The sequence below is a fragment of the Panthera onca genome, chromosome B1, assembly GCF_046562875.1.
Source record: "Panthera onca isolate mPanOnc1 chromosome B1, mPanOnc1 haplotype 2, whole genome shotgun sequence".
In the NCBI taxonomy this organism is placed as follows: Eukaryota; Metazoa; Chordata; class Mammalia; order Carnivora; family Felidae; genus Panthera; species Panthera onca.
In genome coordinates this window covers 160,243,918-160,314,527 of record NC_138342.1, presented here as the reverse complement: position 1 = coordinate 160,314,527, position 70,610 = coordinate 160,243,918, and the positions used below count along the sequence as shown (strand labels likewise).

At 45.3% G+C, this 70,610-nt stretch overlaps 2 protein-coding genes and 1 long non-coding RNA gene across 6 annotated transcripts; 2 read left to right on the top strand and 1 right to left on the bottom strand.

The window, feature by feature from the left end:
* Positions 1 to 5,118: 5,118 nt before the first annotated feature.
* Positions 5,119 to 6,775, bottom strand: LOC144616117 (uncharacterized). Its single transcript, XR_013555066.1, has 2 exons — positions 6,616 to 6,775; positions 5,119 to 5,893 (listed from the first exon to the last, which is right to left on the bottom strand). It is a non-coding gene; the product is annotated as an uncharacterized LOC144616117 (long non-coding RNA).
* On the top strand, positions 6,008 to 8,860 carry ADRB3 (adrenoceptor beta 3). The gene is made up of 3 exons (XM_078445554.2): positions 6,008 to 7,381; positions 8,093 to 8,232; positions 8,331 to 8,860. The coding sequence occupies exons 1-2, from the start codon at positions 6,208 to 6,210 to the stop codon at positions 8,113 to 8,115; spliced, it is 1,197 nt and encodes a 398-aa protein (XP_078301680.2). The 5' UTR covers positions 6,008 to 6,207; the 3' UTR covers positions 8,116 to 8,232; positions 8,331 to 8,860.
* A 17,917-nt stretch (positions 8,861 to 26,777) lies between these two features.
* On the top strand, positions 26,778 to 60,945 carry GOT1L1 (glutamic-oxaloacetic transaminase 1 like 1). 4 transcript variants are annotated; one of them, XM_060653598.3, is made up of 9 exons: positions 26,778 to 26,906; positions 29,571 to 29,752; positions 30,509 to 30,620; positions 30,868 to 30,977; positions 31,197 to 31,289; positions 31,383 to 31,533; positions 32,042 to 32,207; positions 32,711 to 32,853; positions 60,593 to 60,945. In XM_060653598.3, exons 2-9 carry the CDS (start codon positions 29,576 to 29,578, stop codon positions 60,916 to 60,918), a joined length of 1,278 nt encoding a protein of 425 aa, XP_060509581.3. In that variant the 5' UTR covers positions 26,778 to 26,906; positions 29,571 to 29,575; the 3' UTR covers positions 60,919 to 60,945. The 4 variants fall into 4 exon arrangements, with proteins under 4 accessions (XP_060509581.3, XP_060509580.3, XP_060509578.3 ...); XM_060653597.3 differs by lacking the exon at positions 26,778 to 26,906 and adding an exon at positions 28,575 to 28,801 and having other exon boundaries at positions 31,200 to 31,289; XM_060653595.3 differs by lacking the exon at positions 26,778 to 26,906 and adding an exon at positions 28,575 to 28,801.
* Positions 60,946 to 70,610: the final 9,665 nt, after the last annotated feature.

Sequence of the window (70,610 nt, the reverse complement as noted above, 5' to 3'; positions counted from 1 at the left end):
TGAATAGCACAATTTAGAAAATATACGTGATCATCCCAGCCTCCTCCCGCTGCTAATATCTTGTGGAACATCCACGAAGCAATATTTTCACAGAAGCCCAGGACTGCTGGGGTCAAGCTTAGGCATGTGAGAGGTAGCATGTGTGACCCAGGATTGAAGGCAGAGGATTAAAGTGTAACTACCTTACTAGCAGTGGGAAAATACTTGTCTGCTCATGGGGGGCTGGGTAGAAGGTACAGCGGTCCCTCTTCTAAGATGTCACCTTGATGTCCCCAAGAGACGCCCTCTTTGCTTTCTTTCTTTTCTCTGTAATGGGATAAAGCCACCCTATCCAATGTCTATGCCCAAAGCTGCCTACCACTGGCAGGACGGCTTTGGGGGAGCAAAGTGAAACCCAGCTCCCTCTTTGGGGCTGGGAGCTCTCTACCTCGCAGGCAGGGGATGGGTCCTCGTCACCGGTCTATCACTGGGGACTGGCACAAGAGAAAGTGTGCCGAACAGTGACTGAGAGGCTGGAAGACCAGGCTGCCACACCTCCACCACCGAGGTCCTCCTGCAAAGACTCAAGCTGCATGACAAGCCTGAGAATGTCTCCTTTCCTCCTGTTGCCCATTTATCATGAGAGGGGAAGACAGTCCCCTCCCGACTAGAAACAAAATGTCTTGCCTCCTCTTGGGATTAAAAAAAAAAAAAAAAAAAAAAAAAAAAAAGTGCCGTTTTCTCCATCCATGCCTTCTTCAAAAACAAGAAACACTTTCCTTTCTCCCCTGCCACAGCCTCTCCACTGGCATCTGGATCTTGGCTACCCCCAGACTTGATTCTTCCGTGATGGGCTTTTGGCAATCTAAAAGGATTTGTGGGATTTGGCTTCCTTCCTCTTTCCAGCCAGGATAGCTCCTCGTTCCCGGCTCAACTGGAGGGGTCGAATCATGTGAGGCATTAGTTTCTTTGTTGGAAGAGAAACTATCCTGCTTGTGTTGCTTCTTTTCCTTCCAGGCACCAGCCACCCTTTCCCCGGGACCTGCTTCCTTGGGGAAAGTGGGGGTCGATGTGAGAGAAGGGTCTAGAGCATGTTCAGCTTGAGTACTAGCCTCTTAAGCCAGACATGCTCCAGCCTTGTTTGAGTTTTCCGTCCCAAGGAGTAAGGAGAGAGACCACAGATCCAAGAAGCATGGCAGATATGACCTCTTCCAAGCTGAGTCCTTCTCCTGATAGAGAAAGGAAGTGCAAAGAAATCAGGCAAAGCGGTATCCAGGGGTGCCTTGGAAGGCCAGGAGAGAAATGTATCTGTGGGCTGGTGGGCAGCCTCTCCTGCTCTCTCTCTCCCACAATGGATTGATCTCACCCCATCTCCCTGGGTGGTGGTGCCTCACTGATCCTCGAAGAAAGGCTTGTCTGCACTGCAGGTGGGGTGTGTGAACTTTCCCAGCCCCTGGGGGACAGCTTTATCAAGAGTCAAGGACCTTCATGATTATTTAAGGAGACTAAAACAAATATTTCTTTTTCTACTTCAGGAGGGAAAGAAATATGTCCTGGTCCCTTCTTCTGTTGATGGCCAGGAAGAAAGAGAAAAGGCACTGTTAGAAAACCCTGAATGTCTACCCTTTCTCTGCCTATATAAGGTCTGTCCCAGGCTAGCGCTTAGGCACCAGAGGACCTTTTGTTTCCAAAGAATGGAGGCCCCTTCTCTGCCTCCCTTCAAGCTCCTTGCCTTGGTAAACATCAGATGGGTGTAGAGTTGGCCACGCCATGTTGTAGAATATAAGGAAAGTCTTAGGTTGGGGACTTCTTTTCAGTTCCAGAGGCAGGGCAGTGGTCTGTTCTGGGGCCTTGGTGGGAGTGAGGGGAGGTGCTCTGGAAAACGATCCGGCTCCTTGGATGCCTGTGCATCTGACAGGAATGAACCTTTACTGTATGATCATGGCCAAGACTCAGTTTTCCCTCTGGGCCTCGGCCTTTTAATTCTGTAAAATGTTGGTGTCAGATTTGACCTTTAAGACCCCTTAGCTCCGATTCTATGTCACCACCATCTTATCCCCCTGGACTAATTGGAGAAGATAGGCAGGGTAAAGAGAGGGAAGAAACTTCCACCTAGTTTGTGGTTCCTTCCAAGAACTTTAAAGCAAGATGGAGAGATTCTAAATCATAGCCTATAACACCTCTAACACATTGGATGAGGTATGAGGCTCTCAGTCACCTAAACTCCCCTAGGCTTCTTTCTACTCTCTCTCTCTCTCTCTCTCTCTCTCTCTCACACACACACACACACACACACACACACACACACACACACATAGAGTTGTGATGCACATAAGACTGACCACAAAAGCAAGGGAGGGACAGACTCCCTCTCCCACTATTAGAATCTCTACCCACCAGGCAGTATCTGCCTCTTCCGGTTCTACTGACCGCATATTCTAAATCACAGACCATCACACAACTGCCCTCTTACACAACAGGATAACTTTCACCCTTGGAGCCCCCAACACATAAACAGCAGCCCGGGGGGCCTGAATTCAGCAGATTAAGAAGCCCACATTCACTGTCTGCTTCCAAGGGCACAGAACAAAGGTCATTTGGGGGCCCAGGGCTCTCCCTGGGCAATGTATGCTTCTGCCCAGACTTGGATGACCTTTACAGACCAGGCAGCACTAATTCTCCTGGGGCCAGTCATTAGGACGACTTCCCAGAGGAGCAGGTCACTTGCCTCCAACCTCCAGCTGGCTAGCAAAAATGATGGCAAGAAAAAAAAATGATGGCAAGAGTATATACATGGGTACATTGCCTGGGGAGGGTAATTTGGCAGTAAATTCTAAATTGCAAATGTAAATTTATAAATTATGATACGGGAATTCTACCTGCAGGAATTTATTCTTTTCTTAATTAATTTATTTATTTTTGAGAGAGAGACAGAGTACAAGCAGAGGAGGGGCAGAGAGAGAGAGAGAGAGAGAATCTGAAGCAGGCCAGGCTCTGAGCTGTCAGCACAGAGCCTGTCGCAGGGCTTGAACTCGTGAACCGTGAGATCATGACCTGAGCCAAAGTTGGATGGTTAACCAAATGAGCCACCCAGGCGCCCCTGCAGGAATTTATTCGATAAATATACTTACACACATGTGAAATGACATGTTTCAAGTTATTCACTGCACTATCATCTTTTAGTAAAGATTGGAAGTAAATTAGATGTCCGTCAGTAGCCAATTGTTTTCATAGGTTACGGTATAGCTATATTATGGAATATTAAAAATGGGAAGCTATTATGTATTGGTATGGAAGGATTACAAATATACATCGTTAAGTTAAAATAAGCAAGGTGCAGGGCACCTGGGTGGCTCAGTCGGTTAAGCATCAGACTCATGGTTTCATGGGTTCGAGCCCCACATCGGGCTCTGCGCTGATGGTGCAGAGCCAGTCTGGGATTCTCTCTCTCTCTGCCCCTCCCTTGCTCACGCTGTCTCTGTCTCTCTCTAAATAAATAAATAAAGCTTAAAAAAAAAAGCAGGGTGCTGAATAGTGGGGATATCCTACTGCCATTTGTGTAGAAAAGAAAGGACAAAAGCACATGTACTTGTATTGATTTATTTACATATAACATATCACTAGATGGATAAAAAGAGACTAATGGTGGGTACTTGTGAGGGTGCTGAAAACCAGGATAAAGGGAACTTTCTATTACATGAATTTTGAATATTTTGATGGTTGAATAAAGTTGAATGCATACCCGGGGCACCTGAGTGGCTCAGTCGGTTAAGCTCTGACTTTGGCTCAGGTCATGAGCTCGTGGATCCAGAGTCTGAGCCCCGAGAGGGGCTCTCTGCTGTCATCGTGGAACCTGCTTTGGATCCTCTGTCTCCCTCTCTCTCTGTCCCTTGCCCTCCCTCCCTCTCTCTTCTCAAAAATAAATAAACGCAAAAAAGATTAAGTTGAAAAGCACAAAAGCAAGAAAAACAGAATAATCCCATGGACCAAAGTGGCAAAAGAAGGAGCCCTTCTGGCTGTCAGCCTCTTGGGCAGGGGGAGGCCAGACTAGGAATGAGAGCAGGAAGGGCCAGAGTAGAGGGAAGCATGCCAGGTGCTTCGGCAGTGCCCTGCTTACTCATAAAAGCCTTCACTAACAGGGCCTGGAATCTCTCTGCTCACACTCTTCTTTGGTTATTGCCCTAATCAGTCCCCAAACTCAAGCACACTCATGTGGCTTCGGAAAGCTTGTCTTTTTGGAAAATGTAAACATTATTACACACTTGTTCGGAATAAAGAAGTCACCCCCTAAAGCAATGACAGCCTTTGAAGTTGCTTGACTTCCTAGCCCCCTTCCCCCACCCTGGCCCTCAACTGATGTCCTGGAAAAAAATTGCTGAATGATATGTATTTGTTTTAGAGATTACTCTTTGAGAATCTTACGACACCCCTTTGAGATAACTGGCAACACTCTGGGGTGTTGCAAAACCCAACTGGGAAGTGGACATCCTGATGATCAGCAAGAGGGCACAGCCAAGACTCAAGGCCAAGTAGGGCCTGCCCACTTGGGCAGGACTGGGGGGTGGAGGGCAGAGGATAGGCTTTCCACCTCCACCTAGTGGGCATTTCCTTGGATCCAAAGGTACTTGGGGTCCAAAGGCTTGGGGTACTGCATGGGCGTGGAAGGCATTTGCTTGGGGGCCACTGACAACCTGTGGGGGGCCACCCACAACCCTGCTTGTGGGTGAGCTGCTGGGTCCCTGGGAGACAAAACTGGTTCTTTCTCCTCAAGGATAATTTTAGGCCCTCACGTCCCCTCGAGTCTTTCTTACTCCCAACCCCAGGCTCAGCCTCCCAGAGGGATTGCTTAGACCATACAGCGTTCTTTTGAAATATAGAGCTGTTCAAAAGAGACATGTGAGGGTATGGCCCCGGAGGCATTTTCCATGATCATTTTTTCCCCTTTTGTCCCGTTGTTACCCCGGGTGGAAGCAAGACTGCTCCAGGATCAGGTTGTGATAGGATTTAATAAAGGTGTTATGTCGGGGCGCCTGACAGTACAGAGCGGGCTTGGGATTCACTCGCTCTCCCAAAATAAATAAATAAACATAAAAAAATAAAGGTAATTTTTAATTTTTTTTGATGTTTATTTTTGAGAGAGAGAGAGAGAGAGAGAGAGAGAGAGCAGGGGAGGGCCAGAGAGAGAGGGAGACACAGAATCCAAAGCAGGGCTCCAGGCTCTGAGCTGTCTGCACAGAGCCCAAGGCAGGGCTCAAACTCACCAACCTTGAGATCGTGACCTGAGCCGAAGTCCCATGCTTACCCGACTGAGCCACCTGGGTGCCCCCAATTTTAAAGAAATTTTAAAAGCAGGGACCCATCTAGAAATTCTCTAGGTGGAAAGGTGTGTGGAAGCGGCAAGGGACAATGGGGAAGATGGAGAAATGGAAACTTTCAGCATCTTAGGCTGTGTGAAGCCTAATCAAAATTCAAATGAGCAGGCAAGTATAAAGACTCCAGGAAAACATCAAATTTCCCTGCTAACTGGAAAGAACAGCAACAAGACAACGGAGAACTGGAGGGGCAGGGCAGGTGAATGAAATAGAAGGGAAAGGGGCCAAGTCTCATTGGCGCGAAGTCTTGGGAAAAGAGAGAAGATACTTTGACTTACAATATTTTAGAGAAGGACCCTCAAGTAGGTGCGGTGCTAGTGGGGATCATTTTGCTGGCCCTGGGAGGGTTCCCTTTTCCTCTGACAAGGTAAGGCGGTGGTGGTGATGTCTTCATGACCTTTCTGCTAGCGAAGCTGCAGGACCTTCCGGGGAAATTGGTGCGGCGTTCCAGGCAATCAGTGCCGACGGAGTGTTGCGCTGAGTGCCTGCGGTGGTCACGGCAGGAGTGGGCACATGGTGGCAGAGAAGTCCGGGTGTTGGCACTCCAGATAAGGTTACAAGAAAACTCAGACATCCATCTCATTTCTCTCCCCTCCCTCCAATTCCCTTCCTGGCGCCCAGCATAGAGACTGTTGGCCGCTGCCCCTTTAAGGGCCTCCACTCCTCCCCACCCCAAGCAGTGGCACCGGGGCGGGTAGTGGGGAGGGGGGGAGGTTGAGCGTTCTCGCCCCGGTCAACTAGGGAAAATGGCCCAGGCCCGGGAAATCGCTCCCACGCCCCGCTGTCCCCGCCCCCGAACCGGGTGAGCTGGGAGACCCCTTCTCTCTTTCCCTCCCGCCCCACGCACGCCGCGGGAATGGCTCCGTGGCCTCACGGGAACGGCTCTCTGGCTTCGTGGCCGGATGCCCCCACCCCGACGCCCAATACTGCCAACACGAGTGGGCTGCCGGGGGTGCCGTGGGCGGTGGCATTGGCGGGGGCGCTGTTGGCGCTGGCCGTGCTGGCCACCGTGGGAGGCAACCTGCTGGTCATCGTGGCCATCGCTCGGACGCCGAGACTCCAGACCATGACCAACGTGTTCGTGACCTCGCTGGCCACAGCAGACCTGGTGGTGGGACTCCTGGTAGTGCCGCCGGGGGCCACCCTGGCGCTGACCGGCCACTGGCCCCTGGGCGCCACTGGTTGCGAGCTGTGGACCTCAGTGGACGTGCTGTGTGTGACGGCCAGCATTGAAACCCTGTGCGCCCTGGCCGTGGACCGCTACCTGGCAGTGACGAACCCGCTGCGCTACGGCGCCCTGGTCACCAAACGGCGCGCCCGGGCAGCCGTGGTACTGGTGTGGGTCGTGTCAGCGGCGGTGTCGTTTGCGCCTATCATGAGCAAATGGTGGCGCGTGGGAGCCGACGCCGAGGCGCAGCGCTGCCACTCCAATCCGCACTGCTGCGCTTTCGCCTCCAACATACCCTACGCGCTGCTCTCCTCCTCCGTCTCCTTCTACCTTCCGCTCTTTGTGATGCTCTTCGTCTACGCGCGCGTTTTCGTCGTGGCTACGCGCCAGCTGCGCCTGCTGCGCGGAGAGCTGGGCCGCTTCCCACCAGGGGAGTCTCCGCCGGCCGCGTCTCGCTCTCTGTCCCCCGCCCCGGCGGGGCCGTGCGCTTCTCCCGCAGGGGTGCCCTCCTACGGTCGGCGGCCCGCGCGCCTTCTGCCTCTCCGGGAACACCGAGCCCTGCGCACCTTGGGTCTCATCATGGGGACCTTCTCTCTCTGCTGGTTGCCCTTCTTTGTGGCCAACGTGGTGCGCGCCCTCGGGGGCCCCTCTCTGGTTCCCAGCCCGGCTTTCCTGGCCCTTAACTGGCTAGGCTATGCCAACTCCGCCTTTAACCCGCTCATCTACTGCCGCAGCCCCGACTTTCGCAGCGCCTTTCGCCGCCTGCTGTGCCGCTGCCGGCGGGAGGAGCGCCACGCAGCAGCCTCCCGGGCTGGAGAAACCTCGGATGCCCCTGCGGCGCTGACCAGGCCCGCAGAGTCGGGTAGGTAACCGAAGCGAAGGGGTTGGCGGCTCAGGATCTGGAAGCATTCGGTGTCTCATGTGGCCATTTCTCAGAGTTTGGGGTTCGGGAGGAGAAGGTGGGGTTGGGGAGGTCTCTGCAGCGAAAGAAGGGGGACAAGGAGGACGGAACCAAAAGGGAACCCAGGAGACTTTTTTCTCCAGCATCCCACCCACCTGCCCCAGGGTTGAAGCAAAGAAAGGCGGAGGATTGTTCTTCACCCCAGGACCCAGTGCGGGAAGTGTGGCCAGGAAGTGCGGCTTTACCGTGGGCCTGCCTGGTCAGCTCTAGATTTTCTAGCCCAGTTCTTTGGCCTCGCATATTTCTTGCCTGCACTTGGGCTGGCTTTGACTTGCGGAGAAGAATAGAGCACCACCCACCCCCCCGCCCCCACCCCGGCCCTTAGCCTCAGCTGTGGTTTCTTTGAAAGGTTTGATGGCTGTGGAGGTGAGACTCTACTTCGGCTATGAAGGGTAAACAGGAGTAGGGGAACCTGTGAGCCCCAGTTCTTCTCCCTGGCAGGAACAGGGCTGGAGATGGGGGTGGGTATTTTGTGGCTGGGTGGAGCCCGGATGCTTTTGTGTGATTACATACATATTCTTCCCAGGGTCCCTGACTTTCACCCCTGCTCTTTAGTGCTTCTGTTCCCACCCTGTGCCCCTCACCCCAAGATATATTATCTCCATTTTTCAGGGCTTCCTGGGGGAATTTCTTAGGTCCTGAACGACAAGAAACAACTCTGTTCATCCAGAACTTTTGGAAAGCCTCTGGCCTCTGTTTAGAATGAGCCCTGTGGAGTTTCCCAGCTGGAAATCTCTGACCTCCAGAAACTGGTGACTTGGCCTTGGGGTGGGGAGGGGGGCCAACTGGGGAGGGAAAATCTTTAGCAGGTGGGTTTTCACTACCCTCTCTGCCTCTCTCTTTCTGAGAGAACTTTTCTAAGCCCTGAACTTCACCACTACCTCAGCAGCTGAAGTATCCAGCAGCCTGGAGCAGCCGGACTAGCTTTGGTGGGACACCTGTCACCTTGCTCACTTCTGTGCTGTGTGCTTAGGGCAGAGACAGCACTCCTCCTTCCATCCCTCCTGCTGCCTAGACCTGACGGACCACTCAGTGCTCCCCACGCTCGCTACTTGCTCTGTGGCCTAAGCTGGGAGCAGGAAGCTAGCAAAGGTGCAGCTTTGGGGTTTTGTCCCTGACACATCGCTACGGATCTCTAAGCACCGGCCTCCCCCACTTTGGACACAGGACAGCTTTGATCTACCTCACAGCAGTGCCGGAAGGACTTCTTCAGGGTTTTTTTTTGGAGGGGGGTGGGGGGGGTGATGGTTCCGGGATTCATAGGAGGCCGAACCATTAGAACAGATCCCTTCTTTTCCTTTTAGCATCAAATGAATAAATATTACTGAATGCGATTCCTCCATTGCCTTCTTTTCTCCATCCCGCACCACCCCCATAATCCACTTACACCCTTCTTAGAGCTGGCTTTTGACAGATGCAGTAAATTAGGACTAGTCCTTGCCCCTTTCTTCCTAATCCTCATGAAACAAAAAATGAGAAGTCTGTTTGGGTAAAGGGGAGTGAGTTTAAGCCTTTGACACTCCTGTATCTCCACCTTTCCAAAATTCATGGAACCCAGTTGCAAGTGGGTAGCAAAGCCATGCTTCCCAAAGACTTGAGTGTAGTGCTCATAGGAGGACAGAGTTTGCTGTGCTCAGGATCAGGGTCTATGGGCATATGTCAGCTCCCATGCTATAAGCCAGCAGTGAATTCCTAAGATCCCATTGCCCGCGGGAACCAGTTTTGTCTAGTGTTGTACGTGTATGTGTGTCTGGAGGCCCAGAGTGTTGTCTGTGTTGGGCAAATGTCTTTGGTTACAAATGTATTCTGATGCTTCCTTTCCATAACCTCTACCTGTCCTGGGCTGCAGAAATCAATGTTATCCTCTTGAAGTAAAACTGGAGTCCCAAGTTTGAGCCAGTTGATAAAGTTTTTTCCTTATTTCAATTCTTATGAACCTTATCAGCAGTTTCCTATGGAAAGGAAATTTCTGTGGCAACCACTGAATCATTTTGCGAGTTCTTACTTAAACTCCATAAGCAGAGACGATTGCCCAGGCTGAGGTACAGGATGACCAGGAAATCATCAAATATTTAATGTGCTGTGTGACAGCGGTGTGCGGTGCACAAGGTGGGTTTGGGGGCTCCGGAGTTATGAAATTTTGATCTGTCCTGAGGATAAGCCCAGTGGATTTCCACATATGGGTGTTCCCTGTGAATTTGACCTGGGCTATGCGGCTCCCTTTTCCCCAGGAGCCCATGTTTTATTTCTCAGGATGTTTGCATACCAAAGATGACTTTCTCCTTTTGAATCCAGAGCAGTGTGAGATCTCTGGGGTCCGAGGTGTGTGGGAGGTTTCTTGGCAAGGACTCAACTTTTGAATGCTTAGTGGAGAAAGAAGTCTTGCTTTGGCCTGGGATAAGTAAGAGGGCCTCCTCTCTCCATCTCTGGATATTTTTGCAACATCACTGAGGAAAGTTGTCCAGTCATTCCTGGGCAGGGAAGAAGGATGATTTTTGGGAGGGGGGCAGAGAGTGGGGCTCTGGCTTGGAGAAATGTCCTTGAACGTTATCCAAGAGCCCATACTGCGTGAGTCTTGCTCGACACACACCCATGTGCCAGCTGTCAGGCTCCTTTAGAGTGTTTAGACTTGCACTGGGCTGTGGACTCCATCTGCAAATTGTCACCAGTGCATCTGACAGATGGAGAGTCAGCCATTCTGGTCGTCTCTCCGGCAACTTGTGGCCAGGTGTCAGGCTGGGGGAGATTTACATCTTGGATGCTGAGCAGGCTGCTTTTGCTAACGGAGCCTGAGCAAACAACCATCCTCTGAAGCTAGAGAGGTGAAGACTTACAGACCGATGAGACCGAGCGAGCCTGTGGACCCCTGGCCTTCCTAGAACCTGTTAGCAGGAGCTGGGCATGCACAGAGATGACAGCGCGAAGGGGGCGGAACTTGGCAGAGACCGGATGAGGAGTGACTGGCTAGTCCAGAGGTGACTTGACCTTCTGCTTCAGGTGGAGCCACGAAGGAGCAGGCAGAATCAGGGTAAGGAGGAGGTGGAGAGCAGGCTTTCCTGGGAGGCTCCCTGTGGTAGATTCTTCTGGGGAACAATGGTCAGCGCAGGCTGTGGTTGTCACAGGCAGTCACGGGGCTATCAATCCCCACCAGCTCCATTCCTCAAGCTCTTACAAACTGGGAGCAGCCTTGCTCCTTTCATTCTGGGGGCATAGGTGAAGGCCATGGAAATCATGCTCCTTTGTGTTTTGATCCTAAAACCCAATCATCTGGGCTCCCTCTCATGCTTCCTGGCTGCGTGCATATATTTGTGTTTGCATGTCTCTCCAGAGGAGCGGGAACCTGCAATGGGGAGCACAGCTAATGCCCTCCCCGACGCTGTGCAAAAAAGCCCTGGATGTGGTCCACTACGGGACAATGGGTTGAGGCAACTCAGTTAAATTAGCAGGAACTCCAGGAGGCCATCTAATCTTTCCTAGCTCGTCCTATTATGATACGAAGGAAAAGCAAAACGCTTTCCTCCATTTCCTCATCTATAAAGTAAATGGAGACAGGTTTACTTTCTCTCCTCTCTAGGGCTAGCTCTCCTAAAGCTCTGTGCTGGCTGAGGTCGAGCATCGCAGCTTCAGACTTTCCTCCACCCAAGGCGTAAACGGTGCTGGGCGCCACCTGATGGCGATGGCAGGTCCAACAGGTGTGGGCTTCGCAGGGTGGGTCCGTTGGGACCTGCGGCAGGAAGGCAGTGTTCAGAAGGCCACAGACTATCAGGGCTGGAAGAGACCTTGCGAATGATTTAGTCCAACCCTTTGATAAAGCGGGTGAAGAAACTGACTTCTAGAGAGGTGAACTGTGAGTAACCAAGATCACTTTAGTCAGAGAAAGGCAACACTGGTAGTGTAATGAGCACCAAACTTGGAGCTGGAGAAGCAAGAAAGGGAGGAGGAAGGAAATGGTCATTTACTGAGTGAGCATCAGTCAATAAGCCAACGCTGTAAGAGGCGATCTGCAAATGGTAGGTGAAGTGATACCAAACAAACAGTAGAGCCTCATAGAAACCAAATATCTTCTTTTCTTCTTCTTTTTTTAAAGTTATTTATTTATTTTGAAGTGTGTGTGTGGAGGGGGTGTGGGGACTGAGAGAGAGGGAGAGAATCCCAAGCAGACTCCGCACTGTCAGCACAGAGCCTGGCATGGGGCTCGAACTCACGGACCATGAGATCATGACCTGCACTGAAATCAAGAGTTGGATGCCTAACCGACTGAGTCACCCAGGTGCCCCGAAATTAGATAGGTTCTAACCCAGCCTACGAGACTCTAAATTTCATTTTCCTCCCCTCCACACACACTGATAATCAGTTATGTGACACCGAGCAGGTTACTTGTATCTCTGACGTTTTGTTTGCCTGTGAGTCGAATGGAATTCTATTATTGTTCTACTCAGCCCACGCAGACTGGTTTTGAAGACCAACTAAGAGGTGACATATAAAGCAGGAAACCGAAGGAAAACCTTTGGAAACCGAAGGACTCCTCCAGTGTAAGTGGAGTCATTGGAGTAGGCAGCGAGGACTAGTCCCAGGCCTCCGGGGTTTTGATTTGCGGATGGTCCTGCCTCCGTAGACAGCCTAGATCTTGGACTTGTCTTTGGCCAGGGTGGCCACGTCCCACCTCATCTTTCTTCTGCAGGTTCATCCGTGCCTCGGATTGATGCCCCTGGTTTCATATCCATGTCACATGCACATCTCCCCCTCTGGCTCCTTTTTCACACTTAGACTCTCATCTGGCCTGTGTCTGATGTTTCGGTCCTAGTTTGGCTCACCCTTCCATTTCCCACACAGCATTTGTAATGAGCTAATTTTTTTTCTTTAATTTTAGAAAGAGAGGAGGGAGGAGAGGGGCAGATGGAGAGAGAGAGAGAGAGAGAGAGAGAGAGGATCCTGAGCAGGCTCACACTCAGCACGGAGCCCAATGAGGGGCTTGATGCCACGACCCTGAGATCACGACCTGAGCCAAAATCAAGGGCTGGATGTTCAACTGATGGAGTCACCCAGGCACCCCAGTGATGAGCTAAATTTTAAGGAGGGACAGAAGTTTAGAACACAGAGCACTTCTGGATGTCAGGGCTTTATGGTACATTATAGCAAAGGTTCATTAGAACAAGGCCATGAGAAACCAAAAAGGGAGACAGTCAATTAGTTTGCTAGGGCTGGCATAACAAATTACTTTCCTCATAGTTCTGGAGGCTAGAAGGAAAAAATCAAGTATTGGCAGGATCATGCTCTCTCTGAAAGCTCTAGGAGAGGAATCCTTGGCTGCCTCTTACACGTTCTCCTGGTTGCTGGCAATCTTTGGCATCACAAGGCTTGTAGCTGTGTGATTACAACTCTGGGGGCGCCTGGGTGGCTCAGTTGGTTAAGTGTCCGACTTCAGCTCAGGTCACAATCTCATGGTTCATGAGTTCGAGCTCCATGTGAGGCTCTGCGTTGACAGCTTGGAGCCTGGAGCTTGCTTCCGATTCTGTGTCTCCCTCTCTCTGCCCTTCCCCCGCTCGTGCTCTGTCTCTCTCTCTCTTTCAAAAATAAATATTAAAAAAAACCCCAAAAGCTCTGCTTGTCTTCACATGGCCTCTGCCTGTGTGTCTATGTCCACATTTATAACAACACCAGTCATTGCATTAGGGCCCAACTTAATTCAGTATGAGCTCATTTTAACTTGATTACATCTGCAAAGACCCTATTTCTAAATAGGGTCACACTCACAGGTTCTGGGGGATAGGACTTCAGCGATTCTTTAAGGGGGACACAGTTCAACCCACAACAGAGGGTATGGGAAGGAGGAATACTATACTCCTAGCTTTTTTGTACTCATCTTATTCCTGCTGTTTTTTTTTTCATTTTTTAAAGTATATTTATTTATTTTTTTAGACAGAAAGAACACACAGGGGAGGGGCAGAGAGAAAAGAAGAGAAAGAATCCCAAGGAGGCTCCACACCGTCAGCACAGAGCCCGATGTGGGACCATAGCCGAAGTCAGACACTTAACTTACTGAGCCACCCAGGCACCCCATTCTTACTGTTTTTTTAGTTTGTTTACTTTGAGAGACAGAGAGAGAAAAAGAGAGAGTGAGGGAGGGGCAGAGAGAGAGAGAGAGAGAGAGAAGCCCAAGCAGGTTCTGCACTGTCAGCACAGATAAGCCCTGAGATCATGACCTGAGCTGAAATCAAGAGTCGGACGCTTAACTGACTGAGCTACCCAGGAGCCCCATTATCCCTGCTGTTTTAAACCCACATTTTCAAGGTTCTTCTTCATGCTGTTATCAGTTTGAAGGGTGGTAGGCGTTTGATCTACTTATGGATTTCCATTTTGGGGACTTTCCTCCCTTCTCCACTGGCCCCAGATTTGGGAGGCCACTGAACAAGTCAGACCTTGTGTTGTCTCCTGTGGACAGAAGTTGCTCTCCCCTCTCCGGTTTCCTTTATTCCTTAGGTTTTAGGAAGAAACTGGAGTCTTAGCTTAAGTGGTAGAACCCTTAGCTGGGTACCGGGTCTTGCTGAAGATACCCTGGAGCCTCGCTTGCAGCTAGTAGCTAGGTCTGACTATGTGACGGTTTAGGTGTGCAGCTTCCAGGTCTGCCATTAAAGGAAAAGGACACATCCTTCACATCCAACTTCTACCTTTTCCACTGGCTGGAATGCAGGTGTGACGGTAGGAACTAAAGCAGCCACCTTAGGTCATGAGATGGCAACTATGTGTTGCAAATGGCAGAAGAACGTGGGTGTTCAATAATGTGGAGTCACCATTTCCACCATGGACTGCCTATGTTTAAGACCCTTAAGTGAAGGAGAAATAAACTCCGATCTTGTTTAAGCCACAGTTATTTTAGCCTCCCCACATTTTTTTTTAACATTTATTTTTTTATAAATTTTTTTATTTATTTTTGGGACAGAGAGAGACAGAGCATGAACGGGGGAGGGACAGAGAAAGAGGGAGACACAGAATCGGAAACAGGCTCCAGGCTCTGAGCCATCAGCCCAGAGCCCGACGCGGGGCTCGAACCCATGGACCGTGAGATCGTGACCTGGCTGAAGTCGGACGCTCAACCGACTGCGCCACCCAGGCGCCCCTTAACATTTATTTTTGAGACAGAGAGAGACAGAGCGTGAACAGGGGAGGGGCAGAGAGGGAGACTCAGAATCTGAAACAGGCTCCAGGCTCTGAGCAGTCAGCACAGAGCCCGACGCGGGGCTCGAACTCATGGACCACGAGATCATGACCTGAGCCGAAGTCGGACGCTTAACCAACCAAGCCACCCAGGCGCCCCTAGCCTCCCCACATTTTAAACAGTAGCTGAATCAAACAAATTCATCAATGAAGGGATAACAAAAGAGGGTAGAAATGAATGGGCATCTGCTGACATTCCGTGATGAATGTAGCTTGGGTTGTAGAGCTGCCCTGCTTTGCTACCTCTTAGGGCACCTCTGATCTCTGGGAACTGGCATCTCTATCGAGTCTGAGTTCGTGTTGCACCTGAGACCATCAAGTCCATTTTTTGACGTTGACTCGCATGGGGACAATGATCAGTGAGTGTATTAGTTTTCCAAGTCTGCTGCAACAATTTGACCTTGATGACCTCGATGGCTTAAAACAACAGAAATTTATTCTCTCATAATTCTGGAGGTCAGAAGTCTGAAAGTAAGGTGTCAATAGGACTGGCTCCTTCTGGTGGTTCTGAGGAGGAATCCATCCCATGCTTCTTTCCCAGCTTCTGGTGGCCCTGGCAATTTTCAGCATTCCTTGGTTTGTAGACAAAAATCACTCCGATCTCTACCTCTGTTCTCACTTTCTCCCTGTGTCTGTAAGGGTCTCTTTTCTGTCTCCTATAGGAACACATGCCATTGGATTTGGAGCCTATCCTAATCCAGGATGATCTCATGTTAAGATCCTTACCTTAATTATATCTGTAAAGACGCTTAATCCAAATAAGGTCATATTCAGAGATTCCAAGTTGACATATATTTGGGGACTACTATTCAGCCCACTACAGTGAGAGACACATAAATCTTTTATCTCAGAGTTCCGGTCTCAAAGATTATAATCCACCCATTTACCCTTCAGGAAAGGGCTGTTCTCTCCAGAAGCTCTTGGACTCTGTGGTAGGCACAATTCTGAGAAACCCCAAGGACCCATGTCCTTGTATTATTCCCTCCCCTTGAATGTGGGTGGGACCTGTAATTTGCTTCTTTTTAAAAAAAAAATTAAAAGTGTTTATTTCTGAGACAGAGAGAGACAGCATGAGCAGGGAAGGGCAGAGAGAGGGGAAGACACAGAATTGGAAGCAGGTTCCAAGCTCTGAGTTGTCATCACAGAGCCCGGCGTGGGGCTCAAACTCATGAACCACAAGATCATGACGTGAGCTGAAGTTGGACGCTTAACCAATCGAGTCACACAGGCACCCCTGTAATTTGCTTCTAATGAATAGAATATGGCAATGGTGATGGGATATCACTCCTGTGATTATGTTATATTATGTAGCAGAGGTGAAAGAATTTCAAAGATGAGATTAAGATCTCTACTCAATTGATTTACGTTAATAAAAAGGTAGATTATCCTGGGTGGGCCTGACCTAACCAGGTGAGAGACCTTTAAAAGAAAGTCAGGGGTCAGAGCTGGAAGAAGTCAGAAAGATACTCTTGCTGGCCTCAAGGATGCTAGCCACTATGAGTTCCACAACTGCGAGGAAGTGGATCCTGCCAACAATCATGTGAGTTGGAAGAGGACCCTGAGCCCCAGATGAGACTGTAGCCCTGGCTGACATTGTCACTGCAGCCCGGTGAGACCCTGAGCAGAAGACCCAGCTCCCTCATGGCCAGACTCCTGACACATGGAAATTGTGAGTTAATAAATGTGTGTTGTTCTAAGCTGTGATGTTTGTAGTCATTTGCTACATAACAACAGAAAACAAATGTAGATTCACTGCACAATTCTGCCCAAGGCTGCTCTTTTTAACTGTACTTCTCTGGTGGTGGTTTTCTGTTTTTGTTATTTTTGTTTGTTTTGTTTTGTTTTGTTTTTAAGTTTATGTTTCTTAAGCTGTCTCTACACCCAACATGGGGCTCAAACTCACAGCCCTGAGATCAAGAGTCGTATGTTCCACTGACAGCCACCCAGGTGCCCCTCTCTGGTGGTGTTTTTAAAGGTTTCCCATCAGAAACCAAAGACAATGGACCACAAGCTCAGGAAGATCCCATGATCTGCCATGGTTTACTATTCTTCCAAAGGACCATCGGAGACTGTTGCTTGGGTGTCCGAGGAATAGGGTCTTTCAGTCTTTGTTTTTCACGAAGACCTGAGAGAATGACCAGTCAGTCTCTGATTCCTTGGCCCCCACACACTTTTTAAGAAAATTAGGAGCTAAAGGTCCAAAAGCCATTTAAGTACAGGTTTTATTTCTGAGATGCTAGTGAGGAGACCCCTTTATACCACGAACACACAGCAAACACAGTTCCCAAAATCTCTTTAACAAAACACAAGATGAACTATTGTTGCTTCCGCTGTTAGTATTCCCAGAAGGGACAAGGGATGGGTCACTTCTTCCCAGGGAAGAGAGAAATGGGGACAGGAGAGCTTTGCATCAGCTCAGAGCCACCCACAGTGTCTCTGGTTTCTCTCTAGTCACTGGATCATGTGAGTGAGCCCTTTCTCCCAGGCTTCCCCCTGGGCCCAAGTCTAAGCCTACTGATGTTGGAACATTCTCCCAGGACCACAGGGAGAGAGACTGGGGAACTAAGGGAAGCATAGGCAGCTGCTGTTCCAATGGAGAAATTCCTACCATTTTTGGGGAAGGAGAAACATATGGGGCTGATGGCGAACTTTACTGCTCCAGCAACCTCAAGTTCCAGAGCCTAGCTGAGTGATGGCTTCCTCCCATTTTCTGAGGGTAGAACTGGTCTTAAGAGCAAACTGTTTTTATCCCTACCCACGTCCCCTTGGTCTGGTTGGTAGGTACCTTGGTAGGGTTGCTGGCGAGCTGTGATTGACCTGGGTGGTCTGGTATTGGACTTCTGACTTCACGGAATGAAAAAAAATTTAAACTTTGCCTTTGCTGTCCTTTAACATTTCTTGCAAGTTGTAATGAAAAATATGTTTCTTTAAAAAACAATAAGGAGGCAGAGGGGTGCCTGGGTGGCTCAGTCGGTTAAGAGTCTGACCTTGACTCAGGTCATGATCTCACCATTCATGAGTTCAAGCCCCACGTAGGGCTCTGAGCTGACAGCTCAGAGCCTGGAGCCTACATCAGATTCTGTGTCTCCCTTTCTCTCTGCCCCCACCCCACTCATGCTCTGTCTCTGTCTCTGTCTCAAAAATAAATAAACATTAAAAAAAAATTAAAAAGCAGTAAGGAGGTAGAGAAGTTGTACCAAAATAAGTGGAAATTATTAGTGACACATAAGATATTGTTTATGTTAAGCAAGTATTTTTCAGAACTGCCCCTGCTCACCAACATCTCCCTCTTGCTTGGTTTGGTGCCTGGTATTTTTGTGTAGGACATCTGACAAGTCTACCCATTAGCGAATGCCATAGCTGAGGCCCTCATCACTTCTTAACCAAATTAACTAAAATAGTCTCCACTTGGCCTGCTGAGTTCTGGATACCCTCCAATTCATCCTCCACAAGCCCCAAGAGAGATTTTTATAAAATATAAATCTGACAATGTCATTCCGTTCTTAAAATCATTCAATGGCTTTCATTTTTTTATTTTTTATTTTTTAATATGAAATTTATTGTCAAATTGGTTTCCATACAACACCCAGTGCTCATCCCAACAGGTGCCCTCCTCAATGCCCATCACCCACTTTCTCCTCTCTCCCACCCCCCATCAACCCTCAGTTTATTCTCAGTTTTTAAGAGTCTCTTATGGTTTGCCTCCCTCCCTCTCTAACTTTTTTCCCCTTCCCCTCCCCCATGGTCTTCTGTTAAGTTTCTCAAGATCCACATAAGAGTGAAAACATATGGTATCTGTCTTTCTCTGTATGACTTATCTCTCTTAGCATAACACTCTCCAGTTCCATCCCATTCAATGGCTTTTAAAAAGTGTTTCTTTATTTATTTTGAGAGAGAGAGAGCTTGCACACGCAAGTGGGAAAGGGGAAGGGAGAGAGGGGGAGAGAGAGAATCCCAAGCAGTCTCCACACTGTCAGTGCAGAGCCTGACATGGGGCTCGATCTCAAACTGTGAGACCATGACCTGAGCCCAAATCAAGAGTTGGACGCTCAACTGACTGAGCTACCCGGGTGCCCCCATTCAATGACTTTCTGAAGCATTTGGGGGTAAGTTTCAGAACCCTCAACAGAGAGATGTGGCATTAGATGGATAGTGCCTATCTTCGTAATCTGATTTCTCACCACTCTCCTCCCCCATACACTTTTATTCCAACCACACTTACATTTACTAAAGAACTCATGTTCTTCTTTGTCTTTGTATCTTCACACAGACTGTACACTCTGTCATCCATTTAAACACAGATTGTTCACTGTGTTCATCAACTCGTGCATCTCAGCCATGAATTTTTATTGAGTGAACAGGTTTTAGGTATGTTACAAAATAAAACTCACACAATTTGCCAAGGGCTTGAATGTAGGGTATAAGAGAAAAAGAGAAGTCAGGGATGAGACCAAGATTTTTGGCTTGACCACCTGGCACAATGACTTGCCACGTACCACAGTGGGGGGCGAGGGAGGTGCGATATGAAGCTATGTGTAAGTTTTTGGACACAGTAAATTTGAAAAGTCTATTAATTATTGGAATATCAATAGGCATTTGGATTTCCAACTCTGTAGGTTAGGAGAAAAGTAACTAGATATATAAATTTGACAGCTGGGTATTTAAGCTCACAGGAGTGGATAAGCTTACCTGCATGGTGACTGTAGACAGAGAAGAGAAGAATTCAGAGTGCATCAAATCAACACAGGGGACACTTTAAACTTACCTGATGTCATATGTCAGTTACATCTCGGTAAAGCTGGAAAAAAAATAAAAACAACTCCAGGCATTAAAAAAAAAAAAAAAAAGGAACTCGGAGGACCGAGCCCTGGAGCATTCTAACATATAGAGGTCAGAAATAGAAGGAACCAGGGGTGCCTGTGTGATTCAGTCGGTTAAGCGGCCAAATTTGGCTCAGGTCATGATCTCTCGGTCCATGAGTTCGAGCCCCGCGTTGGGCTCTGTGCTGACAGCTCAGAGCCTGGAACCTGTTTCAGATTCTGTGTCTCCCTCTCTCTGACCCTCCCCGTTCATGCTCTGTCTCTCTCTGTCTCAAAAAATAAATAAACGTTAAAAAAAATTAAAAAAAAAGAAACAGACTTAAAAAAAAAAAAGAAATTGAAGGAACCAGCAACGCCAACTGAGAAGCTGCAGCAGGAGGGTTAAAGGAGAGGCAAAAGCAAGTGGCATTCTGTTTCCCAGAATTCATATTAGATTCTGGGGGTAGAGTTGTCCAAAGAGGAAAAATTTGCCAAGATATGAGAGGCAGAAGTGAAGTAGCACCCATTAATACCTGAAGGGCTTCAGAGTGAGCTGCAGAAAGCAGAGGTGCTTGTGGGTCCTGGTTTGCCTTCAGACTCTCCTCCATGCCATGTCCAGCTCTGCTTCCAGCCTGTTGACTCTGACAACTGTTGGCTGCAGACTCAGAGATGTAGGGAGCTGCACAGAAGCCGTATGTTCCCCTAGACCTCTCCACGCATTTTCCCTTCTTAGTCCCAATTCTATAGCTGGAGGTGCCTGGCTTCTGGATTTCCCTCTACACTCTGATTTGCTCACCTGCAGGTGCGTCAGACAGCCTGATTACTGATTTTTCTTTAATTCTCCAACTCCCTTCCATGGCCCTTTCTTTCCCTGGGTCCTCTTCCAATTGTGTGAGCTCTAATTCCTACAATACCCACACCACTCACCGTAGTTCTGCTTTAGATGAGCTCTGACACATGGGGTAACAGCTGGAGAAGGAAGGGGAGTTCAACGGAGTGCTGTCTGATTTTTAAGGTGGGAGTTTTGATGCCTGTTTGTATGTTCAAGAGAATGTTCTAGTGGAGGGGGCTGGTTATAGAGGAGAGGAAGGACAGCTGCAGGAAAGTGTAGCCAGGACCTGGGGCACAAAGGCGAAGGGTGGACCAGGATGGGGCACAGAAGAGGTGGGCCCTAGCACTGCACTAAAAGATGGAGTAGGTGGGTACTTAGGCAAATAGATTGGCAGCTGTAATGGGAGTATGTGAAACTCTCTTTCCAGAGCTTTTCTGTCTCTGTGAAATAAGTTGAGACTCTGTGAAATAGTTGAGACTACTGGGAGGAAGTTGGAGTATTGGAGTTGAGAGGGAAAAAGGTGATATAATTGTGAAAATTTGTCATTTTTTGCTGCCCAGACTGTGTACTTCTTGGCAAACTCTCCATTTTCTAAGTCTCCAAGGAAGGCAGAGCTGGCCTCCCACATTTGAAGCCATAAGGACCAGGCTAACTGCTCCACCCCCTTAGCTAGGGGGGAGGGGGGTGGGGGGAGGAGAGGGAGGGGAGGCTGAGGAACACGTGAATGGGGTCAGCCAATCAGGTATGGACTTCCTGGTCCATGGCCCTTCAGGGCCTCCAGGTTGGGAAGGAAGTATCCCAAGTGTCCTGACCCACTCAGAATCTGTGGCAACAAAGTCCCATATCTGGGACCTGTAGTGGCAGCCAGCCTTCCCGAGGCCAAGCAGAGGACTATGAGGGTGGGGCAAATCACAGCATCATCTGCTGTTCAGCAGTAGAATCCCCCACCTGCTTCCTTTTGTGGTTTGACGGTGGCCATGCTCCTGCTTCCAAATCACCAACTTCCCTATCAATTCTGTCAGCTACCATATGTTTCCAGTAAATCCCTCTGAGACTTAAATCAGCTAGAGTCCATTTCTGTTGCTTGCAACCACAAATCTAAACTGATACAAGAATCAGAGACTTGAGTCATCTAACAAATGTTCTTTCTTCCAACTTCTCTTCACAAGCAGTTGACATCATTTTGGGGGGTTTCCTATATGACAGGGCAGTAGTTTCTGAAAGCTTCAGGATCATTTCCTTATAGCTCTATGACTAGAGAGTAATGAAAAGCTCTTCTCTTCCAGCTCCAACAAGACTCCAGCAGGGCAGGCTTGAGCCACATGCCTTTTGTCTGAGCAAGCACTGTGACTCAGGATTCAGGAACCAAAGCTGGGGAGTGGGGTGGGGCCTGCTACCAGAAAGAGCAGGAAAAGGGCTTCTGGGTGGACTCAGCAAAAAATCACCACCTTCCACCTTCCACTTCATCAGCCCATACTTGTTTTCCCCAAACATGTAATTTTAATAATGGTTAAAACTAACAATAAATTTTTCCACATGCAAATAAAAACTCACTGTCTCCTCCCCAAAGAGAACAACCCATACTCACATTCAACAACCAGCTCGGAGTTAGATCTCTGAGTGAGATGCATTTTCTTCATCTGAAAGTGGTTACCCATAATACCGCAGCTTATGGACTAAAAATGAACTCAACCATTCCCAGTACATTCAATGTTTGATGCTGGGCAGGATAGTGCTATAAAGTCCATCTAGAAAAGTGAAAGGACAGCCACACACAGTGATCACTGGTCCAGACCTCATACCATGTTTATGTGGACATAGACATTAGGTGCAAACATTTTTTTGATCCACATTTCTAGCAATGGAATTGGCTCTTTGGATCAGCTAATAAGGGTGCGCTTCTCTTCGAACCTTCCTTTAAGAATTGTTTTTTTAAATCAATCTTTCTTTCTTTCTTTCTTTCATCTTTCTTTCATCTTTCTTTCATCTTTCTTTCTTTCTTTCTTTCTTTCTTTTATATGTATATATATTTTTTTTTGAGAGAGAGAATTACATGGGGGGCAGAGAGAGGGAGAGAGAGAGAAAGAGAGAGAAGCGGGGCTCACCCAGGGCTGGTGTTTTACCTGAAGTGGGGTGTGTATTTACCTGAAGCAAAACTGTAAAGTTTCGGGGCACCTGGGTGGCTCAGTTGGTTGGGCGTCCGACTTCGGCTCAGGTCATGATCTCACAGTCTGTGGGTTTGAGCCCCGCATCGGGCTCTGTGCTGACAGCTTAGAGCCTGGAGCCTGCTTTGGATTCTGTGTCTCCCTCTCTCTGACCCTCCCCTGTTCATACTCTGTCTCTCTCTCTCAAAAATAAATAAACACTTAAAAAATATTTAAAAAAACTGTAAAGTTTCAGGTTACCAAAGATTTTGAAAGCTATCTTAACAATTACCCATGAAAACTTTGAGACAGAATTAACCATCATTTTAAGTCATGTTTTTGCTAACAAATTGCAATAGAGATAACAGAAGCTTATTTGACTTTTAATAAACCTTAGTAGAATAAAACTTTCATATTTAATGCTGATAGACAGGTCTATCTCAAACCAGCAAACTTAAAGTAGCTTAAACATCAAATATGTTCCACCTGTGTCCACGTAAGACAATTTGTTCCCCATTGTCAATTTTTACCTGGAACACTAGTGGGGAAAGCTAAAGTGGGTGGTCCAAGTGGGTGCTCTTTGTTCCTTGACACTGAGGGTGGGAGGAGGAGCCAATGGTGCTGCAGGCACCGAGGATGGTATAGAATCAGTTAGGCAGGCCACACTCTAGGTGGTGCAGAAACAGGAGGAGGCAGAAGAGGCAAGATGCTGCCAGCAGGTAGGGAAAGGGTTCCTGGTTCTACATGTGGTCGGTGTGGACAGAGGAACAGGCACCATGTTTGTTTTCCTCCAAAGTGGAAATATGCAGCCCATGTCAGGCCAGAGAAGACAGGGAATTTCCCTGAAACAAAGGGAGTTTCAGCCGCTGCTCTGCTTGAGAATATTCCTTAAAGTCCAGGGATACTAACCACAGTTGGCTCCAATTAGAGCCATTACCTGGGATATGAATAGGGAGAAGCCCCCCTCTATTAGGAAGAGGAACAGAGAGAGAGAGTCAGCATCCCCTTCATCAGGGATGGCCTCTGCTTCCTCCAGGGATTGAGTTCTATCAGGTGGAGGCCTGTTTAGACATCCAATATGTCAGGAGGGAGTTTACTAGTTAAACATATTCAGGCAAACACATTCTGCAAGAGGCCCTTAAGTCTAGGTCCTGATTTAGAGCCATGAAGGGCTGGACCTAGATAGGGTATCTCTGTTCATTTGCCTTGTTTCCTGCAGGAGAGATCTAACTGCTGGATCCAATGAAGACCATGCAGTGTTAAAGAAGATCAGTACTTTCCCAAGTTTTGCAATTCCAATGCTTTCCAGTGGGTTAAAGAGGCATCCCAAGGGAGAGCCCCTGGGGACTAAAGAGAATCTCCCATGCTCCTCCTAGAAAGAGAAGGTCCATTACCAGAAAAATTCCCTCCGACTTGCCGGTGGTGTCCCGCACACGGGATAGGTCAGAGGTTCCTGAGGTGTCAAATCAACCCAAGGTGTCCCTGGAACAAAATCACTGTGATCACCAACTGGCCACTAAGGGCCCCTGTAGAAGAGAGGCTGGCTTTCCCCTCACTTCCCCATTGCATTCTAGAGTTGGGGGGAGGCAGAATCAAGGAGAAGTTTCCAAAGGGATTTTCATATGCTAAAGAAGACTCACAGGATACTGGAGGCCTAGCTATTGTCAAGCTAAGGTTGTTTTTCCCTCTAGCAAAGGATTAGCATTAACATTAGACTACAAATGGGTGCTGGCATATGAATGGCATATTGCTGTGCTGAGAAGGCCATGAAGAACCCGCTGGTATTTTTTTTTTAAATTTTTAATGCTTATTTTTGAGACAGAGACAGAGACAGGGTGCGAGCGGGGGAGGTGAAGAGAGGGGGAGACAGAGAATCCAAAGCAAGCTCCAGGCTCTGAGCTGTCAGCACAGAGCCTGATGCAGGGCTTGAAACCACAGACCTCGAGATCATGACCTGAGCCAAAGTTGGATGCTTAATCAACTGAGCCACCCAGGTACCCCAGAATCCACCATTTTTAACCCACAGAAAACACTGGAAAAGTTTTACAAAATTACCCAATTCTGTAGTTGAGGACAAGGATGGAAAACAGTAGTTAGAAATCCATCATGATCTAAGTGACATTTCAACACATGTAGTCCTTACAGCTGGCTTCTTAGGAAATAGTCCCCAGCTGGGTTTTAATTCAATTGGGTACTGGTTTCAGCTGGCTCCCAGTGGAGTTCCCATGGTCAGAAGCAGCTAGACCAGAGATGTGGAGAGGATCACGTTAGACCAAACAGGAGGAGAGCTCACACGGGAGTCTTAAGATTGGCAGCCATGCTAGTCACTTAGGTGGCTGTCCCATGCCCAAGACAGACAACTTGTATAAGGACAGGAATAAAGACAGGGCATCAAGTTTCTGAATCTTATTACCAGTGTGGCCAGGGTACTAATTTCCAGCCAAAAGGCAGACTTTCTCCTCTCCATAGAGTAGCCACAGGCAAGAGGATTGCAGCCTGAGCAATCGACCTGAAAGTGTTCCAATAAGACCATACTTCTCAAAAACAACAACAACAAAAACAACCCTGAAATGAGAGTAAAAGAGGAAAAGAGAAAGGTACACTCACCAAATTTGTACGAAGGCTTAGAGTCCAGATGAAAAGACTCATAGTCTCACGTTGGGCACCAAATGATGAAGTTTTGAAGTGATGGGGGGGTGGTTCATGGGGTCCATAGCCAATGGCCAAGAAAGAATTCTTGAAGATGTCTTTGGTGCAAAAGGTTGATTTTATTAAAGCATGGGGACAGGACTCATGGGCAGGAAGAGCTGCACTGGGGTCCTGACAGGTAACCCATTATATATCCTCAGGTTGGGCGGGGGTCAGGGATAGAGTAAGTCTCTAAGGAATTTTGGAAGCAAGGTCTCCAGGACATTGAGGGGCTAGTTGTTGCTAGAGAAACACATTTATCACTGCTTAATAAAATCTCAGTCATGAGACCCTTCAGATGTATATTGGCGGGCCATAAGCTTGGAGCATGATTGCCAGCATATATCTTGGGGGAGTTGAGATAAAGGAAGTAGACTTACAGGATCCTCGAGGTTGGATTAATGTTAAGCTAAGGTTCTCTTTTGCCCTTAGCAAAATGTCATCATCGAGGCAGCTGAGCTCCTAGAGGGAGGTCACTCTGCCAGTTCAAGGACTTGGCAATCAGCAGTAGGCAGTAAGGGAATTTAATTTTTCATTTACCTTAGTTTCCCACATTACCATGGCAAACACTTAAACCCCTTTCCTTTGTTCTTGGGTAGCCAGGAGTGTCTGAGGAATATCATACATATTCCACCTGGTGGTGGTGGGTGTTGGGAGGGGCAGATGGTGGGTGCTACCTTGTGCTCAGCCTGCCTCATTCTCCTTCATCAGTATTACCATTTCAACTAGGGTATTAACTTCCAGCCAAAAGGCAGGCTTTCTCCTCCCCATAGAGTAGCCACGGGTTAAAGGATTGTAGCCTGAGCAATTGACATGAAAGTGTACCAATAAGACTATATTTCTCAAAAAGCCCCTGAGATGGAGTAAAGGAAAAGAAAAAGTACTCACCAAGTATGCACCAAAGCTCAGAGTCCAGATGAAAAGACTCATAACCACACGTTGGGAATCATATGATGAGGTTGTGGGGTGATGGTGGGGTTCATGGGGTTCAGAGCCAACAGCCAAAAAAGAATCCTTGAAGACGTCTTTGGTGCAAAAAGGTGACTTTACTGAAGCACAGGGACAGGACCTGGAGACAGAAAGAGCTGCCCCAGGACCTTGAAGAGAGACTGGTTATATACCTGGGAGTTGGGGGAGGTCAAGTCAAGGGGAAGTTTCCAAAGATTTTTCATATGCTAAAGAAGACTCAGGATACTGGAGGCCTAACTATTGTCAAGCTAAGATTGTTTTTCCCTGTAGCAAAGCATTTACATTAAGTGAGTAGGGAGTTCCTGGAGAAATGTTTTATTCTGCCTGCCTCAAATATTTGCCAATGGGTTGCAGGTTATACGGAAATTTAGTTTTATCTGCCATTTCCTTCTGCCTTTGTTCTCCACATCACTATGAAGAAGAGGGTGATGTTGAGGCTCCAATAAACTGAGTCTATAAGTTTCTGGAGATTAGGCTATTGATAAGATCGTCCTTTTCTTTTCTTAGGCATCCAGGAGTGCCTGAGGACTATCACATATATCCCACCTGGGGAGGGGGGGATGTGTGTGCTAGCTTGTGCTTTGCCTTCAGCTCGCCTTATGCTCCCTCATCAGTTCTGTACCTGTACTACATTTGCTTTTGCTCCCACACCCAGAGTCAGCTGGCGAACAAAGCTGAAGATGCATCTAGAAGAGCAGAGCCAAGGAAATCACAGAGAATGAAGCCGGAACCCTGATGGCACGTTGACACTCTGGACCGAACAGCAACTGAAAACAGAGGTATCCTGAGCTGATCAGTTTTAGAGCCAATAAATGATCTCTCTGCTCAAGCTATTTTGGGCTGGGCTTTTTTTTTTTTTTTAATTACTTGCAACATAAACAGTTCTGATTGGCACACATGTTAAAATTCTCACAACTGAAATGTGAAGTGGGAATTCATGTAAATTACATGTAAATTTTGATATCAATTACCTTAAGACATAAACATCATAGAAAAGAAACCAGAAGGGGATGCACCAAAATGTTAATAGTGGTTATAAATTGACTGTAGGAAATCCGTGCTCTTCATTAAAGTTTTTTGGGGTTTTAAGGTTTTCTATCATAATAGGGATAATTTTCATAATCATTTGTCACAAGGCAGAATTTGAAGCAGGCTCCAGGCTCTGAGCTGTCAGCACAGAGCTGGATGTGGGGCTTGAACCCACAAACTGTGAGATCATGATCTGACCCGAAGTCGGATATTTAACTGACTGAGCCACCCATGCATCCCTTTAAAAAAATTTTTTTTAATGTTTATTTTTGAGAGAGAGAGAGAGAGAGAGAGAATGCAAGCAGGGGAAGGGCAGAGAGAGAGGGAGACACAGAATCCGAAGCAGGCTCCAGGCTTGCAAAGTTATTTTTGAAAAATAAAAGAAGAGGGACGCGTGGGTGTCTCAGTTGGTTAAGTGTCTGACTCTTAGTTTCGGCTTGGGTCATAATCTCACCGTTCGAGCCCTCCCTCTCTCTCTGCCCCTCTCTTGCTTGCTCTCTCTCTCAAAATAAATAAACCAAAAAATGAAGTAAGATAAGATAAAATAAATAAAAGAAGAAAGCAAAATGCAAGACTGATCCTACAGAGACTGGCTCTTTCTGCCCTTGATATCTGCCATCTACACTTGCTGCTTGGTCTACCGCTGAACCAGTTAACACATGTAGAAGTCTTGGCTCTAGAACTGAGAGAAAATAGGATTGGCTTACTGAGCTGCCTATGATACTGTTTCTTTTTTTTAAATTAAATTAAAATTTTAAAATGAAGTTTATGTATTGATTTTGAGAGAGAGTGAGAGCGCAAGTAAGCATGTGCTCGAGGGAGTTGTAGAGAGAGAATCCCAAGCAGGCTCTGCACTGTCAGCACCAAGCCTGATGGGGGGCTTGAAATCACAAACTGTGATCATGGCCTGAGCCAAGATCGAGAGTTGGATGCTTAACCAACTGAGCCACACAGGTACCCCGTATTATACTGTTTCTAAACACAGTAGTCTTATTTAAAATAACTATGGAAGAAAACAGTGCTCTCTTTCCATTCTTTTTAAAATCTGGGGCCCTTAGCAAAATGAAAGCAGAAACTTTTGAAATGTATCCCTCAACTTGCGTCATGGCTGGGTCTGAGGTTCTCACTTCTGCAGGAGAAGCTCTCCCCAGGCTCAGAGGCCTTGTTGCCTTGCCCTTTCTTCCAAGGGGCTGCCTTGTTATTTTGGATTGGGCAACTGGGGGAAGAGAAAGCAGTGAGGTAGAGAGAGGTGCCTAGGAATTCCAGGTCCTCCCACTGCCTGCTCTCTGCCCACTCTCTCAGGGGATCGTCCTCAACTGCCATGGCATATTCCCATAGCCTTCTGGAATCACCCCCTCAGAGACCAGGACTTGTAGGGTTCTGTTGCTCTGGTAACCAGTGATCTGGAGCCTCTGCATTGGACCTGCTGCAGTTCTGGAAAGAGGCAGCCCTGGTTGGGCCAGGCTTGGGGGAAGGCTTTGGGGCAGGAGCAGAGGACAGCACAGGCTTGGCCATACTTGTATCTCAGTGATGCCCACCCTTTCAGTGTTCTTGGATGTGCCCCTAGCCCAGAAGCTAGAGGGCAGCTTATTAAAGACCTACAAGCAAGACGATTGTGCTAACAAGATGTTCCTGGCCTATAAAGGTAGATGTCTCATGGTTTTGGAAAAAAGCAGAAAATGTCCTGGATCATTCTGTGCCCTCTGCCTTTCACTAGGGCTTCCAGGGATGGGGTAAGACCTATGTCCTCTACCCTGGCTCTATGCTTCAGGGTCTGCTTGGGCACTATACTTTTTCCCTGATCCTCTCCCCTTTTCTGTTCCTGAACTAAGAATGGCTCCCAAAATGGACTCTTGTGAAATGCAGCCAGCCCTTGCCACTGTGAAAGTCAGGGTTACCTTTGTTCAGCCTTGTATATATACGGCACGTGTGGTGTATCATTTTTGCCCTTTAAAATGGCATAGATTTAGGGGCACCTGGGTGGCTTAGTCAGTTAAGCCTCCGGCTCTTGATTTCAGCTCAGGTCATGATCTCACAGTTTGTGAGTTCGAGCCCTGACAGTGTGGAGCATGCTTGGGATTCCCTCTCTGCCCCTCCTTCTCTCTGTGTCTCTCAAAACAACAACAACAACAACAACAACAACAACAACAAAAACTTTAAAGAAAGTGACATAGGTTTAAAAAAAATGGCATAGGGTTCACTTGTCTTTAAAAAGACAAAAATTATACACATTCACTGACAGCATGTTGTTTTTATAAAGGGGAGGGAAGAAAAAAGTTGTCTTTTCCTAGGCAACTTTCCAAAGCCCCAAGAAAGCCAAGACAGATGAATTGTTTGTGGGCTATCTGCAGAGCCCAGACCTGGAGGCCCCGAGGCAGGGCATCCAGAGCTCCCTCTGTGGTTTTCCCTCACAGTCTGTATGAGTAACAAAGGCCAGCCCTGGGTTTCTTCCGTGGTGCGCAAGACCCGACTGCAGATTGCACAGGATCCCTCTTTGAACTACGAGTACATGCCAGTGATGGGCATGAAATCATTCATCCAGGCCTCCTTGAAACTCCTCTTTGGAAGGCACAACCAAGTCATTGTGGAGAACAGGGTGAGATGAAGGGCCCTTTGTTTATTCACCCAGATACAGGGAGTGGGGCTCTGGGGTTGCACAGTCTTAAACCCGGAAGGGGCCTTCGAGGGCTCCCTGGCATTGACAGAGGACACCCCTGAGACTCAGAGTCCAGAGACTTAGTCTGTGAAGGGCAGAGCCAGGATCAGAACCTGAAGCCACTGCTCTTTGCACCAGCCCACACTGCTGATGTACAAGCTCTTTTGAGAAAGGAATAGTCAGGGGGTGCTTGGGTGGCTCAGTCGGCTAAACGTCTGACTCTTGATTTTGGCTCTGGTCATGATCTCACGGTTCATGGGATAGAGCCCCATGTGGAGCTCTGAGCTGACTGTGGAGCCTGCTTGGGATTCTCTCTCTCCCTATCTGTCTGCCCCTCCCCTGCACACTCACATGCTCCCTCTCTCTCTCAAAATAAATAAATAAACACTAAAAAAAAGAAATAGTCTGGATTTGAGGCAGCACTAGTATCACTATTACTCTTTTTTAAAGAGTTCATTCTTTTGTTTAAAGTGTATTTATTTTGAGAGAGAGAGAGAGAATGAGGGGAGGAGTAGAGAGAGAGGGAGAGAGAGAATCCCAAGCAGGCTCCATGCTTTCAGCATGGAGTCCAGCTCAGGGCTCAAACCCACAAACTGTAAGATCATGACCTGAATCAACATCAAGAGTCAGACACTAAACCGACTAAGCCACTCAGGCTCCCCTCAAGAGTTATTTCGGTTTATTTTCTGCTGGCAGGTAGGGGGTGTGCACACTGTTGGTGACAATGGTGCCTTCCAACTTGGGGCCCAATTCCTCAAAATTTGGCGTCAAGATTCTCAAGTAGTTTACATTATTTCTTCTAGAAAAGGTGAGTATTATGCAAAGTGAGGGTGACAGAAGATTCTTCTCCCCTGTTCCTGATTCCTGCCCCATTTGCAATCTTCACTGTTGTCCTTCTCACTCTCTGTCATGAACAAAATGGTGTGGATGAGCCAAGTATGTTTGTCCTTTTCCTGTTATTGTCCCACCTTCAGCCATTGACCTTGAGGCCCATTCTCTGGCATGTCTGCCGCCATTTTTTCTGTACCAACTGGAGGGGGGCTGTGTTCCCACAGAGCCACATGGACTCGTCTTCCAGGACATGGGCTTTAAAGTTTCCGAATACTCCTTCTGGGACCCCAAGAAGCTGCGCATGGACCCCAACGTGCTTCTCAATGTGGTGGAGGTAGAGGGGCCCTGCTCAGAATCTTCTCCCCACACCTGATTACAATTTTATTTTCCTTTCCTCCCCTCCACCCCTGTCATCATGAAAGACCTTTTCTAGGCTTGGATTTGCCTAGCCCTTTAGTAGGAACCAACATGGAGGATCCCTTCTCCTCCATGGGCCCTGGTACCACTCCCACTTGGTAGGGGAAATGCCTGATGAGACAATGTCTACCTGCAGCAGGCCCCACATGGCTGTATCTTTGTGATCGGGAACACTGGTGACTGCAAGTTGACACAAAGTCAGTGGGCAAGGTTGATGGCCAGCATGAAGGTGAGGCCAGTATCCACCTGACTTTCCTCCCTCCCACCATCCACCATCTCCTCCACCAATCTCGTCCTTTTCCTGTTCTCCTTTCTCCTACAGAGAAAGCAGATATTCCCATTTTTTGACATTCCCTATCAAGGCTTATCCACCGGGGACCTGGAAGAAGATACTAATTTCTTACAATACTTTGTGTCTCAAGGCTTTGAGTTCTTCTGCAGCCAGTCTCTGTCCAAGACTTTTGGCATCTATGGTACGGTATGGGGAGAAGGGCAAGAGAAGGCCTAGTGCTGAAATGGTGCCACAGCCATGGCACTAACAATGTATTTGACATCTCTACCCTCTGGAGAGAGCCAAGACCTCCAGGGAGAGCACCATGGAGGCAGATGGGAAGAACACCGAGCTACAAGTCAGGTTCTGTGATATTGTCTCCATTCAGCTACTAAAACTAGCCACTAAAACTGACTCCAGTGAAATCATTTTGCCCCTTTGGGCCTCTGTTTCCTCAGCTATAAGATGAAGGGGTAGGACTTAGTGATCCTTCAAGTGCCTCCCATCTTTGAGACACTTACTTATGGCTACTTTTTCTGGAAGAAGAGCCTCTGGCAACTTCCTGGGGCCTGGATAGCTGCTTGGCTAGGCTACAAGGAGGAGGGCCCTGTAGTCCAACCCTCTCTTCTACAAGGTTGGAGGTAGGGTCATAAAGGAAGGCTCTGGTAATGGAGGAGGAGACTGAGGGGCTATCTGTTTCAATGCTGCAGATGAAGGAGTGGGGATCCTGGTCGTGGTGGCACTCAACAACCAGCTCCTGCTATGTGTCCTCTCCCAGCTGATGACACTCACCCGGGCCCTGTGGCTAAACTCTCCCAGTAGGGGTGCTCGCATTATCACCTCCATCCTCTGTAACCCTGCTCTTCAGGGAGAATGGTAAGGGCAGAGGGTGGGGGCAGGAAGGGGGATGGCAGAGCCTCTAGACATACCTGTAGACCTGCCAATTCACAGGATTCTTCCTTGCCTCTTTGACTCCATTCATTCATCAACATTTGCTGAGTACCCACTGTGTACTAATTATAGGGGCCATGCCAAAAGTTGCCTTACCTTGGGGGAGGGGGTAAGAGGACATTCTTTTTGGACACAGTCCAGTGAATTATTTGAACTCTTTCAGATTGCAGGAGGAGGTTAGGCAGCATCAAGGGTTTGCTACTCTGGCAAAATCTGCCTACAAGCCTGCTTGGCTTGCTTTAATTTATATGGGCTGAAACTCTCCTCCTATTTATAATCATTCCAGATCCCTGGCTCTCCTAGTGTGCCCTCAGGCACCCTGGTTGGGGCTTATGAAGGGAAGAAGAATGGAATGGCAATGAAGAGGTTGAGACCAGGGGGAGGGTGGAACCTCATACTTTAATTCCTTGCTGTCTTTCCTTTCGCAGGAAGCACAGCCTGAAAGGACTTGTAGAGGACATCATGCTGACCAAGGAAAAGGTGAAGGAGAAGCTCCGGCTCCTGGGAACCCCTGGTTCCTGGGATCACATCACGGACCAGAGTGGGCCCCATAGCTACCTTGGACTCAACTGTAAGTATCTAAGAGGGGGTAGCTCACCCTTTCTGGCCTTGGGCTTATAATTGAGCATTAAACTTCACTGACCTGTCCCTAGCTTCACCTCAGAGTCTGATTCTTTCCTGAGGGAAGTAGAGCTGCTTTAAAGACCCTTCTGGATCCCCAGAAATGCTGACACTCCCTATTCTCTGTAATCCACCCTGGGCTAGAGGAGAGTTAGAGGTGGCCACCTTTGTATCTCAGACCCTGTGATTATCACCAGCTGAACAGGTGGAGTACCTGGTCAAGGAAAAGCATATCTACATCCCCAAGGATAGTCAGATCAACTTCACCTGCATCAATGCCTGCAATATAGATTACATCACTCAGAGCATCAATGAGGCTGTCCTTTCCATCAAGGGCTCACAGTAATGTCTTCAGACAGTCAATGTCTTCTGGTCAGAATAAAAAGCTTTAGTCTTTGCAAAAATTCTGTGCTGATTATTCATTGCTGCAATTCATTTCTCTGCAAAGCACTCTCTCTTTCTGTCTATTTATGAAGCATTGGTCTGGAATCAGCAAGGAAAAAAGGCCCAGAGAGAAAGGGAATGTCTATCTTCATTGACCATCTCATGTTTATTGAACGCATACTATATTAAGGCCCTGATTTGGTGGTGTCTTTGTTTGGGTTGTTATACCAAAATACCAACAAATTTGGTGTCTGGGGAAGGACCACCTCCTGGTTCATAAACAGCATCTTCTAGCTGTAATATCACATTGTGGAAGAAGCAGGGGATCTCCCTAGGGCTTCTTTTATAAGGACACTAATCCCATTTATGAGGGCTCTGCCTCTATGATCCAACGACATCCAAACACCACCACATTGAAGATTAGGTTTCAACGTGTGAATTTTAAGGTGTCATGAACATTCAGATAATAGTATCTGGGCAACAAAGGGAAAATAAAGAGAAGGCAAAAAAAGCCAGGTACAATCCAGTCCTTTTTCTCCAGAACAACACAGGTGCCTTTTTTTTTTTTTTTTTTTTTTTTTTTGAGAGAGAGAGAGCACAAGCAAAGGGAGAGTGAGAATCTTAAGCAGTTTCCAAGCTCAGTGTGGAGCCCATTGTTGGGTTAAATCCCTTGACCCTGGGATCGTGACCTGAGCTGAAATCAAGAATTGGTCGCTTTGGTAATGCAAGCTGGTGCAGCCACTCTGGAAAACAGTATGGAGGTTCCTCAAAAAAATAAAAATAGAACTACCCTATGACCCAGCAACTGCACTACTAAGCATTTATCCATGGGATACAGGTGTGCTGTTTAGAAGGGACACATGCACCCCAATGTTTATAGCAGCACCATCAACAATAGCCAAAGTATGGAAGGAGCCCAAATGTCCATCGATGGATGAATGGATAAAGAAGATGTGGTATACACACACACACACACACACACACACACACACACACACACACTGGAGTATTACTCAAAAAGAATGAAATCTTGCCATTTGCAACTACGTGGATGGAACTGGAGGGTATTATGCTAAGCGAAATTAGTCAGAGAAGACAAATATCATATGACTTCACTCATATGAGGACTTTAAGAGACAAAACAGATGAACATAAGGGAAGGGAAACAAAAATAATATAAAAACAGAGAGGGGACAAAACATAAGAGACTTAAATATGGAGAACAGACAGAGGGTTACATGAGGGTTTGTGGGAGGGGGGATGGGCTAAATGGGTAAGGGGCACTAAGGAATCTACTCCTGAAATCACTTTTGCACTATGTGCTAATTTGGATGTAAATTAAAAAAAAATAATAAAACAAGTTATTAAAAAAAAAAATTGGTCGCTTAATCAACTGACTCACCCAGGCATCCCTGCAGGTTCTTCTCAAGATTCCTTTGGTCCTTAGCTTCTAAGGGCTTCTAGCCTCAATGTCAGAAGAACTCTAGAGGAACGAACCCTCGGTGCATATGGGTGGCATGTTTTAACCATTCTCAAAGGTGTTTTAGCATGAGGATAGAATTTATTCAACCAGGTTCTCCCCAACATTCTGAGCCTAAGAAAATAATACTAGTGACTTTTAGATTATATAGGCTAGAAAGCATTGAACTAGCAGAGCAAAACCACTGCCTGTGACCTTTTCTACTAGTGGCTTACATGAGATACAAGGGGTTCTAATGCCCCCAGCCCAGGATTCTGGCAGCATTTGAGGGAGGAATAGTTGTCCTCCCACACTTTGTTTCTAGTTGACTTCAGGACCCCATTTAAAAATTTCTTACTGAATGTTCATTTAAGCCTTCCTTGAAACTAGTTTCTATCTTGATCACCTCTTATTTAGCATCAGATGCCTGATCATTACTCTTTTTTTTTAAATTTTTAATTTTTATTTATTTTTTCCTCAAAAATTTATTTTATTTTTTTATTTTTATTTTTATTTATTAAAAAAAATTTTTTAACATTTATTCATTTTTTTTGAGAGGCAGAGAGACAGAGTGTGAGCAGGGGAGGGACAGAGAGAGAGGGAGACACAAGATCTGAAACAGCCTCCAGTCTCTGAGCTGTCAGCACAGTGCCTGATGAGGGGCTTGAACTCGCAAACTGCGAGATCATGACCTGAGCCAAAATCAGCCACTTAACCGACTAAGCCACCCAGGCACCCCTTTTTAAAATTTTTATTTATTTTTTAATTTTATTTTTTTTAAATTTACATCCAAATTAGTTAGCATATAGTGCCACAATGATTTCAGGAGTAGATTCCTTAGTGCCCCTTACCCATTTAGCCCATCCCCCCTCTCACAAACCCTCACATAACCCTCTGTTTGTTCTCCATATTTAAGAGTCTCTTATGTTTTGTCCCCCTCCCTGTTTTTATATTATTTTTGTTTCCCTTCCTTTATGTTCATCTGTTTTGTCTCTTAAAGTCCTCATATGGGTGAAGTCATATGATATTTGTTTTTCTCTGAATGACTAATTTCGCTTAGCATAATACCCTCCAGTTCCATTCACGTAGTTGCAAATGGCAAGATTTCATTCTTTTTGATTGCCGAGTAATACTCCATTGTATATATATACCACATCTTCTTTATCCTTTCATCCATCGATGGACATATGGGCTCTTTCCATACTTTGGCTATTGTTGATAGTGTTGCTGTAAACATTGGGGTGCATGTGTCCCTTCGAAACAGCACACCTGTAGCCCTTAGATACATACCTAGTAGTGCAGTTGCTGGGTCGTAGGGTAGCTCTATTTTTAATTTTTTGAGGAACCTCCATACTGTTTTCCAGAGTGGCTGCATCAGCTTGCATTCCCACCAACAATGCAAAAGAGATCCTCTTTCTCCGAATCCTAGCCAACATCTGCTGTTGCTTGAGTTGTTAATGTTAGCCATTCTGACAGGATATCTCAGTGTGGTTTTGATTCGTATTTCCCTGATGATGAGTGATGTTGATCATTTTTTCATGTGTCGGTTGGCCATCTGGATGTCTTCTTTGGAGAAGTGTCTATTCATGTCTTTTACCCATTTCTTCACTGGATTATTTGTTTTTTTGGGTGTTGAGTTTGATAAGTTCTTTATAGATTTTGGATACTAACCCTTTATCTGATATGTCGTTTGCAAATATCTTCTCCCATTCTGTCGGTTGCCTTTTAGTTTTGCTGATTGTTTCCTTCGCTGTGCAGAAGCTCTTTATTTTGATGAGGTCCCAGTAGTTCGTTTTTGCTTTTGTTTCCCCTGCTTCCGGAGACGTGTTGAGTAAGAAGTTGCTGAGGCCAAGATCAAAGAGGTTTTTTCCTGCTTTCTCCTCGAGGATTTTGATGGCTTCCTGTCTTACATTGAAGTCTTTCATCCATTTTGAGTTTATTTTTGTGTATGGTGTAAGAAAGTGGTCCAGGTTCATTCTTCTGCATGTCGCTGTCCAGTTTTCCCAGCACCACTTGAAGAGACTGTCTTTATTCCATTGGATATTCTTTCCTGCTTTGTCAGAGATTAGTTGGCCATACGTTTGTGGGTCCATTTCTGGGTTCTCTATTCTGTTCCATTGATCTGAGTGTCTGTTTTTATGTCAGTACCATACTGTCTTGATGATTACAGCTTTGTAGTGTAGCTTGAAGTCTGGGATTGTGATGGCTCCTGCTTTGGTTTTCTTTTTCAAGATTGCTTTGGCTATTCAGGGTCTTTTCTGGTTCCATACAAATTTTAGGATTATTTGTTCTAGCTCTGTGAAGAATGCTCGTGTTATTTTGATAGGGATTGCATTGAATATGTAGATTGTTTTGGGTAGTATTGACATTTTAACACTATTTATTCTTCCTATCCAGGAGCATGGAATCTTTTCCCATTTTTTTGTGTCTTCTTCAATTTCTTTCATAAGCTTTCTAAAGTTTTCAGTGTATAGATTTTTCACCACTTTGGTTAGATTTATTCCTAGCTATTTTATGGTTTTTAGTGCAACTGTAAATGGGATTGATTCCTTGATTTCTTTTTCTGTTGCTTCATTGTTGGTAAATAGGAATTCACCTATTCACCGATTTCTGTGCATTGATTTTATATCCTGCAACTTTGCTGAATTCATGAATCAGTCCTAGGAGTTTTTTGGTGGAATCTTTTGGGTTTTCCATATAGAGTATCATGTCATCTGCAAAGAGTGAAAGTTTGACCTCCTCCTATCCGATTTGGATGTCTTTTATTTCTTTGTGTTGTCTGATTGCAGAGGCTAAGACTTCCAATACTATGTTGAATAACAGTGGTGAGAGTGGACATCCCTGTCTTGTTCCTGACCTTAGGGGGAAAGCTCTCAGTTTTTCCCCACTGAGGATGATATTAGTGTTGGGTCATTCATATATGGCTTTTATGATCTCGAGGTATGATCCTTCTATCCCTACTTTCTTGAGGGTGTTTATCAAGAAAGGATGCTGTATTTTGTCAAATGCTTTTTCTGCATCTATTGAGAGGATAATATGGTTCTTGTCCTTTCTTTTATTGATGTGATGAATCATGTTAATTGTTTTGTGGATATTGAATCAGCCCTGCATCCCAGGTATAAATCCCACTTGGTTGTGGTGAATAATTTTTTTAATGTATTGTTGGATCTGGTTGGCTAATATCTTGTTGAGGATTTTTGCATCCATGTTCATCAGGGAAATTGGTCTATAGTTCTCCTTTTTAGTAGGGTCTCTGTCTGTTTTGGAATCAAGGTAATGCTGGCCTCATAGAAAGAGTTTGAAAGTTTTCCTTCCATTTCCATTTTTTGGAACAGCTTCAAGAGAATAGGTGTTAACTCTTCCTTAAATATTTGGTAGAATTCCCCTGGAAAGCCATCTGGCCCTGAACTCTTGTTTTCTGGGAGATTTTTGATCACTAATTCAATTTCTTTACTGGCTATGGGTCTGTTCAAATTTTCTATTTCTTCCTGTTTCAGTTTTGGTAGCGTATATGTTTCTAGGAATTTGTCCATTTCTTCCAGATTGCCCATTTTTAAAAAATGTTTGTTTATTTTTGAGAGAGAGACAGAGCATGAGTGGGGGAGGGACAGAGAGAGAGGGAGACACAGAATCCGAAGCAGGCTCCAGTCTCTGAGCTGTCAGCACAGAGCCTGATGTGGGGCTCGAACTCACAGACCGTGAGATCCTGACCTGAGCTGAAGTCAGATGCTCAACCTACTGAGCCACCCAGGCGCCCCCAGATTGCCCATTTTATTGGCATATAATTGCTCATAATATTCTCTTATTACTGTTTTTATTTCTGCTGTGTTGGTTGTGATATCTCCTCTTTCATTCTTGATTTTATTTATTTGGGTCCTTTCCTTTTTCTTTTTGATCAAGCTGGCTAGTGTTTCTCAATTTTGTTAATTCTTTCAAAGAACCAGCTTCTGGTTTCATTGATCTATTCTACTGGTTTTATTTTTTATTTTTTTATTTTTTTTTGGTTTTGATAGCATTTATTTCTGCTCTAATCTTTATTATTTCCTGTCTTCTGCTGGTTTTGGGTTTTATTTGCTGTTCTTTTTCCAGCTCTTTAAGGCATAAGGTTAGGTTGTGTATCTGAGATCTTTCTTCCTTCTTCAGGACGGCCTGGATTGCAATATACTTTCCTCTTATGACTGCCTATGCTGCGTCCCAGAGGTTTTTGGTTTGTAGTGTTATCATTTTCATTGGCTTCCATATACTTTTTAATTTCCTCTTTAACTTCGTGGTTAGCCCATTCATTCTTTAGTAGGATGTTCTTTAGTCTCCAAGTATTTGTTACCTTCCCCAGTTTTTTCTTGTGGTTGATTTCGAGTTTCATAGTGTTGTGGTCTGAAAGTGTGGATGATATGATCTCAATCTTTTTGTACTTGCTGAGGGCTGATTTTTGTCCCAGTATGTGGTCTCTTCTGGAGAACGTTCCATACGCAGTGGAGAAGAATGTATATTCCACTCCTTTAGGATGAAATGTTCTGAATATATCTGTTAAGTCCATCTGGTCCAGTGTGTCATTCAAAGCCACTGTTTACTTGTTGGTTTTTTGATTAATCTGTCCATTGCTGTGAGTGGGGTGTTGGAGTCTCCTACTATTATGGTATTACTATCAATGAGTTTCTTTATGTTTGTGATTAATTGATTTATATATTAGGGTGCTTCCACATTTGGCACATAAATGTTTATAATTGTTAGGTCTTCTTGGTGGATAGACCCCAATTTTTATTTATTTTTGGGAAAGACAGAGTGTGAGCAGGGGAGGGGCAGAGCAAGAGAGAGACACAGAATCTGAAGCAGGCTCCAGGTTCTGAGCTGTCAGCACAGAGCCCGATGTGGGGTTTGAACCCACCAACCGAGAGATCATGACCTGAACCGAAGTTGGACACTCAACCGAGTCACCTAGGCGCCCCACTACTCTTTGTTTAAAGTATTAATGAGTTTAAACTTTTTATTATGAATATTTTCAAACACACTAGGAAGAATTATATAATGAACCCCCCTTGTAGCCATATCCACCTTCAATGACCAAATCACGGCCAATCTGTTTCTTCTATCTCTCCAGGCATACCTCCAAATTATTTTGAAACAAACTGTTACATACTTTAATCTGTAAGTATTTAGTATGTACTCCTAAAAGACAAGGGCTCCTCTTTTTAAAATAGCTATAATACCAACATCACACACCTCCAAACCAACAATTACTTCCTATCAACATACATCCAATATATCACATGTCCACATATGTAATATCATTTATCTTCATTCCTGATTGTCCTACACTTGGACTTCTTAAAATAATTTTTTTAAGATTAGTGCTTGTTTTGTTTTTTATGTTTTTAAATTTATTTTATTAAATTTTTAATGTTTATTTATTTTTGAGAGAAAGAAAGACAGAGCGTGAATGGGGAGGGGCAGAGAGAGAGACGGAGACATAGAATCTGAAGCAGGATCCAGGCTCTGAGCTATTGGCTCCTAGCTGTCAGCACAGAGTCTGACGTGGGGCTGGGAGCCACAAACTGCAAGATCATGACCTGAGCTGAAGTCGGGCGCTTAACTGACTGAGCCACTCAGGCGCCCCTGTTTTGTTTTTTAAAGATTTTTAAAATATTTATTTATTTATTTTAAATTTACATTCAAGTTAGTTAACATATAGTGCAATAATGATTTTGGGAGTAGAGCGTGATTCATCCCTTAGATATAACACCCAGTGCTCATCCCAACAAGTGTCCTCCTTAATGCCCCTTGCCCATTTGGCCCATCCCCCTACCCTAAACCCATCCAGCAGCTCTCAGTTTGTTTTCTGTGTTTAAGAGTTAAAGATTTTTTTAATATTTATCTTTGGGAGAGAAAGAGAACGCGCACGCGCAAAAGTGGGGGAAGGGGGAAAAGATAGAGGAAGACACAGAATCCGAAGCAGGCTCCAGGCTCCCAGCTGTCAGCACAGAGCCTGATGAGGGGCTTGAACTCACAAATTGCAAGATTGTGACCTGAGTCAAAGTCAGATGCTTAACCGACTGAGCCATCCAGGTGCCCAAGTTTTTTTTTTTTTTAATTTTAAATTTTATTTTTTTTAAATTTTTTTTAACGTTTTTTTTTTTTTTTTTTATGTATTTTTGAGGCAGGGAGAGACAGAGCATGAACAGGGGAGGGTCAGAGAGAGGGAGACACAGAATCTGAAATAGGCTCCAGGCTCTGAGCTGTCAGCGCAGAGCCTGATGCGGGGTTCGAACTCTCGGACCGAGAGATCATGACCTGAGCCGAAGTCGGCTGCTTAACCGACTGAGCCACCCAGGCGCCCCTTAATTTTATTTTTTTACTGTACCTTCCATGCTACTTCCTTGTCTTTCATAGATAACTTTTGTAAATGTTTTATGGTTTATTCTTCTATTTTGTTTAAAATGTAATCAAATGTCTAAGTGCATGTGAGTAAGTATTCCTAACTTTTCTTAAACAGTGGACTACTAAACATAAATAATATCTCACTGGTTAATCTCAAATTTGAATGGTTCAGCTTCAAGAAGTATGAACATTTACCCTCTCCACATTCTGTATGTATCTGGCTTTTATCTCTCCAGACTAGAGTCTAACTTTGTAGTTTGAAGTCCATTCATGACATGAATAACCAGTGAGATTCTAATGAGATGTGTATCTTTGACGAGTCATTTCCTTCTTTGGGAGCTCATTTGATAAATGATAGGTTGGAAAAAAAATAAATGATAGGTTGGAATAAGATTTTCTCAAGATCTTTTCTTATCTGAAAACTTTATTATTCCCCAGACTTCCTTAAATATATATATATATATATATATATATATATGACATTGATATATATATATAAAACAAACATTGATAGATATATATATATATCTATCAATGTTTGTTTATTTATTTTGGGAGAGAGAGCACAAGCAGGGGAGGGACAGAGAGAGAGGGAGAGAGAATCCCAAGCAGGTTTCACACTGTCAGGGAAGAGCCCGATGTGGGGCTAGAACTCAGGAACTGTAAGATCACAACCTGAGCTGAAATGAAGAGTTGGCCGCTTAACCCCCTGAGCCACCCAGGCACCCCTTCCCAGACTTCTTAAATTTTTAAATTTAATTTCTTAAATTACCTTAAGTTTTCTTACATTGTCCAGAATGAAATAGAGGATCACCTAAACTTTCTTCTGGCTCTTAAATTCTATAAGACTATGTCAAGCACTTGCCAAGGTGGCTTCTCTAGAAAGCAGCCTTTGGGAATTAGGAAACTTTTGCTCTAAGATATTCCTGTATCATTTCAGTCATCATCCACAGTAAATTTTGAGCCTCCTTTATGTTTTGTATGAGGAACATTTTTAGCTCAGGGGGATACAAAAAGGTATAGGACATTATGAGTTGAGCTGTTTAAATGTCATTAAGAAACACCAGTTCTGACCAATAGCATTTGCTATTAGCTCCAAAGTAAAACACACACACACACACACACACACTCTTATTGATATGCAACATATATGACATCAAGAAAAAGAATACCTTGGGGTGCTTGGCTGGCTCAGTTGGTAGAGCATGCGACTTTTGATCTTGGGGTTGTAAGTTCAAGCCCCATATTGAGTGTAGAGATTACTTAAAAACAAAATCTTGAAAAAAATACTTTGATGGAAAAATGGACATAAACAAGCAATTTATTAAAGGACTTAGGATATAAGCAAGAAATGTACTAAAAAGGAAGTTTTCAACCTGAAAAAATTGTTGTTCATCATGAATTAAAGAATGCAAACTAAAATAACTGGCAAGAGTGTGGAGAAAGATTCAGCAGACAGCAAGGATAAACAGTTAATCTCATCAGCATTCAAAGGCAGGAAATGAGATAGTCTGTGATAATGCATAGGAATTGAAAAATCAGGAATCAATACGCATTTCTCTGCTTCTCTTTAAGACTGGGAAAGAGGGCGCCTGGGTGGCTCAGTCGGTTGAGCGGCCGACTTCGGCTAGGGTCATGATCTCGCGGTCCATGAGTTCGAGCCCCGTGTCGGGCTCTGTGCTGACAGCTCGGAGCCTGGAGCCTGTTTCAGATTCTGTGTCTCCTTTTCTCTCTGACCCTCCCCCATTCATGCTCTGTCTCTCTCTGTCCCAAAAATAAATAAACTTAAAAAAAAATTAAAAAAAAAAAGACTGGGAAAGAGTATTAATTAATTGTAATAAGACTGTCTGCCCGTGCTGAGTGCCCATTTGAGGTCAGTTATATGGTTTTCTCCAGCAAAATTCAGCTACCTTCTTTTAATTAAAATTTTTTAAAAAATGTTTTTATTTATTTTTTGAGACAGAGAGAGACAGAGCATGAACAGGGGAGGCACAGAGAGAGAGGGAGACACAGAATCCGAAGCAGGCTCCAGGCTCTGAGCTGTCAGCACAGAGCCCAACGTGGGGCTTGAACCCACAGACTGTTCAAGACCTGAGCCGAAGTCGGATGCCCAACCAACCAAGCCACCCAGGCGCCCCTAATTTAAAAATTTTTTATTTTTTATTTTTTATTGTACACACACACACACACACACACACACACAGAGTACACGAGCAGGGGAGAGGGGCAGAAAGAGAGAGAAATTCCCAAGCAGATTCCATGCTGTCAGTGTAGAGCCTGATGTGGGGCTTGATCTCATAACCCTAGGATCATGGCCTGAGCTGAAATCAAGAGTCAGAGGCTCAAGCGTCTGAGCTATGCAGGTGCCCCAAAATTCAGCTACTTATATGCAGACTCAGAGAAGGCGGGTAACCCAGTGTGATCAGGCCAGGAATCCTGCAGTAAAGAGTAGGGCAGAGGAGAAAAAGGCAAGAGGGTCATGAGATTTTATAGGCAGCCACTGTTGTCTGGACCCTGGCACCAGGGCTGGCTGTGAAGGAAAGTTAAGACAAGAGGGGAGGAAGTGACATTGGTGAAAATTGTGCAGTAAGGACCTCTGAAAATTCTCTCCTCTGTAAAAACAATGAAAAACCGGCAACATTGAACAGAAACAACTTTTTCATAATTCTGGAAATTAGTCAAAGGCTTGCAGCCATCCAGGGACTGTTTATTCAAAAAAAACCAGCTGATTCTTTTTTTTTTAGTTCATTTATTTATTTTGATAGAGAGGGAGCAGGTGGGGGAGAAGCAGAGAGAGAGGGAGTGACAGAAACCCAAACAGGTTCTGCACTGCCAGCCTGGAGCCCAATGTGGGGCTCGAAGTCACAAACTGAGAGATCATGACCTGAGCTGAAATCAAGAGTCCGAAGCTTAATTGACTGAGCCACCCTGGAACCCCCTCACTCTTGATTAGAGCAGTGAGCTTTGTGGGGTTTTAAGCTAATGTGTTTGCATCCCCTCTCTCTAGCTCTGCATAGTCTTCAAAACCAACAGTGAGTCAGACCAAGAAAGACAAAAGCCATCTGATTTCATTCATGTGTGGAATCTAAAAAAACAAAACAGACTCTTTTTTTTTTAATGTTTTCTTTTTTTTTTAATTTTTTTTAACATTTATTTATTTTTGAGACAGAGAGAGACAGAGCATGAACGGGGGAGGGTCAGAGAGAGGGAGACACAGAATCCGAAACAGGCTCCAGGCTCTGAGCTGTCAGCACAGAGCCTGACGCAGGGCTCGAACCCATGGACCGTGAGATCATGACCTGAGCCGAAGTTGGCCGCTTAACCGACTGAGCCACCCAGGCGCCCCATGTTTTATTTCTTTTTGAGAGAAAGAGAGACACAGTGTGAGCAGGGGTGGGGCAAAGACAGAGGGAGACACAGAATCTGGAGAAGGCTCCGGGTTCCCAAGGCGGGGCTCAAACCCACGAACCATGAGATCATGACCTGAGCCAAAGTTGGACGCTTAACAAACTGAGCCACCCAGGCGCCCCACAAAGCGGACTCTTAAGAGAACAAACTGATGGTTGCCAGAGGGGAGGTGGATCGGAGGGAAGGGGAATATAAAACCAATAAACAAACTTCATGTGGAAATGCAAAGGACCTAGAATAGCCAATTTTGAAAAACAACCAAGTTTGAGGACTAACACTACTTGATTTGAAGTTTTATAAAGCTATACTAATCAAGAGGGGGTGGTATTGCTGTAAAGGTAGACCAGAAGAGAGCTTCAGAAACGATCATACACATACACATGGACAAGTGATTTTTAATGAAGAGGCAAAAGTAATGCAACGGAAGGGGCTGTCATGTCGGATATCCTATGGAAAAAAAAAAAAAAAAGAAAGAAAAGACAAAGAAAGAAAGAAGAAAAAAAAGAAAATAACTTCAATCCGTACCTTGCACCATATATAAAATTGAACTCAAAATGGATCATAGGCCTCAATGGAAAATGTAAAACCTAAAAATAGAAACTTGTAGAACGCACAGGAGAAAATCTGCAACCTTGGGTTACACAAAGATTTCTGAGATACAATATCAAAGAATGATCCATAAAAGAAAGAATAGACACATTAGAATTTATCAAAATGAAGCATTTCTGCTATTTGAAGTCATTGTTGAGAGAATGAAAAGACAATCACAGACTGAGACAAAATATTTGCAAATCGCCCATCTGATAAAGGACTTGTATCTAGAATATATAAACAACTCTAAAAACTTCATAATAAGAAAACAACACAATTTTTTAAGTGGGCAAAAGAGTTGAACAGATACATTGCCAAGGAAAAAATAGATATACACATGGCAAATAAAGCATATGAAAAGATGCCCAGCGTCAGTAGTCAATAAGGAGTCACTAAGGAAATACAAATTAAATGACTGACCATATTAAGTGTCGGTGAGGATGTGGAAAAACTGAAATTCTCATAGAGTGCTCCTGGGAATGTAAGACAATACTATCACTTTGGAAAACACGTTGGCAGTTTTGTAAGGAGTTAAACACTACTCACCATATGATACAACTATTGCTCTATTAGGTATTTACCCAAGCGAAAAAGAAAAACATGTCCATACAGAATCTCGTACATGAATGTTCATGGTGGTTTTATTTGTAATAGCCAATAACCAGAAACAACTGGAATAAATGCTCACGAACAGGTGAATGGATTTAGACAGATTTACAAATTGCAGTATGCCTACACGATGGAACACTACTTAGCAACGAAAATAAATCAACTATCGATATATACAACGTGACTGAATCACCAAATAGTTATGCTGGGTAAAAGAAGCTAGACAAAAAAGTGCATACTGTATGATTCCATTTGTATAATATTCTAGAAAATGCAATCTAAGCCATAGTAACAAAAAGATCAGTGGTGGCCTGAGGGGGAGGGGTTACCAATGGACACAAGAAAACTCTTGGAGGTGGTAGATATGTTCACTACCCTGGTCATAGTGATGATTTCACAGGTGTGTGCATATGTCAAAGCGTATCAAATGTATACTTTTAAAAAAATGTTTATTTATTTATTTTGAGAGAGGGAGAGAGGGTCAGAGATAGAGAAAGAGAGAATCCTAAAGCAGGGCTTGATCTCACCAACCTGAGATCATGATGTGAGCCAAAATCAAGAGTTGGTGGCTTAACTGAGCCATCCAGGCGCCCCACAAATTGTACACTTTAAATATGTGCAATTGATGATGTCAGTTAAAAAAAAAAGATAGGAGTGATACAAAGTGGAGAGGTCATGGGGGCCAGTCCATTAGAAATCTTGGAAGCAGAGAAATGTAGAAAGTGATGGTCTGCGGGTGGAAGTCTAAAATCAGTATTTAGAGTGGTTCCTGGGTGGCTCAGTTGGTCGAGCGACAGACTTCGGCTCACGTCATGATCTCACTCTTCAGGATCTCGCTGTTCTCGGTGGTAGCCCTGCAATGAGCTCTGTGCTGACAGCTGGAAGCCTGGAGCCTGGAACCTGCTTCAGATTCGGTGTCTCCGTCTCTCTCTCTCTCTGCCTCTCCCCAGCTTGTGCCCTCTCTCTCAAATAAATAAATATTAAAAAAATAAAATCAGTATTTCGATAATGGTGCACTTTCCGGTGGAGTTAACATGGGAGGGAATACATTTTCACCTTTTGTTCTTAGGGGACTGTTTTCCTTGTAACCCAGCCCAGGACACTGGAAACATTGGGACTTAGGTTGAGTAAATGGTCTGTAAACACATCTGGTTCTTCCAATGAGTCCAGACTGTAGTCATGACCATTACCATCCTAGCTAACGGATGCTGAATGCTCATCTGGAGCTGTACCCTTCTAAGCACTTTACGTCCAACATCTTCTGTCTTGGTGAGCATCGGTAACCTGCCCAATCCGGGTCACCCAGCTAGTAAGGGTGCAGGGGTCCATGTGCGCAGTGCCTTCACCCTTCCTAAGGGTGCCGCTGGCCCCCAGTCAGGCTGCTGCTGTCACTCCTTCATTCTCTCCCCCTGAGGGCTCTAGCCTCTAACCCTGAGGAGGTAATAAGCACGCAGAACAGGGCCCAGAAGAAGCCTGCTTCCATGGAGAGGAGCCTCCAGGGTCCGCGCGTGCCGGGCGCCAACTGTAGAGCTCTGCGTCTTGCGGAGAAGGAAGAGCGCACAGCTGCGTCCCCTCGGAGCAGACACTGCGCGCCAGGAAAGCTTGACGCAGAGAGGCTGGTAGGGCCAGGGAGATAAAGGAACGGGTAGGAGGGACAGACTGGGGCACAGCCTTTCTTAGGACTGGGAAAGCCAGGTGAGAGTACCAGCGGGCAACCAGCTGCTCAGGAGCGGGCGTGGCTGCAGAAAAGCCAGGTTTTGCAGCCAACGCTCGTGGCGGTTTCTGCACAGACCACGGCTACACCTTTTCTGGTGGCAGTCGAGTTCCTCCCCGGCATTGCTGGCGGCTAGGACCTGGCTAGCCCTGGCTTCTTCAAGTATCTGGTGTGGATGTGTGTGTGCTCGGGAGGGAGGATTCCAAAGTGCAGTAATTGCTTCACCGCGATCTGCCGTCGGGGAGCTTGATCTTAAAGTGAGTCCGCCTGTGAAGGTGTCTGGCAACTCCGAGGTTCTCTCGTAGGAGCACGCTGAGATTCTAGAGGGTTCTGTTGCATCCCGAGGATGTGCGCGGGAGTGTTTGGCCAGCAGTTTGTGGGGGTGTGTGCTGAGCTTTACCTAGCACTTCTTGGGCTGCCTTCTCCCCTTTTCCATCAGCTTGGGTCCTGGCAAGACCTCGCAGTAAAAGAAAAGGAGGTAGGGGCAGGTTGGCCTTCTTTGGTTCTCCACAGGCAGAGGCGGCCCCAGGGTCGGCCCTGAATGGGGGGGGGGGGGGGGGACGTGGAAGGAAACCCCAGGGCGAGGACGCTAAGAAAAACCGAGGATTCTGTGACAGGGCAAGTGTGTGGCCTCCAGGACAACGTGGACCGCGGGGACTGGAGGAGTGACTCACGGCCTGGCTTTGGGATCCCATCCTGGGCGCTGGAGCCAATGAGCAGCCTGACCCACAGGTGGAGCCCAGGGGTGGGAGGGAGGCGTTCTCTACCTAGGCATGTGCCTGGGGCCCTGGGCTAGCCTGGGCTGGGGCTCCTGTCTCCGCCCAAGGACTGGAGGGCGGAGGAAACCCCACAGCGGAGCCCGGTTGGACTGGGGTGGGCGTGGGGGTGGGAGTGAGAAAGGACTCGGAACTGCTCTTGAGCGCCCGCAGCGGGTCTTCGCCTTTGCTCCCTGTTTCCTCTAGGCCTTCCATGGCAGCCAAATATGTGTACTCGCCCACTCACTCCTCTCCCATAAACCTGTAAGAGGGGACCTTAACCCTACTCTGTGATATAAGATTTAGGCCTCGTTCTCTTGCTTGTTCACCACACTGCAGCCACACCGGTTTTCTTTCAGTTCTTGGAACATAAATAGGTCTCCCTGTCTCAGGGCCTTTGCACACTCTCATGCCAGGAACACTTTCTCTGCTTTTTGCAAGGTCAGCCCCTTTCTCATCGTGTGGGTCTCACTTCTCAGCTTAAATGCCTCCTCCTCACAAAAGCTTTTATCCGACTCTCCTGCAAAGTAGGGTCTCTGCTCCCCACAAACATATTTATTTCCTCTTTCTTGTTTCCTTTATACCTCCTTGTGTGCACTTTGTGTTTATTTTATTTTATTCTCTGACTTTGACAATTTGATGTAACATAAAGCAGGAAACGTATTTGCCCTGTGACCTGTGACCGGCATATAACAAGCTGTCAAATGTTTGTAATAGCACTTTTATTAATTAGTTGACTCCTGGCTCCATAGACAGAGCCAGAAAATGCCTCCTGGGATAGGGCACTCTACCCAGTTCTGTAGAAACCAGCACTTTTGCAGAAGCTCCAAGTTGTCAGTGTGTAAGGTGGGTGCCTAGGTGTAGTCTTTATTCCCTGAATTTTCCCTTAAGAGACCTAAGTCAGTTACCTCTGTAGGGCAGTATTCCTAGGCTCTCATACAGGGTCTGGCACTCCTAGGAACTCAACAAATATGGGACACTGAGTGGGGGTGGGCCTCCCCCCACCTCTGCCTTGGTTCTTCACCATTCTCCCTTTGAAGCAAATTCAGCACATCACCACACTTTTCTAACACTGATCTCACACCACGAAGCTGAAACTGTCATGGGGACAGACATTGAATTTACCCCCTATGGAAAACTTTTTTTTTTTTTTTTTTTTTGGCCTTGAAATGCCAGGATATAACTGAGTAGCATTTTCTCAGAATGCAAAAGATCATTGATCTACCAAAAATCCTTTTTAAACTTACAAACATGTGTATCTTTTTAAATTACATTTAAAACTTTAATTCCAGTATAGTTAACATACAGTGTTATATTCATTTCAGGTGTTCAATATTGTGATTCAGCAATTTTATACATTACTCAGTGCTCATCATGATAAGTGTACTCTTTAATCCCCATCACTTATTTTACCCATCACCCCACCCACCTCCCCTCTGCAACCATCAGTTCTCTATAGTTAAGAGTCTGTTTCTTGATTTCTCTCTCTCTTTTTTCTTCCCTTTGCTCATTTGTTTTGTTTCTTAGATTCCACATTTGAGTGAAATCATATGGTGTTTTTCTTTTTCTGACTTATTTCACTTAGCATTATACTCAGCTCCATCCATGTTGCAAACGGCAAGATTTTATTATTTTTTATGGCTGAATAATATCCCACTGGGTATATATACCACATCTTCTTTATCCGTTCATCAGTCGATGGACACTTGGGCTGCTTCCATGATATGGCTATTGTAAATAATGCTGCAATAAACATAGGGGTGGATGTATCCCTTTGAATTCGTGTTTTTGTATTTTTTTGAGATAAATACCCAGTAGTGCAATTACTAGATCATAGGGTGACTTTATTTAAATTTTTTCATTCTTTTTTTTAAGTGTTTATTTATTTTTGAGAGAGAGAGAGCGAGGGAGAGAGAGAGAGACAGAGCATGAGCAGAGGAGGGGCAGAGAGAGAAGGAGACACAAAATCTGAAGCAGGTTCCAGGCTCTGACCCATCAGCATAGAGCCTGATGCGGGACTCAAACTCACAAACCTTGAGATCATGACCTGAGCCGAAGTCAGATGCTCAACCGACTGAGCCACACAGATGCCCCTTATTTAAAAAATTTTGAAGAAGCTCCATACTGTTTTCCAGAGTGGCTGCACCAGTTTGGATTCCCACCAACAGTGCATGAGGGTTCCTTTTTCTCCACATCCTTGCCAATCCTTTTTGTTTCTTGTGTTTTTTAGTTTAGTCATTCTGACAGGTGTGAGGTGATATCTCCTTGTAGCTTTGATCTGTATTTGCCTGATGATGAATGATGTTGAGCATTTTTTCATGTGTCTGTTGGCCATCTGGATGCCTTCTTTGGAGAAATGTTTGTTTATGTTTCTGCCTATTTTTAATTAGATTATTTGTGTTTTGGGGGTGTTGAGTTGTGTAAGTCTTTATATATTTTGGATACGAACTCTTTATCAGATATGCCATTTGCAAATATTTTCTCCCATTCCGTAGGTTGCTTTTTAGTTTTGTTGATTGTTTTCTTAACTGGGCAGAAGCTTTTTATTTTGGTATAGTCCTACTAGTTTATTTTTGCTTTTATTTTCCTTGCCCCAGGAGACATATCTAGAAAAATGTTGCTACAGCTGATGTCAGAGAAATGACTGCTTGTGCTGTCCTCTAGGATTTTTATGGTTTCATGTCTCACATTTAGATCTTTAATCCATCTTGAGTTTGTTTTTGTGGATAGTGTAAGAAAGCGGTCCAGATTCATTCTTCTGTATGTTGCTGTCCAGTTTTCCCAACACCATTTGTTGAAGACACTGTCTTTTTCCCATTGTATATTCATTACTCCTTTATCAAAGATTAATTGGCCATATAATTGTGGGTTTATTTCTGAGTTTCTGTTCTGTGCCCTTGATCTATATGTCTCTTTTTGTGACAGTACCATACTGTTTTGATAACTACCACTTTGTATTGTAATTTGAGTCTGGAATTGTGATAAGTCCAGTTTTGTTTTCCTTTTTCAGCATTGTGTTGGCTGTCTTTTGTGGTTCCATAAAAACTTTAGGGTTGTTTGTTCTAGTTCTGTGAAAAATGCTGTTGGTATTTTGATAGAGATTGGATTAAATCTGTAGGTTGCTTTGGGTAGTATGGACATTTTAACAATATCTGTTCTCCCAATCCATGAGCATGGAATGTCTTTCCATTTCTTTGTGTCTTCCTCAATTTCTTTTGTTAATGTTTTATAGTTTTCAGAGTATAGGTCTTTCACCTCTTGGGTTAAGTTTATTCCTCGATATTTTATATTTTTGGTGCAATTGTAAATGGGATTTTTTTCTTAATTTGTCTTTCTGCTGCTTCATTATTAGTGTATAGGAGTGAGACAGATTTTTGAACATTGGTTTTGTATCCTGTAGCTTTACTGAATTAATTTATCAGCTGTGGCAGTTTTTTGGTGGAGTCTTTAGGGTTTTCTATATGTACTATCACATCATCTGCAAATAGTGAGACTTTTACTTCTTCCTTACCAATTTGGATGCCTTTTCCCCCCCTTATGTTGTCTGAATGCCATGGCTAGGACTTCTAGTACTATGCTGAATAAAAGTGGTGAGAGTGGACTTCTTTGTCTTGTTCCTGATTGTAGGGGGAAAGTTCTCAGTTTTTCTCATTGAGTAGGATGTTCACTGTGGGTTTTTCATATATGGCATTTATTATGTTGAGGCATGTTCTCTCTAGACCTACTTTTTTTTAAAATCACGAATGGATGTTGTGCTTTGTCAAATCTTTTTTCTGCATCTATTGAAATGATCATATTGTTTTTATCCTTTCTCTTATTCGTGTGATGCACGGTGTTGATTGTTTTCTGGATAGTGAACCACCTTTGCAACCCAGGAATAAATCCCACTTGATCGTGGTGTGTGATTTTTTTCTAATGTATTGTTGAATCCCGTTTGCTAGTATTTTGTTGAGGATTTTTGCATCTATGTTCGTCAGAAATATTGGCCTGTAGTTCTCTTTCTTCGTGGTATATTCATCTGCTTTTGGTATCCCACATGGCAAACTTCGTGAATTCCCTATTAGACCTCCCTGTTCCCTCAAAGTCCCTGGCTGATTACCAGCTCATTTTCCTCCCCTTCCTCTCTCCTATTTATGCCTCACAAATTTCTTAATGATCTTGAGCAGCTTAGTTCAGACCCCAAGCTTATACTCTCCACTCCACAGAGTCCAGTCTTTAGAAGGCGGCTCAGAAAGCACCTCTTGTTACTGGAGCGCACCCCCTGGGGGTATCATCTCCCTCTACACACACCTGAGCAGGTTATTTCGTATTTCCCCAGTGAAAATGGATTTCCCTGGAGGGGGCTGGGAGGACGTAGGGTATATTCTGTACTTAAGAAAAGTACAGGCGCCCGAGTGGCTCAGTTGGTTAAGTGTCTGATTCTTGGTTTCAGCTCAGGTCATGATCTCACAGTTTATGAAATGGGCCCCGCAGCAGGCTCTGTGCTGACAGTGCGGAGCCTGCTTGGGATTCTCTCCCTCCCTCTCTCTCTGCCCCTCCCCTGCTTGTGTGCTCATGCTCTCTCCCTCAAAATAAATAAACATTTAAAAATAAATAATCTTTTTTTTAAATGAGCTTTTCTTCATTTTATTACAATTAAAACAACAAGGGATAGCCTACTGGTCAGGAGGATGTGCTCTGAAGTGAGGCAGACCTGGGTTCAAATCTGTGTTCTGACCTTGGGAAAATTACCTATTATTCCTAAGGCTTTGTTTTCTCCTTTGCAAAATGAGGATTAAAATACCCACTTTGATGAGTTGTGCTGAGATGAATAAGGTCATGTCTGAAAAGAGCATAATAAGTGCTCAATAAGAGTTATTATTAGCAGGAATCTTCCAGAAGTTTCTATGGTGACTAAAGTCACTAGGTGAGAACTCAAAGAGCCACCCAAGGCCACACTGGGGGTAAAAAAAGGCCTCTGTGTAGCCTTCTTATCTCTCTGGCTTCCCAGGAATATTGGCAGATTCTAACCCTCCCCTCATGATTCCACTTCAATCTTTTTTCCGAGCTCTTTGCTCCAGTTTTCTTCTGTGATGTCCTTGCCACTCTTTGATGTTTTCCCTCACTCAGTCCACACTGTGGTCAAAACAAGGCAAGGATACTGTTGGGCAACATGTAGTTCACAGCCATAGGCTGTTCAAGGAAGGAACTGGATAAATGAAATCTCCAAGGGTGGGTGTCGGTGGTTGGTGGCTTTTAGGCTTTTCTGGGCTAGGGACCCCTTTGAGAATCTGAGGAAAGTTAGAGAATGTCTCTCTGTCCCTTCACACACACACACACCTACATGCACTCCCACAAGCACATACAATTTGCATACAATTCCAGGAGTTCTTGGACTCAGGGAACCCTGTCCAGTGCCCCGGAGGGATCCTCAGGACCCAGGCAGCCCAGATGCCCACTCTTTAACTCCTTCCTGGGCAGACTCTTCACAGAGCTGTAGCAGCAGAAAAATGGGCAAACCTCAACTCTTCTCTTTTCCTGCCTTCTCTTTGTCAGAAGGAACTAAAACTGCCTTAAGGAAGGGAGAAACAAGAGTGAAATAAACCAGCGTTGAAACATAGCCTGTGGGAAATTGAGAGATGGCTAAGCTAATGGAGTAGATTTTGTGAGCTCCATGAAGATTCATGATGTCAATTAGGGAAAAGAAAAAAAAGTATGACACCGGGCACCTGGGTGGCTCAGTCAGTTGAGTGTCTGACTTTGGCTCAGGTCATGATCTCACGGTTTTGAGTTCAAGCCCCCCATCAGGCTCGCTGCTGTCAGCAGGAGCCTAATTCGGATCCTCTGTCCATTTCTCTCTGCCCCTCCCCTACTTGTGCTCTCTCTCTCTTAAAAATAAACCTTACAACAAACAAACAAAAAATGTATGACAATGCAGAAAAAGTTGAGATATGAGAGGAGACGGGAAGGTTGGAAGAGGGGGGAAGGCTGATGTCAAAAATGTTACCAGGGTTAAGATGAAAACAGTTCTGGACGCTGTGAATTACTTACCCCTACTAAACTGTACACTTGAAAATGTAAATTTTATGTTATGTGTGTTTTGCCACAATTTTTTAAAAAAAATTACTGGGGGGCGCCTGGGTGGCTCAGTCGGTTAAGCATCGGACTCTTGATTTTGGCTCAGGCTGTGATCTCATGGTTCGCTGGATTGAGCCCTGCATCAGGCTCTGTGCCGACAGTGAGGAGTCTGCTTGGGATTCTCTCTCTCTCTCTCTCTCTCTCTCTCTCCCCCTCCCTCCCTCTCTCTCCTCCTCCCTCTCTCTCCGCCCCCCCACCCCTGCTTGCGCTGTCTCTCAAAATAAATTAAAAAAAATTTTTTTTAAGACAGCAGGCAACATGTCCTTATGAGAACTTTTAGGGGTCTACCACCGTACCAGACTCGAGGCAGTTGACCACCTCTTCCTACCAGGAAGTGCAAAAGTCAGTGACAGAATTCGGGTCTAGGACCCCCTTTATGGATGGTAAGTGGGTGTTGGGGGGATGGTTGAGGTGGTGCTGGTGAGGGAGTTAGCGTACAGCTCTGGGAAATTGGTGGGTTTTGACAGGGGAGGGGTGGCGTGGAGGAGGCAGGGGTGGTGGAGGAGAGGGTGTAAAGCTGGCCTGCGGTGTGGGGGGTGGGATCCTGCCCCCTTTCTGTCTTTTCTGAGCCTCTCCCAGTGAGGGGGACACCTGTTCCACCCCAAGCAGGAGTCTGCGAGGCTCACACCGGTTTCCTGCGGCTCTCTCCGGTTTCCTGCGGCTCTCTCCGGTTTCCTGACTTTGGAGACAGCAGGTGGTGCTGTTTAGTAAACTTGGGAGGCGAGGAGGGGAAACCTGAACTTTTCACGTGAGAAGGCATCTCTACCCTGGTGACTCTCTCCCTTCCAGCTGCCACAGCAGAGGAGGGTGTTGGCGATGGGAAGCATCTTCCTCCTTGAGCTTCTTTAGAGCTCCTCAGCTGGCCCAGGGAGGAGGGAGGGCTGAGATCTGCTCTCTTGTGTGTTTCCCACGTGCGCTGGTATCCCAAATGTCTTTGGAATGTGGCTCAGGTGAAATCCTGGGTGGTGGCCACCGGTAGTTTGTCTGGGAGGGGTAAAGAAATTCAGAGGCATTCTTACACACCCCTCCATCAGCCTTGCTGACTCACCCTGTCCCCAGCTGAGGGTAGCTTCGATGGCTTTGCCTGCTCCTCTCGCTCTTGGGATTCCCGTCTCCCGAGAAAGCTCAGAGTGCTCTTAGGGGTCTGGGACTCCACAGTAAAACAGACCAGACACTTGGGAAACATCTCTTCAATTGTAGCTTTAAATTTCAGGCTTCTATCCGGTGAGCTCAGGTTCCAGAAAGCATCCATGGGGACTAGTTAGTGAACTGGGTGCTTTCTGCTGAGCTGGGGCATTGGGTTAGGTAGGAGGTCTCCTTCTATCCAGTGAATCTGGACTTGATTGTTTCACTGGGCTTTGTCCCCAACAATGGTAGGATTCTGGGGAATGCAAACACAACACTGGTTTGACAGCTTCAGCAAGTTTTAAAAAGCCCAACACACCAAAGCCCCGTGTGCCTTTGGGACTCCACATTGCCAGTCTCGCTCTTGATAGGCTTTTATGTCCCTACCCTTGTTTTTCCTCTGCCACACCTTACCATGGTGTTCTTATTTGATGCTGTTGAACTTCACTTACGGGATTTTGTAAGTGGTCTTAAGTCCTTTTTGAGACAGGGCAGGGTACAAATAAATAGAAAGAAAAACACGACTCTGAAAGGTCAGATGTTTTGATATTGGCTAAACCTTGGGCTAATATAAGAAAATGACTGCACTCCTTACTGACCATAACATCCAGAATCTTCCACGACTCACAGAAGAGAGAGGATCTCCTCATGGAAAGAGGTGACAGGACCGCACAGGCTTACCTTTTGACTCCTGGCATTCCCGGTGCCTCTCCCCTCAGCATCTTTCCAGGGTTGCTGCTGTTACCACTAAGCTTTGGGGTGGGGTGAAGGCTGGGGATTGCTGTGACATTAACCATTTGCCACTGTGGACTCATGACCTTTCCCTAATACTCCCTGCAGAGCCCCTGAAGCTCTAAACTCATAAGACCGGAACATTTGAAATGACCTAAAAAAGTCTATTAGATGAGCAAAACGTAAGCAGAAAATAATGTGAAACTAAGTCATCTGAGCGATAGTTCATGATTTTTTATTTTATTTTCCATTACGCACCACATGGTGACCACAACATTCAGACGAAGGCCGATCAGGACAGTGGTCATATTTTTATACCAGCTACAAACCTAAGTAATTCTCAAACTGCAGGACCCTCTGTTCCCCTTCCTCAAAAGGGTGGTCCTTCTAGCACCCCTGCCTAGAGCAACTTTCAAGCCAGATGATGCTTCGTAACTTCCAGCACCAATCTTGGCTTTCAGTTTTAACTCACGCCCCCACCTCCGTCCCCCAGTGGTCCCTCCCCCCACCACAATCTTAAAAGATGAATGTAGCTCTACCAAAGACTTAGAAGTATCTCCCTGCCTTCTCTGACGTGTTTCAGTCAAAGGTGTGTGGTCAGAGGCATCTAAGTGTTGAAAAGCCATTTTTACTATCAAATTGGATTCCAAAACATCTTGGAGATGTAAGAGACCATTTATAGCCATTCATACAGAGTACTCAGGCTGGAACTGATTAAACGACTTGCTGAAGGTCCCAGAGCTAAAGAGTCTAAACTAAGATTTATGCCTATTGCTACCCAGACCACTCTGTTTCTCATGGAGATTGGCCTCTTGCACATCTAAACAGAAGTGTGATCGTGACTGGGACTTTCTTACAGAAGAAGATGATATATGTAGATGCAAACACATATGCATATATACACAGGCAAGGTAGTGGAATTAGGAATGCAAGTAATAGAGGAATGATTATTTGCGCTATGTGCACAATTTTAACTGTTTGTCCTGAGTGTCTTAAGGACAAATGCGGACCCCTAATAAATGAAATGAATGAATGAGACTGAGGGAGAAAAAAAATTAATTTTGTGCACCGAATGCAGAACTCTAGGGCAAACAATGAAATTTAGGCAGGGTCCTACCCTCTAGAAGTTCTTGCAGGGTAGACATATGCTTCAATAATTCTAATATAAAGCCGACTTTGATCAATACTCTCACAATTTAATGAGGAGTTTAGCATCACAGTATGTGAAAAAAATAGTAACTCTACCAAACAACGAAACTTATCAGCAAGTACCAGCAAATTGCCTGTGTGCAGGTATGTCGTGGGTGTGCATATCCATGCGTACAGATATGTAGTAGCTGCCCACAAACATGTTAGTTTTCAGTGTATTGCAAGCGTGCAGTAAATTTGGGATGAATTCTTGTACAACTTCCAGCCCCACTTTATGCACACAAAGATACTTCCTGGTGTGTCTCTTATCCCTTGGTTCAGTTCTAGGTCTGATGAAGAAAATATATTTCCAGGCCAGACCTCTCCTCTGAGTTGCAGACTCATATATCCATTTACCATCCTCTTGGGTGTTTCAAAAGTACCTAAAGCTCAACGTGTCCAAAATAGCACCTGATCCTGCTTCCAGGATTCCCTGTCTCAGTCAATGGCATCATTGTGTGCACAGTTAGGCAAGCCAGAGGCCGGGAGCCAGAATATAATCTTCCTAAGGGCAGGGACCTGGCCTGGCTTGTTTTCTGCTGTGTCTTCATGACCTAGAACAGAGCATGGCACAGAGCGGGTATTGATTGAGTTCTGTGGGATAACTGCCTGCGCTCATTTTCCTCCATCTCCACCACTACTATTCAGTCCAGGCTGCTGTAACTTCTCGCCAGCACTGCTGCAAGAGCCTCCTGACTGATATTTCTATATATCTTCCACTCTAGCCAGTGATCGTTTCAAAACAAATCTGAATCTAAGGCAAGCGTTCTTGCCGTGGACTCTGAGGTCATACATGGTATGCATCCTATGACTCTTCTAGCCTTGTCTCATATCACGATCACCCTTGCTTTTGAGATCCAGCCAAGTAGCCTTTTTTACAGTGCTTATCATTGCTTGCTCTGTCCTGCCACAGGGCCTTTGCACGTATTGCTTTCTCTGCTTGGAACATTCTTCTTCTCTTTACCCACTTAATTTCTACTCATCCTCCTGATGTCACTGTCAGAGCTTAAAGTACTAGTTCCTGTGTGTCCTGATGTCAAATGTATTTGACGGAAAAATCGTAGTCAAAATAACTTGAAAAATAAAAAACTGCTGACAAGAGATAGCTCCATAGCACTTGTCATGGTTTCATTTTTACATTTGTCTGCATAATTACTTTCTGCATGAAACTAAGTTTTTGTCTGTCTTCCTGTATGAAGATGAAGATCTAGTTGAGGACCATTAAAACATAAGCCAACCTTTCTTTTTCTTCATGTATTTTTGGAAAGTACCATTAAATATATTTACCTGTATTCTTTTTTTCTATTGGATATACATCTTCAGAAGATTACTAATGTTTGATTAAAATATCCCAGGAAGCTTTTCTCTCAGTGAGTTCCTCCTTAGTTCATGAATGCTATGGGATGGTTTAAGTGTCGTTCATCCTGGAGACAGGCTATGGACATTTAGAAGATAGTGCTTTTGCCTGTGATATCAGGACTCAATAAAATCAAGCAAAGAGGGCTCATCCAGGTTACCTTCTCCACTGTATATCTTCTCTTTTCTTGAAAGTTCCCAAAATGGGTAAGTTGACGGAATCTTATATATTATTAAGATGATTAGAATCACTCCGGCAGACTAGGTGTTTCAAACAGACCCTGTAAATATAAGAATTATATGATAAGGAAGGATTATAAATCCAATTAGGGAAGAGTCAGGCTATTCAACAAATTCCGTTTGAATATTTAAGTAGCACTTTGTGGGAAAAAGTAAAATTTATCTTTAAACCACATCATATACTAATATAAGTTCCTGAAAGATTAACATGTAAAATGGTAAAAACTTAGGCCAAAAAAGGCTGTATGAAAACCTAAGTGAATCGCACATCCAGAGGAAGACATTCTAAGCTTGAGAGCAATGGAAAACATGGCTTTCATCCCCCCAAGAGAAAATGTTTGACTACATGAAAATGAAAAATTAATGACGAAGTTAAAAGGTAAACAACAAGGGGACCCTGGGTGGCTCAGTTGGTTGTCTGACTTCGGCTCCGGTCATGATCTCATGGTTCATGAGTTTGAGCCCCGCGTCAGGCTCTGCGCCGACAGCTCAGAGTCTGGAACCTGCTTCGGATACTGTGTCTCCCTCTTGTGTCTGCCCCTACCCCTGCTCACACTCTGTCTCAAAAATAAACATTAAAAAAAAAAGGTAAACAACAAAATGGGGAAAAAATAGGCTATCAGAAACTATACAAAGGGTTAATGTCTGTATTACATAAGGACATTTATAAATCAGTAACCAAGTGCTAAGACCCCAGTAAAGAAATTGGGCAAAGGATACGAACAGACACTTCGCGTGTAAGATAAAATAATTGATCTGACTCGCAAGAAAATATTCAAACTTGCTAGAAATCGGGGGCGCCTAGGTGGCTCAGTCGGTTGGGCGTCTGACTTCGGCCCAGGTCATGATCTCGCAGTCTGTGAGTTCAAGGCCCGCATCCGGCTCTGTGCTGACAGCTCGGAGCCTGGAGCCTGCTTCAGATGATTCTGTGTCTCCCTCTCTCTCTGCCCCTCCCCTGCTCATACTCTGTCTCTCTCTCTCTGTCAAAAGTAAGTAAACATTAAAAAAATAATTAAAAAAAACCAAACTTGCTAGAAATCAAAGAAATGCAAATTGCCTATTTTGCAGTCGCATAAATGCAAAAATTACCATTTTAACCTATCAAATTAACAGAAATAAAAAGTGTATTATACTCAGTATTGGAGAAGGATGGGTGAAATAGCTTTTCATCCAATACATTGCTGTGGGGAAGTGACATTCATCATTATGTATAATGAATATTAAAAATGTTCACAACTTTTGATCCATTTCCCAGAATGTATCATTAGGAAATGTGTTAAGGAAGTAAGTCTAAATATAAGCAGTGTTTTATGCACAAAGATTTTCATGGAAGTATTACGTATAGTATTATGTGTAATAAGAGGGAGATCGCTAAAAAACGAGGGGACATTCACATAATGAAATTAAACCACCATTGGAAATTAAATATATGAAATTTTCCAATAAAACGAGAAAACGTGGGCACAATGGGATACAAAAGTGTGTGCACCATATACTCTCAACTACATAAAAGACAAGTGGGCAGAGAGAAACACCGGGAAGAAATACACTGAAATGGGAACAAAACCAGTCATTATTTTTCCAAGGTAGAATATAAGTGAATTTTTATTTTTACTTGTTTCTCTTTGTTTTCAAGATTTCCTACGAACCAATCCTCACTCCCTTCCTGTGGGAAAACAGAGGCAATGCCATAAAAACGAATCAAGTACTGACACAGGCTACGACCTGGACGAATCTCAAAGACACGAGGCTACGTGTAAGAAACCAGACACAAAAGGCCACATATTGTATGATTCCATGTACATGAAACGCAAATCTACAGAGACAGAAAGCAGATTAGCGTTTGCCAGGGGCCGGGAAAGAGGAATTGGACTGATTGTTCATAGGCATGGGGTTTCTTTTTCGGGTGATGGAAATGTTCCGGCATCAGTGGCGATGGTTACACAACACAGCGAAGATTAACCACTGCACTGCACACTTGAACATGGCTAATTTTATGTTATGTGAATTATATCTCAAATAAATAAATAAAGCTTGATATTAAACAAAGACAGAAACCGAAGTAAATGAGGGCTTTAGGTGAAGAACTAAAAGTCCATTTTCAAATGGTCATCTCTGCATTCTCAAGGGAGCCTCTCACTTTTTCCTGATAGGCGTCAAGGACCTCACTGGGTGGTGTGTAGTTCAGAGAAGAAGACAAGGAAAATGAGGGGCGTCTTGGTGGCTCAGTTGGTTGAGCGACCAACTCTTGATTTCAGCTCAGGTCATGATCCTAGGGTCGTGGAACTGAGCCCTGCGTAGGGCTCCGCACTGAGTGTGGAGCCTGCTTAAGATTCTCCTTCACTCTCTCTTTCCCTGCCCATCCCTCTCCCCCACCATGCTCCCTGCCCCATCCCTCTGTTCTCCCCATGCCCCTCTTTCCCCCAACCATCTCCCCCTCTCCTCCTACCATCCCTCTCTCTCCCTCCCCCCTCTCCCCCATTTATCTCTTCCCACCCCACCACCCTTCTCTCCCCACTCTCCCTCCCCCCCCCGTGCTCTTTCTCTCAAATAAAAAGTAAAAAAATGGAAAAAAAGAGAGGAGGAAGACCAAACATTGCTTTGTGTTTTTAAGATTTAAAAAAAAAAAAAATTTTAACATGAGACAGAGCACCGTGGGGAAGGGGCAGAGAGAGAGGGAGACACAGAATCTGAAGCAGGCTCCAGGCTCTGAGCTGTCAGCACAGAGCCTGATGCGGGGCTTGAACCCACGAACCGTGACATCATGACCTGAGCCAAAGTTGGACGCTTAACCAACTGAGCCACCCAGGCACCCCTTTTAAGATTTTATTTTTAAGTAATCCCAATGTGGGGCTTGAACTTACAACCCTGAGATCAAAAGCCATGTGCTCTACCCACTGAGCAAGCCAGGTGCCCCAGGATCAGAGAGACTTTACAAATTATGAATGGCTATTAAAAATGAAAATGTAAAGTGATACTGTTTACAATAGAATCAAGAACATCAAAGACCTAGGAATAAACCTAACAAAAGATGAACAAGACCTACACAGAAAACTATAAACATTGAGGGAAATTAAATTTGAAAAGGGTATATCTTGCACATTGTTTAGAAGATTCAATATTATAAGGATATTAAATTTCCCCACATTGATCTATAAATTCAATGCAATCTCAATCGAAATTTGAGCAAGTTTTTGTTGTTGTTTTTGTTTGGTCTTGTTTTGTTTTAGAAATGAACAAGTTGGTTCTAAAATGAACATGAAAATGGAATGGGCCAAGAATAGTCAAGAAATCTAGAAGGAGGAATGACAAAGCTGAAGGCTTTACATTAGTAAATATCAAGAACTATTAGAAAGCTATAATAATTAAGACAGTGTGGTATTGGCTCAAGAATAGACTAATAGACCAATGGACCAGAATAGAGGTCAGGAACAAATCTGACATAACTGTGACAGTGAAGAGCTAGGTTTTTCAATAAATGGGGCTGGGTCTATGGGATATATTTGTGAAAAAACTAAAAAAGAATCTTGATTCTTATCTGATACTGTATGGTAGGAAAAATTTATGCTTCCGTGGAAAACTGCGTTTTTGTAGCATACCCTCTGGGTTATCTGATTGTGATTTTATGGCAACCATTTTATAACTCTGTAACTTGTAGATAACTGATAGCAAAGCAAAATTCATGAAAATAAATTCTGTCTCATGGAGGGATACCATCTCCCCCAGAGAAAAATTTATTTTGCCTCAATTTGCATATTCATTTCAATATTCCTGATCTACCAATGTGTCTGTTCTTTGGACTCACCTTTGAACAGGTTGAAACACCTTGCCAGTTTTTCTTCTTTATAAGTTAAATAAAATTTTAACATATGTTTATTTTCTTTTAAAAAAAATTTTTTTAATGCTTATTTATTTTTGAGAGGGAGAGTCAGAGTGTGAGCAGCGGAGGGGCAGAAAGACAGGGAGACACAGAATCTGAAGCAGGCTCTAGGCTCTGAGCTGTCAGCACAGAGCCCGACACAGGGCTCAAACTCACGAACAATGAGATCATGACCTGAGTCGAAGACAGACGCTCAACCGACTGAGCCACCCAGGCGCCCCTACATGTGTTTATTTTCATATGTGAATGAGTGTCATGATTTTATGTTTTAAAATTTTTTTTAAGTTTATTTATTTGAGAGAGAGACAGCACGTGTGTGCGCACATGTGGGGGAGGGGCAGAGAGAGAGGAAGAGAGAATCCCAAGCAGAGATCCACTGACAACAAGAAGCCCGATGCAAGGCTTGATCCCGTGAATGGTGAGATCACGACCTGAACTGAAATCAAGAGTTAGAGTCTTAACTAACTGAGCCACCAGGTGCCCCATGATTTTATCTTAAAAAAAAAAAAAAATTATCTTTTAACAATACATGCAGATTAATTCCAGATGGATAACGAACCTAAATGTGAAAGGTAAAGCAATAAAGCTTCTAGAAGATTATAAAGGAGAATATATTCATGACTTTGGGGGCAGCAAAGATTTCGTAAACAGGACACAAAAGCACTAACCATAAAAGAAAAGATGAATAACTCAAATTTCATTAAAACTAAGTACTTTTTGGGGCACCTGGGTGGCTCAGTCGGTTAAGTGTCCGACTTCAGCTCAAGTCATGATCTCATAGTCCGTGAGTTCGAGCCCCGTGTCGGGCTCTGTGCTGACAGCTCAGAGCCTGGAGCCTGCTTCGGATTCTGTGTCTCCCCCTCTCTCTGACCCTCCCCCATTCATGCTCTGTCTCTCTCTGTCTCAAAAATAAATAAACATTAAAAAAAAAATTTTTTAAAAAACTAAGTACTTTTTACCCAGGAACACCACTGAGAGTGAAAAGGCAAGCCACAGAGTGGGAGAAGATATTAGCAAAGCATTTTTATATATTACATATACAAAGTATTATATATTATATGTATGATATAATAGAAATATATATATTATGTAACAATACAAATATTTATTACAAATCAATAAAATAGATAACAGAAAAGAAAAATGGACAAAAGACCTGAATAGCACATCACAAAAGACCGTATCCAAATGGCTAATAAACAAGTGCTCAACCTCACGAGTCATCAGGGAAATACAAACTAAAACCACCGCGCATCTCCCAGAAGGGCCACATACAAAAGATTGACGATGCCAAGGTTGACAAAAATGTGGAGAAACTGGATCTCTCGAACAGCACTGGTGGGAGTATAAATTGGTGTAACTGCTTTAAAATATTATTTGGCAATATCTCCGAGTGCTAAACATATACCCAACCCTACGACCTGGCAATTCCATTCTTAGGGGTGTGTGTGTGTATGTTTATGTACATGTACATGTACAAAAAGCCACATGAGAATGTACAGCAATTTATTCTTAATAGCTCTTTGTTGGTTTCCCGTGGCTGCCATAATGAACTACCACAAACTCAGTGGCTTAAAACAGTAATTAAATCTCTCTCTGTTGTCTCTGGAGCTCAGAAGTCTGAAGTCAAAATGTCAGGGCTACACTCCTTCCAGAGGCTCTAGAGGAGATTCTGTTCCTTGCCTCTTCCAGCTGCCAGTAGTGGCTATGGGCATTCGTTGGCTTGTGGATGCCTTTGCCTCTTCTCATGGCCTTGGCCCCTTCTGTATAACCTCTGTGACTCATTCCTTTAAGAATGTCTGTCATTGGATCTAGGGCCCACTTGGACAATCCAGGATGATCTCCTCATCTCAAATCCTTAATTATATCTGCAGAAACACATTTTCTAAACAAGTAGCATTCACAGGTTCCAGGGATTAGGACGTGCATACATTTGTTTTTTTTTTTTTTTTTTTTTTTTTGGTGGCAGGGAGAGCGTCATTCAACCCACTACAAGCCATGTCTATCAACTGTAGAATGAAAAATAAATTGTGATGTATTGCTATAAAACAATAAAGATGAACAAATTACTATACACGAACACCACTGGTGACTCTCGTAATACTGAGTGAAAGGAGCCTGACTCCAAATAAATACCTAATGTATGATTCATTTATACAATGTTCAAAAATAGCAAGACTAATGTAGAGGACAGAACCTGGGATGGTGGTAGGTACCTTATGGAAAGGAGGGGACCCAGGGACTGAGAGGGACTCTAGCATGGTTTCTGCAGGTGTGGATACTGTCCTGTTTCCTGATCTGGGTGCTGAAGACTCACCAAGCTGAACGCTTTTCTGCTGATAATGTTTATAGTACATTTTCCTTTTCACCTTCTTTCCTTTACTATGGCTGTGGTTTAAAAAAAAATCTGTTTCTATGTTATACATTTTCTTCTATTTTCTGAATATATTAGATTCCAATACCTATGTTTATGAAAAATTATGAATGGAGGCACCTGGGTGGCTCAGTTGGTTAAATCTCTCAGTCTTGATCTCAGCTCAGGTCTTGATCTCAGAGTTGTGAGTTCAAGCCCGGTGTTGGGCTGCAGCTGGGCATGAAACCTACTTAAAAAAAAAAAAAATTATTAAAAATTTTTTTTTAACATTTATTTATTTTTGAGAGAGAGAGAGAGAAGAAAGGGCAAAGAGAGAAGGAGACACAGAATACGAAGCAGGCTCCAGGCTCTGAGCTGTCAGCACAGAGCCCAATGACGGGCTCAAACCCACGAACTGAACTGTGAGATCATGACCTGAGCCAAAGTCAGATGCTTAGCCAACTGAGCCACCCAGGTATTATGATTATTGACAATATTTTCTTTCTCATTTTCCGAAGGTGGGCAGAGATTTCATCAGAGGGACTATAAGGGCAGGTAAGAAGAGGGTGCTTAAAGATAGGACCTGGTTTGAACCTGGTTCAAAAGGTTGCCTCCTAGAGGGAACCCCTGGGTAAGGAGCTTTATTCTGGCTGTGCTCCCCACCCCCAACCTTGGACTTAGTGAACTGTCAAATGCTGGGCTTGCCTTGAGGCTTCCCGGCCTGCGTTATAGTTCCTTAGGGTCAACAGTCGACATGCCCGTCAGCGCTGTGCCGTGTGCTGTGGCGTTGAAGGGGAAGCGAAGTGAAGGGACGGTGGGCTGCTTACACCACGTCTTGGCCGGCTCTGCCTCCGCAGGTCTGTGTCCAGGGGCCCAGCGGTTGAGAAAGTGGAGGCCCATGGACCAGGCCAGGAGAACAAGGCTCTGAGGGGTAGCTTCCAATGGGACAGTTTGCAGAGGGGTAAATGCTCGGAACTTCTGCCTTCCTTCCCCCTATGCCGTGACACTGATTATGGAAAGATGAAGCATGGCTTGTATCTACAATGAACACATATTTCTTTTATAATCAGAAAGAATCAACCTATGTTTTCAAAAGACGGTTCTATTGGGTTCTGCTACCAGTGGCCTTGACTGGACAAATGCTGGAGGCTTCAAAGGCTTCTATGCCTCTCCTGCCTAACCTGACCTGCCTTCTGCTAGCAGGGCATCGGGAGATCTGGAAATGGTGAAGCCCACATTTCCTGCTTCCAGATGCTTACAGGTGAACGAAACAAGTGCCGAATCAGAGCACAAGAAATAAGCTAGGAAACCAGAAGGAATTTCTTAAAGGGAGAGGTGAAGGGAAAGGTAAGGGGTCCACAGTCTCTAGACAACTTTTCACTTGGAAGATTCCAGGGCCTTCTCTGAAGAGACTTGGCAAATTAGAAAGAGAATGCCTTTATGTCTTTCATGACGCAAGCTTTGTTAAACAAAGTAACATTGCCAGCAAGACCGCAGGGGGAAATGTTAGCCATTTGCTTCTTGGGACCATCCTCTGTCCAGTGTGGCCACAGTTTTAACCTCCGCATTGCCACACCCACTGGGGCAGTGGAAAGAGAGCCTGATGTTGGGGACTTGTTTCCCTGGCTCGCTGAGCCCTGAGAGGGGAGCCCCTTGCTCACAGAGCCTACGCACCTTGATCGTCTCGTTGGTCAGAGTGGGCAAGAGTCTGAGGCGGCTGGACTTGAAGCCAGAAGGCTGTTTACCAAGCACGGCAGTGAATGAGTCATGTGTGGACATTTGTCACCACACCCCAGAGTCCGAGGCAAAGGAGAAACATGAGCAACCATTACCGGCCTCTCTCTGCTCCTCCCTGGGGCTGGCTAGCACATTAGCTCGTTCAGCGCCTCCAGAGGTGGGTTTTGAGTTGGATCTCTTGCAGTTGGGGGTGGACTGAGGAGCTGTGGGCAGGAGTGATTGGTTGGCAGTGGCAGAGTAGTGAACGGCTCTCCCTCTGCTCGCTCTTCCCACCCCCAGCATGACTCTACCGGAGACCTCATCCTGGGGGATTGCTCCCGGCTCCTCCTAAAAGCAAATCCCCCCCCTGGTCACCCAACCGCACAGCTGGTGTCTGAAGTCCTGGTGTGCTCCTCTGTGGAAGGAGGGCAGGAGGGCTAACCTGTCCAGTCCAACCTGCCAGGCACCTTGTCCACGTGCTCAGGGCTCACAGAAACTCTTTTCCTCTTTCCATCAGGGCTAGAGGCCGGCCGGCCAGAGGAAGGAGAAGTCATCTTGCCCCACCCTGGCTGTGGAGGTGTTTATAAACACTCCTGGAATGCAGTGAACCTGCGAGGGGTCAGCCGCCCCAGGACTGCCCAGGCTGCCGGAGAGGGTGGGAGGGACGCCCAGGTGGATTCCTCCAATGCAAGTGGGGAACAGGGCTTCTGGTCCTTGTCATTGCACCTGCACACCCCCCAGTCTGGACTGGGGGGCTGTAATATTGGGAGAAGACAGGCTCACCCCCCGGTGGTCAGCAAGTGAGTCTTGAGGGACAATGTGCTCTGGCTGGAGGAAGGGAGAAAACAGCCACCAAGGCGTCTAGCAGGCGGTAAGCCAGCTCCAAGCACACCTTGTGCTCTAGCTCCTGGCTTCTCTCTTCTCCAACAAATCTCCAGTGCCTGGCTCTGGTGAGCCCACACTCCTCTGAGTGAGCCCCTGCCAGTGTCCTGTGTCTGGAAGGATCTTGATCTTGATTTCTTGAGGTTGTAGGGCAGCCATGTCCTCCCCAGCCTACCTACCACCTCTGCTCTAACCACAGAGCCTATGCGTCTGACAGAAACCCAAACACATGACGTCACAAGGTGCTCATAATTTTTCCTCCCTCCTTCCCCCCCTCCCCACACTTTGTCTTCTAATCCTGTCCATGAATGGAAGGGATGTTTTGTGTCATACTCAGCCAATGAAGCTCTCCAGCTAGGTTTAATTCCTTGCTATCTTTATTGTGGGGCTGCACTAACAATGTGAGTGTGGGGGAGGATAGGAGATGAGAGCTGAAAAACTTTATTCCCAGGGTCAGCTTTTTTTTTTTAATTAAAAAAATTTTTTTAATGTTGATTTTTGAGAGACAGAGACAGAGCGCGAGCAGGGGAGGGCAGAGAGAGAGAGGGACACACATACACAGAATCCGAAGCAGGCTCCAGGCTCTGAGCAGTCAGCACAGAACCCCATGTGGGGCTTGAACTCACGGAGCAGTGAGATCATGACCTGAGCTGAAGTCAGACGCTCAACCGACTGAGCCACCCAGGTGCCCCTCCCAGGGTCAGTTTTGACCCCAAGTCTCTGACTTTGTTCAGCTGGGATGTAGTTGAGCAGTGCACAGGTAGGAAAACCGGGAGGGAAGTATATGCCTTATTTAATACGGTACCAACTTGAAATAGACCCTGAGGATTAGTAAGTGGCAGGGTGGAATGGCACCAGAGGCAGGCAGTCCCCAGGTGAAAATGAAACCATCTGGCTGTGACCTGCCATGATATTGGCTGCCAGGCTATGTCAACTCATACCTGCCTTACAACTTGAAGCACAGCCTCATCACGCCAATGCTCAAAACCCTCTGAAGGTGGCTCACCCTGGCCTAACACGGTGGTATAAACTCCTTAGCCTGGTGTTCATGATCTACATGATCTGGGCTCACCTACCTCAGCTGTCTTACCAAGGTATCTCTACAACCCACCCCCAGTGTCCTCCTAAAATATCCCACATTACAGCCCCAATGGGGTGTTCATAACCCCTGCACATGCCATGAACTCTCTGGCCCTCATACTTTGCATAGGCTGTTCTTTCTGAAATATTCTTCCCCCGTGCCCCCCTCTCTGCCTGTCAAATGCGGTATATGCCTTAGGGCTCAGCTCAACCACACTTCCTTCATAAAAATCCACCCACCAAGAAAAATCACTCCAACCTCAAAACCCCCAAAGCATTTTATTAGTACAGAACTTCCTTTACAGCAGTTGTCAGTGTGTGCCTTGGAACTGGATCTTGTTCAGAAGGCTTTGTGCCCTCCATAGTTCCTAGCACATGCCAGGCACCAAGTAAGTTCTCAATAAACCTTTATGATAGTGAATGGAGTCATGAGGTTGAATGACACTAATATATTGTCAAGAAAGGGAAATGGTTGGGGTGTCTGGGTGGCTCAGTCGGTTAAGTGTCTGATTCTTTTTTATTTTTTTTAATTTTTTTTTTAATGTTTATCTACTTTTGAGAAAGAGAAAGCCAGAGCATGAGCAGGGGAGGGGCAGATAGAGAGGGAGACATAGAATCCAAAGCAGGTTCCAGGCTTTGAGCTGCCAGCACAGAGCCCAATGCGGGGCTCGAACCCACGAACTGCAAGATCGTGACCTGAGCCGAAGCCTGGGAACTGAGCCACCCAGGTGCCCCAAGTGTTTGATTCTTGATTTTGGTTCAGATCATGATCTCACCATTTGTGAGTTTGAACCTGGCATGGAGCTCCACGCTGACAGTGTGGAGCCTGCTTGGGATTCTCTCTCTTTCCCTCTCTCTGCCCCTCCCACGGGCTGTCTCTCTCTCTCTCTCAAAATAAATAAACTTAAAAAAAAAGCGGGGGGGGGGGGGAATGGCACCAAAACAACAGAGTTCTGTTAGGCTTTCCCATCACTTACCTGTCTGGTGCCTCCTTTCTTTTCCCTTTCTATCACCATTAAATATTTACAATGTACTGAATAGGTCTTACCCACAGGGTAGCTACCCTCCCTTGCAAACCTGAGGCATAATGTATCTTCTAATCTCCTCCATGGTAACAGGAAATGCTATGTACTGATATAGGCTGGAACAACTTGCAAACTCTTCAATTCCACGGCACTTTGTGAGTACCTACTGTGTACCCAGGTTTCTGCCAGGGGCTATGGAAGACACAAGTAAGTTACCACCTGGTCCCTGCTCTGACAGGGACTACTGGAAGCTAAACCGTGGGGGAAATCTAGGTGAAATGTCGCAGGACTGGGGTAGGCAGAGGGGTTGGCAGGGCAGCCACAGGACAACCGAGTGAGCACAGGCCTGGAGGTTTGTTTGGGAGATAGAGAAGGATGAGTTAGGGTGGGGACAAAATAGGAATGCCTTGAAATCTTAAGTCTGAAGTATATGCAGTTGGTGGTGAGGCAAAATTGCAGGTTTACGCAGGTCAGTGAAGCAATGTGTAGTGTGAATTGAAGGGAGGATAGCCTAGTGATCAGGTGAGAAACTAGCAGCAATTCAAGATTGGAGTTCTGTAGCAAAAACATTGGACAGGAGTCAGGACACCTAGGTTCTAGTCCTGGCTCTGTTGTGGGACCCTGAACGAGTTACTTCTCTCCTCTGGGCCTTTCCTTAGCTGTATAACCTAAAACGTTCAAAGTGCCCTTTCCAATCTGATGGCCCGCCCATGGTTGA

Bases quoted from the DNA above. Each gene is read 5' to 3' on its own strand.
- GOT1L1 (XM_060653595.3), top strand. From the start codon at position 28,687: ATGCCCACCCTTTCAGTGTTCTTGGATGTGCCCCTAGCCCAGAAGCTA. The intron at 29,753-30,508 runs GTGAGATGAAGG...TTCTGCTGGCAG, and splicing joins AAGTCATTGTGGAGAACAGG to GTAGGGGGTGTGCACACTGT. The intron at 30,621-30,867 runs GTGAGTATTATG...GTGTTCCCACAG, and splicing joins CATTATTTCTTCTAGAAAAG to AGCCACATGGACTCGTCTTC.
- ADRB3 (XM_078445554.2), top strand. From the start codon at position 6,208: ATGGCTCCGTGGCCTCACGGGAACGGCTCTCTGGCTTCGTGGCCGGAT. The intron at 7,382-8,092 runs GTAGGTAACCGA...TCCATTTTTCAG, and splicing joins GACCAGGCCCGCAGAGTCGG to GGCTTCCTGGGGGAATTTCT.